The sequence below is a fragment of the Monodon monoceros genome, unplaced genomic scaffold, assembly GCF_005190385.1.
Source record: "Monodon monoceros isolate NGI ecotype Baffin Bay Population unplaced genomic scaffold, NGI_Narwhal_1 Super_Scaffold_19, whole genome shotgun sequence".
NCBI lineage: Eukaryota > Metazoa > Chordata > Mammalia > Artiodactyla > Monodontidae > Monodon > Monodon monoceros.
In genome coordinates this window covers 55,766,891-55,838,979 of record NW_021703775.1, presented here as the reverse complement: position 1 = coordinate 55,838,979, position 72,089 = coordinate 55,766,891, and the positions used below count along the sequence as shown (strand labels likewise).

The following is a 72,089-nucleotide window of genomic DNA, read 5'->3' as shown; positions in this document are numbered from 1 at the left end:
TTTCAGTTCAAGGCAAAGCAGAGAGAGCTATCTTATGAAATTTGTCTGCTGTCTTTCTGCCAGTCTGCCTGTTTATATTCTGACCTGATATTCTGATAGAGAATGTATTTCGAGATTGTCCTCTATGTCTTTCATCCTTGTTACAAAGGACTGGTCCAGTGACTATTGTGATCCCTGTAAAACTCTTAGCCAATCTGAGGACAAAGAATCTCACTCAGATGAAAAAAAAACAGAACTGTCTATCTGGATGTTGCAAAATATTCCATTTTTAGTAATTTTTAAACCTATTGAACCACACATATTATAATCTACCTCTGAAAGTTTGTGAAATTCAAGAGCTCTGAAGTGTTCAATCCCAGATTTACCCTATTTTATGGGTGACTTTGGACAAGTCATTTAACCTCTGGGTTTTCTTATTTCCAAAACTGGCATGATAACAGTAACCTAGGAAAACTGAATGCAATAGCATATAGAATACTTCACACTGAGCCACACATATATTAAGTACTCAATAATTGTTAGCAATTATTAACTTTCAGAAAAGTATTATTTTTGCTTTTATGTCAAATAATTTTGCTTTTCATGTGACACCAAATATCATCGTTTCCCTTATTTGTGGTTTTGCTTTCTGGGGTTTCAGTTACCTGTGATCAACTGCAGTCTGAAAATACTAAATGGAAAATTCCAGAAATAAACTATTCACAAGTTTTAAATTGCCGACAGTTCTAAGTAGGGTGATGCCCTCTCTCACTGTATGGCTCCATCCTGCCTGGGACATGAATCATCCGTTTGTCCAACGTATCCCTGCCCATTAGCTACTTAGTAGCCACCCTGGTTATCTGGTTATCAGAATGACTGTCATGGTAATCACAGTACTTGAGTTCAAGTCACCCTATTTTACTTAACAGTATCCCCAGAGCACAGGAGTTGTGAGGCTGGCAACTCATATATCCCAAAGAGAAGCCATAAGTGCTTCCTTTATGTGAAAATGTGCAAGTTCTCAACTTTAATAAGAAGAAAAATCGTGTGATGAGGTTGCTAAGACCTATGATAAGAACAAATCTTCTGTGTTAAATTTTGAAGAAGGAAAAATAAGTTTGTGGTAGTTTTGCTGTCACCCACCTCTTAAACTGCGAAAGTTATGGCCACAGTGTATGATAAGTGCTTAGTTAAGAGGGAAAATGCATTAAATTTGTACAATAAAATATTTTGTGTGTGTGTGAGAGAGATCCACATAACTTTTATTGCTATTGTTATAGTATATTGTTATAATTGTTCTATTTTATGATTCATTGTTGTTAATCTCTCACTGTGACTAATTTATTAAGTTAAACTTTATCACAGGTATGTATATATAGGAAAAAATATGGTATATATAGGGTTCAGTACTATCCACTCTTTCAGACATCCACTGAGGGTCTTGGGATGTATCCCGAGCAGATAAGGGAGCAACTGTATAGTTCATGATGAGTATGTAATTGTTGATAAGCATATTGAGTTTCACTCTCCAAATTATTTTTTAATTCATTATTTCAGTTACTTCAGTAGCAATAACTTCTCAATATCACTTTATTTTGATGTAATCTTGATACAATATGTACTAATGTTAATTGATTTAAATTAACAAAGTATATGGAGATACTATTTGGTTCTGTTCATGAAACATTCATTGAAACCTATGTACTGTGTTAAATATATATGTCATGGCCCTTGACCTCAAGGGGATTGTAGGCAGTAGACACATATGTAAATAATGGTTACAGTATAGTGTCATACTAAATATAGGCATAAGGAACAGGATTAGCCCAGTTCATTATCTTGGAACAAAAATAACTTAGCAAAAGAGTGACATGCAAATTATGCTTTTTAGCTATTAATCTATTGAATGCCAGGATTATATTTGTTTTATAGGGTATTGTGGGGTAGAAGTTGGAGAGGAAGTGCATTTGTAAAGCATGGTTATCCAGGAAATGTGATGCATTCAGAGTGCTCTGTTTCCAAAGTGCTAAAGCAAAAATCTATAGCTAGGACAATAAGAAGAATAAGGCTTCAGGTCAAAAGGCAAGATCTACACCAGTGCTGTCCAATAGAAATAAGATGTTAACCACATATGTAACTAAATTTTCTAATAGATTAAAAAATATAAAGAAATAAGCAAAATTAATTTTATAACATATTTTATTTAAGCCAATACATCTAAAATATTACCATTATATACATGAATTACAAGTAATTCATGTAAGTAATGAGATCTTTCGTCTTTGTAAAAATGTGAAGTCTCCAAAATCCGTATGTATGTCACATTTACAGCACATCTCAAATTGAACCAGTCACATTTCAAGTACTTAATAGCCACATGAGGTTAATGGCCACTATGTTGAAGAGTACAGGACACATTCAGACCATGAAGAGCTTGAGCACCCTATTGAAGAATTTAGACTATTGACCTTTGATAATATGTAAAGTCTACTCATCTGATGGATGTCAGAATTATATTTTCTCTAAGATATTGAGGATGTTGATGGCTAGCAAAAATATGTGGACAGGAGACATGGAGATATTTGTATTCTGCTGTTGATCAATCAACTCTAGTCAGGAAGGAAAAGAAGAGAAAGTCATACTTAAGGACAAGAGATTTTTTACCCCAGTTCCCAATAGAGGACACAGCGAGCTTGGCTGGACCCCATGGAGATGGAGAATACCATTACCAAAACCAAGGCCTCCTGAATAGAAGTAAAGCAACCTCAAAGGTCAGTTTAGGTACTTCCACATCAGTGCTCGAACTTAGATCTCACTATTCCACAATGAGAAGAGGGATAAGCATGTATACTGACAAGGAGTGCTGAAGGAAAGGATCACGTGAGAGAGAGAGTCAGTATTTGTGGGGAGGAGTGAGCTGTTTTCAGATTATTGTCAGGTTCCTAGTCTTGGGAGAAAACATCTTTAGTGAGAAAGATTAATGTCTTAAGTGAGAAAGATACTAGAGTCCCCCTGATATCTTACCATTTAACCCATATGCCCCAGACCACTCAACTCTTCACTCTTAATGTGTGGAGAGAAGAGTAGTTCAGAGAACCACACCATGTATCTGTCAACTTGTTATCTGACATGATGGCTTCAAGCTTAGCACAATGGCCAATAAACTGTCATTAGTTAGACAGTGTGAAGAATAGTGCCTTTGCTCACAGAAATGGGATGATTTGACTCGTTCTTGGGAAAGAAGCCGTGAGACCTCCACGAAGTGTATTTCAACTCTACCAAGAGGCCAATATAAGTTTCTAGACACATTTCTGGATTTTCAAAATATTTGGGGTTAAGTGTTTCTTGGTTTCTAAGGGCGAGAGAAGCATTATTATTATTTATTTTGCTTCACCAAATGTTGTAGCATACTGGTTATAAGCTGGGAAGGTCATACATCCTGTTTGGCATATAATATTTTGTTTTAGTTCATTCCAAGTGTCCCTCCCCACACCCCATCACTGCTCCAGTATTCTATTTAGTTTTTCATGTATCACATTAAAAAAGTAGTAAGTTATTATTAGTAGTTGCATTAAAATAAGTCAGAATGAATGTATTATTCTTTGACTTTGTACTTCTAGCTTCGGTCGTGGTCCCATCAAACAGTGATTGATATGTATGTATAGTAAATAGAATTTTTAGCTTTAAAGGTCATGAAATCTTAAAGAAGACCAATTATAACCCTCTCTCCTGCCCCAAACCTTTACAGAATTAATCAAACATATCTCTTTGAGGTATTAGCCAGCAGGTACTTGCTGATAAACCAAAGTGTGTGTTGATAGGAAAAGCTAGGGAGCGGTATATCTTTCTGGTTTCATTTGATAATGGAAAAAAGTACTGTACTCTGTCGCTTCTGCCAACCACTTTGTGCTAAAGCCAGTTGTGCTGTGGTCTGTGTCATTGGCCTCAAGATGCACGAGGTCTCCAGGTAACTAGTTAGTAGGGTCAGTAGAAAATAGAGGAAATTATAGGCTACTTGTATGTGAAATAGGTAGAGGAAATAGAGGCTAAGTAGTTCATCATAGAGTTTATAGAGAGCAGTCTGAACTATCTCATAGTAGTTTTGTAATGTAAATCTACATTGTTTCTTGTCTTTTTGAAAGATACTATTAAAGCAGCAGTGAGCTCAAAAACTAAAAATTGTGGAAAAATAAAAAAATAAGTTCTACATTTGCATTTCTTAAAAAGGTTGATTAAAGCTAAATTGCACAAATAATTTGTCAACATTTACCATTCTTCATGAGGGTTGTGGTGATGTCACTGGACACATGACAGACAAGAAACAAATCTGCTGAATAAGCAGTTACATCTACTTCAAAAGTTAATAATTGTTTTAAGAAGACTTACCATGAAATAATTTTACACATGGAGCTGCAGAAAGTGCATTTCATATGGCAGTATCATTTTTTATTTAGATCAAAGAATTATTTTTATAAATGTCACTGATTATTGATTTCAGGTTTTCTTGTTCATGTTTGAAAAGTGCTAGCATATTAGTTCCATCAGCAGAAAAATTCAGCAGTGTTAAATGATGTCAGTATTATATCAGTGTCATCTGATTTCAAAGAGAAAATAAATTAATTCCAAAAATAATTCAATTTTTAATCTAATTCATAGAATCCAAGTGGTGCTTTAAAACTTCATTTAATAAAAGGTGAAATATTTGACCATTATGTAGGTACAATTGCTAATTTTTGAAAATGAAAGTTCTAAACTTTGGTTGTATTTGTTTTGAAATTTTGGAAATCTTTAACTAAAGGATTCAATGACTAGAGTGCCAAAAATGCTCAACTCCTGAAGCTTTAGTGAATTGAAGTTATTGAGAATAAGGCAAACAAAAACATGTTGAAATATATGCCTACAAAAACCAGGAAAAGTGGAATTAATTAAACACAGAGAGCAGAGTATAAGATTTAATACTAAAATTACATAATTGTGCTCTGTGATATATCTTGACTTTGGGAAAAACGTATGAATAGAGCTCATAGTTTTAATTGGATTCATGTCTATTCTGAGAAGGCCTTTGATTTTATGGCAACTAAATTTTGCTAAATATTCAAGTGAATCATAAATAAAAGTCATTTAATGAGTTTTGATTTGTAAACATTTTTCAAAAATATTCTGAATGAAGGTAAAATGATAGTACGTGTGACACAATATTTGAGATAAAATTTTTATGCATTTTAATTAAAAATTGAATTGAGGATATTCTTTCTGCATAATTTGCTCTGAGCTTACCAGTTATCTCAGCACCTGTAGTGAGTGGATTTACAATTAAAACTCTTATGCTCTATGGAGTTGAGTCAATTGAAGATGTCAACAGACAATTTCAAACTCATTAACCATAAAATGCGTCACTGAGAAAGCTTTTACCAATTTTGTGAAAAATTAAAAATAGTAAAACAATATTAAAAATACATTCTTTAGAAAAAATTCCAGTGTTACAGTGTAAGAGATGTACAGCCAAGAAATTGACTCAGCAGCACTGTGACTCAGTGCCAAGATTAATTATTCTGCTTATATATTTAAAAAAATATTTTGTTTAATATAAATAGCATTTTGTTATAATATATGCTATTTACATTAATATTTATAACATTTTATGTTATTTTCATTTTTAGAGTTTTATCTATGAAAATTGTCAAATACATCATTTTATGTCTAGCAACATAACAAAACTATTTTTCTATCAAAAATATATGAACTACCGAACAATTTTTATTACTTTTAGTGCATCCTTTCCCTTTCAAAATTGTACAGATTCTGGTTTGAAAGACAAGAGAAATCTCTAGAGCCCAGCTTCCTGACCCTAATATCATGCTCTGCCTCTTTCTACCTTTGAGAATTTCAATAGTTAAACTATTTAAAGTGACTCAGTTTCCTTATTTATAAAAATGGAGATATAGCAATGCAAATCTCTTAGGGTCGTGAGGATTAAATGAGCAACTAATTGAATGCTTGTTATCATCACTATCATCATCATTGTCTTCTAAAATTTTTATGAAGGTGGCATAATTTTATAACCTACTTAAAATTAGTGAAAACCAATAAAGTATCCAATGTGTATTGCCAAAAGAGAGAGAGAAAGGAAAAGAATGTTAAGAGAAACAAAGTTATAAAACAAATTTGGAAAAAAATCATTTGGCACTTTTTATAACAGGTTAGTGTTTTTCAGAAATATTAGTGCTTTTTATTTAAAATGTGTAAATAGGGTTATTTTTTTCTCCATATGTGCAAGATGAATGTTTTTATCTCAAAATAATAACTATGATAGGTACTTCCAATGCTGTAAGATAATTCAAATACTCAAATAGCTACTTTAAAGTATTATTTATTAAAAAAGAAAAAGAATAGCAGATCACATATAGTATTTCATAGTTTTTGCCTAAAAAAAGTATGGCTTGAGTAATAGAGGCTTTGGGAATAGTTACTATTCCTGGTAAGAGGCATAAGATTATGTAAGTTATATTTCTTCTTTGTACATGTAACAGTTAGATAAAAGAATATTTGCAGTAGAAAGGAATACTTTGCAAAATTGTTCCTTGTGTAGATGTCTCAATTCAAAGTAAATTTCTTTTTTTTTTTTTTTTTTTAAACATCTTTATTGGGGTATAATTGCTTCACAATGGTGTGTTAGTTTCTGCTTTATAACAAAGTGAATCAGCCATACATATACATATGTTCCCATATGTCTTCCCTCTTGCGTCTCCCTCCCTCCCACTCTCCCTATCCCACCCCTCCAGGCTGTCACAAAGCACCAAGCTAATATCCCTGTGCCTTGTGGCTGCTTCCCCCTAGCTATCTACCTTACTACGTTTGTTAGTGTGTATATGTCCATGACTCTCTCTCGCCCTGTCAAAGCTCACCCTTCCCCCTCCCCATATCCTCAAGTCCGTTCTCCAGTAGGTCTGCGTCTTTATTCCTGTCTTACCCCTAGGTTCTTCATGACATTTTTTTTCCCCTTAAATTCCATATATATGTGTTAGCATACGGTATTTGTCTTTTTCTTTCTGACTTACTTCACTCTGTATGACAGACTCTAGGTCTATCCATCTCATTACAAATAGCTCAATTTCATTTCTTTTTAAGGCTGAGTAATATTCCATTGTATATATGTGCCACATCTTCTTTATCCATTCATCCGATGATGGGCGCTTAGGTTGTTTCCATCTCCGGGCTATTGTAAATAGAGCTGCAATGAACATTTTGGTACATGACTCTTTTTGAATTTTGGTTTTCTCAGGGTATATGCCCAGTAGTGGGATTGCTGGGTCATATGGTAATTCTATTTGTAGTTTTTTAAGGAACCTCCATACTGTTCTCCATAGTGGCTGAACCAATTCACATTCCCACCAGCAGTGCAAGAGTGTTCCCTTTTCTCCACACCCTCTCCAGCATTTATTGTTTCTAGATTTTTTGATGATGGCCATTCTGACTGGTGTGAGATGATATCTCATTGTAGTTTTGATTTGCATTTCTCTAATGATTAATGATGTTGAGCATTCTTTCATGTGTTTGTTGGCATTCTGTATATCTTCTTTGGAGAAATGTCTATTTAGGTCTTCTGCCCATTTTTGGATTGGGTTGTTTGTTTTTTTGTTATTGAGCTGCATGAGCTGCTTGTAAATTTTGGAGATTAATCCTTTGTCATTTGCTTCATTTGCAAATATTTTCTCCCATTCTGAGGGTTGTCTTTTGGTCTTGATTATGGTTTCCTTTGCTGTGCAAAAGCTTTGAAGTTTCATTAGGTCCCATTTGTTTATTTTTGTTTTTATTTCCATTACTCTAGGAGGTGGGTCAGAAAGGATCTTGCTGTGATTTATGTCATAGAGTGTTCTGCCTATGTTTTCCTCTAAGAGTTTTATAGTTTCTGGACTTACATTTAGGTCTTTAATCCATTTTGAGCTTATTTTTGTGTATGGTGTTAGGGAGTGATCTAATCTCATACTTTTACATGTACCTGTCCAGTTTTCCCAGCACCATTTATTGAAGAGGCTGTCCTTTCTCCACTGTACATTCCTGCCACCTTTATCAAAGATAAGGTGTCCATATGTGCGTGGGTTTATCTCTGGGCTTTCTATCCTGTTCCATTGATCTATCTTTCTGTTTTTGTGCCAGTACCATACTGTCTTGATTACTGTAGCTTTGTAGTATAGTCTGAAGTCAGGGAGCCTGATTCCTCCAGCTGCTTTTTTCGTTCTCAAGATTGCTTTGGCTATTCGGGGTCTTTTGTGTTTCCATACAAATTGCGAAATTTTTTGTTCTAGTTCTGTGAAAAATGCCAGTGGTAGTTTGATAGGGATTGCATTGAATCTGTAGATTGCTTTGGGTAGTAGAGTCATTTTCACAATGTTGATTCTTCCCATCCAAGAACATGGTATATCTCTCCATCTATTTGTATCATCTTTAATTTCTTTCATCAGTGTCTTATAATTTTCTGCATACAGGTCTTTCGTCTCCTTAGGTAGGTTTATTCCTAGATATTTTATTCTTTTTGTTGCAATGGTAAATGGGAGTGTTTTCTTGATTTCACTTTCAGATTTTTCATCATTAGTATATAGGAATGCAAGAGATTTCTGTGCATTAACTTTGTATCCTGCTACTTTACCAAATTCATTGATTAGCTCTAGTAGTTTTCTCGTGGCATCTTTAGGATTCTCTATGTATAGTATCATGTCATCTGCAAACAGTGACAGCTTTACTTCTTCTTTTCCGATTTGGATTCCTTTTATTTCCTTTTCTTCTCTGATTGCTGTGGCTAAAACTTCCAAAACTATGTTGAATAAGAGTGGTGAGAGTGGGCAACCTTGTCTTGTTCCTGATCTTAGTGGAAATGCTTTCAGTTTTTCACCATTGAGGATGATGTTTGCTGTGGGCTTGTCATATACGGCCTTTATTATGTTGAGGAAAGTTCCCTCTATGCCTACTTTCTGCAGGGTTTTTATCATAAATGTGTGTTGAATTTTGTCGAAAGCTTTCTCTGCATCTATTGAGATGATCATATGGTTTTTCTCCTTCAATTTATTAATATGGTGTATCACGTTGATTGATTTACGTATATTGAAGAATCCTTGCATTCCTGGAATAAACCCCACTTGATCATGGTGTATGATCCTTTTAATGTGCTGTTGGATTCTGTTTGCTAGTATTTTGTTGAGGATTTTTGCATCTATGTTCATCAGTGATATTGGCCTCTAGTTTTCTTTCTTTGTGACATCCTTGTCTGGTTTTGGTATCAAGGTGATGGTGGCCTCGTAGAAGGAATTTGGGAGTGTTCCTCCCTCTGCTATATTTTGGAAGAGTTTGAGAAGGATAGGTGTTAGCTCTTCTCTAAACGTTTGATAGAATTCACCTGTGAAGCCATCTGGTCCTGGGCTTTTGTTTGTTGGAAGATTTTTAATCACAGTTTCAATTTCAGTGCTTGTGATTGGTCTGTTCATATTTTCTATTTCTTCCTGATTCAGTCTTGGCAGGTTGTGCATTTCTAAGAATTTGTCCATTTCTTCCAGATTGTCCATTTTATTGGCATAGAGTTGCTTGTAGTAATCTCTCATGATTTTTTTTATTTCTGCACTGTCAGTTGTTACTTCCCCTTTTTCATTTCTAATTTTATTGATTTGAGCCTTCTCCCTTTTTTTCTTGATGAGTCTGGCTAGTGGTTTATCTATTTTGTTTATCTTCTCAAAGAACCAGCTTTTAGTTTTATTGATCTTTGCTATCGTTTCCTTCATTTCTTTTTCATTTATTTCTGATCTGATTTTTATGATTTCTTTCCTTCTGCTAGCTTTGGGGGTTTTTTGTTCTTCTTTCTCTAATTGCTTGAGGTGCAAGGTTAGGTTGTTTATTCGAGATGTTTCCTGCTTCTTAAGGTGGGCTTGTATTGCTATAAACTTCCCCCTTAGAACTGCTTTTGCTGCATCCCATAGGTTTTGGGTCGTTGTGTCTCCATTGTCATTTGTTTCTAGGTATTTTTTTATTTCCTCTTTGATTTCTTCAGTGATCACTTCATTATTAAGTAGTGTATTGTTTAGCCTCCATGTGTTTGTATTTTTTACAGATCTTTTCCTGTAATTGATATCTAGTCTCATGGCGTTGTGGTCAGAAAAGATACTTGATACAATTTCAATTTTCTTAAATTTACCAAGGCTTGATTTGTGACCCAAGATATGATCTATCCTGGAGAATGTTCCATGAGCACTTGAGAAAAATGTGTATTCTGTTGTTTTTGGATGGAGTGTCCTATAAATATCAATTAAGTCCATCTTGTTTAATGTATCATTTAAAGCTTGTGTTTCCTTATATATTTTCATTTTGGATGATCTGTCCATGGGTGAAAGTGGGGTGTTAAAGTCCCCTGCTATGAATGTGTTACTGTCGATCTCCCCTTTTATGGCTGTTAGTATTTGCCTTATGTATTGAGGTGCTCCTATGTTGGGTGCATAAATATTTACAATTGTTATATCTTCTTCTTGGATCGATCCCTTGATCATTATGTAGTGTCCTTCTTTGTCTCTTGTAATAGTCCTTATTTTAAAGTCTATTTTGTCTGATATGAGAATTGCTACTCCAGCTTTCTTTTGGTTTCCATTTGCATGGAATAACTTTTTCCATCCCCTTATTTTCAGTCTGTATGTGTCTCTAGGTCTGAAGTGGGTCTCTTGTAGACAGCATATATAAGGATCTTGTTTTTGTATCCATTCAGCCAATCTGTGTCTTTTGGTGGGAGCATTTAGTCCATTTACATTTAAGGTAATTATCGATATGTATGTTCCTATTCCCATTTTCTATATTGTTTTGGGTTCGTTATTATAGGTCTTTTCCTTCTCTTGTGTTCCTTGTCTAGAGAAGTTCCTTTAGCATTTGTTGTAAAGCTGGTTTGGTGGTGCTGAACTCTCTCAGCTTTTGCTTGTCTGTAAAGGTTTTAATTTCTCCATCAGATCTGAATGAGATCCTTGCTGGGTAGAGTAGTCTTGGTTGCAGGTTTCTCTCCTTCATCACTTTCAGTATGTCCTGCCACTCCCTTCTGGCTTGTAGGGTTTCTGCTGAGAGATCAGCTGTTAACCTTATGGGGATTCCCTTGTGTGTTATTTGTTGTTTTTCCCTTGCTGCTTTTAATATGCTTTCTTTGTATTTAATTTTTGACAGTTTGATTAATATGTGTCTTGGCGTATTTCTCCTTATATTTATCCTGTATGGGACTCTCTGTGCTTCCTGGACTTGATTAACTATTTCCTTTCCCATATTAGGGAAGTTTTCAACTATAATCTCTTCAAATATTTTCTCAGTCCCTTTCTTTTTCTCTTCTTCTTCTGGAACCCCTATAATTCGAATGTTGGTGCGTTTAATGTTGTCCCAGAGGTCTCTGAGACTGTCCTCAGTTCTTTTCATTCTTTTTTCTTTATTCTGCTCTGCAGTAGTTATTTCCACTATTTTATCTTCCAGGTCACTTATCCGTTCTTCTGCCTCAGTTATTCTGTTATTGATCCCATCTAGAGTACTTTTAATTTCATTTATTGCGTTGTTCATCATTGCTTGTTTCATCTTTATTTCTTCTAGGTCCTTGTTAACTGTTTCTTGCATTTTGTCCATTCTACTTCCAAGATTTCGGATCATCCTTACTATCATTATCCTGAATTCTTTTTCAGGTAGGCTGCCTATTTCCTCTTCATTTGTTAGGTCTGGTGCATTTTTATCTTGGTCCTTCATCTGCTGTGTGTTTTTCTGTCTTCTCATTTTGCTTATCTTACTGTGTTTGGGGTCTCCTTTTTGCAGGCTGCACGTTCGTAGTTCCCGTTGTTTTTGATGTCTGTCTCCAGTGGCTAAGGTTGTTTCAGTGGGTTGTGTAGGCTTCCTGGTGGAGGGGACTAGTGCCTGTGTTGTGGTGGATGAGGCTGGATCTTGTCTCTTTAGTGGGCAGGTTCACGTCTGGTGGTGTGTTTTTGGGTGTCTGTGGCCTTATTATGATTTTAGGCAGCCTCTCTGCTAATGGGTGGGGTTGTGTTCCTGTTTTGCTAGTTGTTTGGCATAGGTTGTCTAGCACTGTGGATTGCTGGTCGTTGAGTGAAGCTGGGTGCTTGTGTTAAGATGGAGGTCACTGGGAGATTTCCGCCGTTTAATATTATGTGGAGCTGGGAGGTCTCTTGTTGACCAGTGTCCTGAAGTTGGCTCTCCTACCTCAGAGGCAGAGCCCTGACTCCTGGCTGGAGCACCAAGAGCCTTTCATCCACACGGCTCAGAATAAAAGGGAGAAAAAGTAGAGAGAATTAGTAGAAGTATGAGGAAAGAAAGAAGGAAAGGAGGAAAGGAAGGAAGGAAGAAAGAAGCAAAGAAGGAAAGAAAGGAGGGAGGGAGGGAGGGAGGAAGGAAGGAAGGAGGTAAAGAAGGAAAAAATACAGAAAGAAGATACAGTAAAAATAAAATAAAGTATAATATAGTTATTGAATTAAAAAATATTTAGAAAAAAAAAAAAGGGACGGATAGAACCTTAGGACAAATGTTGGAAGCAAAGCTATACAGAGAAAATCTTACACAGAAGCATACACATACACCTTCACAAAAAGAGGTAAAGGGGGAAAAATCATAAATCTTGCTCTCAGAGACCACCTCCTCAATTTGGGGTGATTCGTTGTCTAAAGGAGGGAAGGAAGGAAGGAAAGAAAGAAAGAACGAAGGTAAAGTATAATAAAGTTATTACAATTAAAATTAATTATTGAGAAAAAAAAATTTTTTTTTTAAAACCATGGACTGATAGAGCCCTAGGACCATTTGGTGGAAGCAAGAGTATACAGACAAGATCTCACACAGAAGCATACACGTACACATTCACAAAAAGAGGAAAAGGGAAAAAAAATCATAGATCTCGCTCCTAAATTCCACCTCTTCAATTTGGGATCATTCCTTGTCTATTCAGGTATTCCACAGATGCAGGGTACATCAAGTTGATTGTGGAGCTTTAATCCGCTGCTTCTGAGGCTGCTGGGAGAGATTTCCCTTTCTCTTCTTTGTTCTCACAGCTCACAGGAGCTCAGCTTTGGATTTGGCCCTGCCTCTGCGTGTAGGTCGCTGGAGGGCGTCTGTTATTTGCTCAGACAGGACAGGGTTAAAGGAGCCACTGATTCGGGGGCTCTGGCTCACTCAGGCCGGGGGTGGGTGGGGGGAAGGAGGGGCACTGCGTGCGGGGCGGGCCTGCGGCGTCAGAGGCGGCGTGACGTTGCGGCAGAGGCCGGCGTGACGTTGCTCCAGCCTGAGGCCCGCTGTGCGTTCTCCCGGGGAAGTTGTCCCTGGTTCCCGGGAACCTGGCAGTGGCGGGCTGCACAGGCTCCGCGGAAGAGGGGTGTGGAGAGTGACCTGTGCTCGCACACAGGCCCCTTGGTGGCGGCAGCAGCAGCCTTAGCGGCTCACGCCCGTCTCTGGGGTTCGCGCTTTTAGCCGCGGCTCGCGCCCGTCTCTGGAGTTCCTTTAAGCAGCGCTCTTAAACCCCTCTCCTCGCGCACCAGGAAACAAAGAGGGAAGAAAAAGTCTCTTGCCTCTTCGGCAGGTACAGGCTTTTCCCCGAACTAACCTCCCGGCTAGTCGTGGTGCACTAACCCCTTCAGGCTATGTTCAAGCCGCCAACCCCAGTCCTCTCCCTGCGCTCCGTCCAAAACCGAAACCCGAGCCTCAGCTCGCAGCCCCGCCCGCCCCGGCGGGTGAGCAGACAAGCCTCTCGGGCTGGTGAGTGCCGGTCGGCACCGATCCTCTGTGCGGGAATCTCTCCGCTTTGCCCTCCGCACCCGTCGCTGTGCACTACTCCGCGGTCCCGAAGCTCCCCCCTCCGCCTCCCGCAGTCTCCGCCCGCGGAGGGGCTTCCTAGTGTGTGGAAACTTTTCCTCCTTCACAGCTCCCTCCCACTGGTGCAGGTTCCGTCCTTATTCTTTTGTCTCTGTTTTTTCTTTTGCCCTACCCAGGTACGTGGGGAGTTTCTTGCCTTTTGGGAGGTCTGAGGTCTTCTGCCAGCCTTCAGTAGGTGTTCTGTAGGAGTTGTTCCACGTGTAGATGTATTTCTGGTGTATCCGTGGGGAGGAAGGCGATCTCCGCGTCTTACTCTTCCGCCATCTTCAAGGTCCCCCCCAAAGTAAATTTCTTTTCACTTGGAGTTTCTATTTCTCTTTCTCTGTTACTAAATAAAATGGTATTTGCATTTTACAACTGTAGTTAAAATTTACTAGTTTTATATTTTATTTTACAAATCTAACATTTACATGAGCTAAATTTTAAATTGAGGTCTTAATAAAATCTTTAAATAATTAGTGTTCAAAGCAAAAGTTAAACAGAATTACTATTAATTAGAATGCTTATTTATCTATTCCTTTATGGACAGATACAAATTTGGATCTTAGCCATTAATTTTTGTACAGAAGAGGCAGTTTTAGAGAAACATAGTACAAATTATTTATAAATCTATAGTAAAATATAGCTTTCCCTGCTAGAACTGCCAGATTGTTGTTGTGTGTGTGTGTGTGTGTGTGCACGTGCACGTGTGTGTGTGTGTAGGACACCCTGCTAAATTTGAATGTTAGAGAAACAACTTGTAATTCTTTGTATAATTATGTTCCAAGTTTTGCATGGGATATACTCATTATAAAAAATTATTTACCTGGAATTTAAATTTAACTGGCTTTCTTGTACTTTGTCTGGCAACCCTACTTTCTTCATCCTATATATGTATATATAAATGTATTTATTCAGATACTTTGGATTCCTTACCTGGAAATCTTTTTTTTCAATTGAAGTATGATTGATTTACAGTGTTGTGTTAGTTTCAGGTATACAGCAAAGTGATTCACTTATATGTACATATACGTTCAGCCTAAGGAATTTGGTGATATCCTTGATGTCTTTATTTTTCCTCATTCTGTATCTAATCTTTTTTTAATATACTAAAATATTGTTTATTTTAGATATTTGGGGGCATTTTTTAATTGAAGTATAGTTAATTTACAATGTTGTGTTAGTTTCAGTTGTACAGGAAAATGATTCAGTTATACATATATATGTACATATATATACTTTTACAGATTCTTTTCCATTAAAGGTTATTACAAGATATTGAATATAGTTCCCTGTGCTATACAGTAGGTCCTTGTTTATTTTATATATAGTAATGTATATCTGTTAATCCCAAACTCCTCATTTATCCCTTGCCCCACTTTATTCTTTGGTAACCATAAGTTTGTTTTCTATGTCTGTGAATCTATTATATTTCTGTTTTGTAAATAAGTTAATTTGTATCACTTCTGTAGATTCCACATATAAGTGATATCATATGATATTTGTCTTTCTCTTTCTGACTTACTTCGGTTAGTATGATCATCTCTAGGTCCATCCATGTTGCTGCAAATGGCATTATTTCATTCTTTTTTATGGCTGAATAATATTCCATTGTATTTATATACAGGGCATCTCCTTTATCCATTCATCTGTTGATGAACATTTAGATAGTTTCCATGCATGTCTTGGCTACTGTGAATAGTGCTGCTATGAACATTGGGGTGCATGTATCTTTTTGAATTATACTTTTGTCCAGATATATGCCCAGGAATGGGATTTCTGGATCATATGGCAACTCTATTTTTAGTTTTTTGAGGAACCTCCATACTGTTCTTCATAGTGGCTGCACCAATTTACATTCCCACCAAAAGTGTAGGAGGTTCTCTTTTCTCCACACCCTCTCCAGCATTTATTATTTGTAGATTTTTTTTTTTTTTTTTGCGGTACGCGGGCCTCTCACTTTTGTGGCCTCTCCCATTGCAGAGCATATGCTCTGGACGCGCAGGCTCAGCGGCCATGGCTCACGGGCCTAGCCGCTCCGCGGCATGTGGGATCATCCTGGACTGGGGCACGAACCCATGTCCCCTGCATCGGCAGGCGGACTCTCAACCACTGCACCACCAGGGAAGCCCCCTACTTGTAGACATTTTGATGATAGCCATTCTGACCAGTGTGAGGTGATACCTCATTGTAGTTTTGATTGGCATTTCTCTAATAATGAGTGATGCTGAGCGTCTTCTCACGTGCCTGTTGTTCATCTGTATGTCTTCTTTGGAGAAATATCTATTTAGGTTTTCTGCCTATGTTTTGATTGGGTTGTTTATTTGTTTGTTTGATATTGAGCTGTAAAAGCTGTTCATATATTTTGGAAATTAATCCCTTGCTGGTTGCATTGTTTGCAATTATTTTCTCCCAGTCAATAGGTTGTTTTTTCATTTGTTTATGGTTTCGTTCACTGTGCAAGAGCTTTTTTTTTTTTCTTTTTTCGGCTGTACGCGGGCCTCTCACTGTTGTGGCCTCTCCCGTTGCGAAGCACAGGCTCCGGACTCGCAGGCTCAGCGGCCATGGCTCATGGGCCCAGCCGCTCCGCGGCATGTGGGATCTTCCCGGACCGCGGCACGAACCCGTGTCCCCTGCATCGGCAGGCGGACTCTCAACCACTGCACCACCAGGGAAGCCCTGTGCAAGAGCTTTTAATTAGGACCCATTTGTTTATTTTTGTTTTTATTTCTATTACTCTAGGAGACAGATCCAAAAATGTATTGCTGTGATTTATGACAAAGAGTGCTCTAAGTTTTCCTCTAGGAGTTTTAGAGTATTCAGTCTTCCATTTAGGCCTTTAATCCATACTGAGTTTATTTTTGTGTACGGTGTTAGGAAATGTTCTAATATCATATTTTTACATGTCACTGTCCAGCACCACTTATTGAAAAGACTGTCTTTTCTCCATTGTATAATCTTGCCTCCTTTGTCATAGATTAATTGATCATAAGTGTGTGGATTAATTTCTGGGCTTTCTATCCTGTTCCATTGATCTATGTATCCGTTTTTCTTGCCAGTAACATACTGTTTTGATTACTGTAGCTTTGTAGTATAGTTGGAAGTCAGGGAGCATGATTCCTCCAGCTCAGTTTTGCTTTCTTCAGATGTGTTTTGGTCATTTTGGGTCTTTTGTGTTTCCATACAAATTTTAAAGTTATTTGTTCTAGTTCTGTGAAAAATGCCATTGGTAATTTGATAGGGATTGCATTGCATCTATAGATTGCCTTGGGTATTTTGAGTCTTCCAATCCAAGAACACTGTATATCTTTCCATCTGTCTGTGTCATCTTCAATTTCTTTCATCAGTGTCTTACAGTCTTCATAGTACAGTCTTTTGCCTCCTTAGATAGGTTTATTCCAAGAAATTTTATTCTGTTTGATACGATGGTAAATAGGATTGTTTCTTTAATTTCTCTTTCTGATATTTAGTTGTTAGTGTATAGAAAAAATCTTTTGGTATAATGTAATATCCTCCACATACATACCACCAAGTTTACTTTAACCCAGTATTTAATACTTGTAAAAAAAAAAAAAGGAGTGGATGGGTGAGAGAGATTAAGAAAGACAGAGCTATTGATGGACTGCAAAATCTGTTCAGCTGTAATTTTAAAACAATTTGGATAGTTTAGATTAATAAGCTTACAAATTTCCTCTATGGAAGAAAATAGACACATTATTACATTGAGAACATAAAAGCAAAGAAAGCCTCTATAAGCTAATGCTGAATTTTAATTCTTTGGAACTTGATAGAATATTCTTTTAACAAAACGAAAGTGGGAAATTGTATACATTTCTATTTATACGAAATAACGCTAGAATACATTAAAGTGAAGAAAATCATAGAGGGATGTTTTTACCATACTTTCCCAATTCCCTCACAATTAAGCTCTTTTATACTTTCAATTGATGAGTACACAGTATGTTTATATAATAGTAAATTTAATTGCTAACTGAAATTTAGATGCCATCTATAAAAACAAATCAGAACAGTTTTCAAATGAGCAGCTGATTGAGTATTCATTTCAAATAAAGGTTAATTCAAGATTCACACATTTCACCAACATAGTAATATTTGTAAGCATAAAAATATAGCCTCCAAAATTATGAAATTTTTTTTTAACCTCTTGAACTTGGTATGATTATCCACCTAACAAAAGAGAATCAATTTTAAATAAAATTGAAAAAGACTTGTGTTGCTTTATTTTGATTTCTTTTATGTAAATCTTATAACTTTCTTCTATCAGTATTATAAATTTAGAAAATTAAAATGTATTAAAATATACTACATTTCTAGTAACAGTAATCATCAAATATAATTCAAAAGGTCTTGAAAAGATATGTGTTCGATATATATGAGAACTGTCAAAGCATTTTCAGAATTACAAAAGAAGACAAGAATAATATACTTTATTATAATACAAAAAGCACAATAACTGAATACTGGAGACATCAGTAGGTATGATAAGTTATTGCAATAAGTCATAAGTTCTTATAGCTTAAAAAATTCAGTAGATATTTGGATGGTTGCTTGTTTTGTTTGGTCAAACTTCATAAGAGTATTCTACAATTCTGCAATTCATCTGAGAGAACTAACGGGTGAAAACAAAAAAAATACCTTTTTGAAAAAAAATGTTTAACGAGGTAAAGCTGACCTTATTACATATTACAACAAAATGAATGTTCAGTTAATCAAAACAATATTGCAAGAGTTGACTCTATGTTAACATTTCATCCAAAAAACATGTGAAAAAGAATGTGGAATTAGAATAAATAATTGATTATTTTAGGGAAAAACTTTGGATAACTACCGTTCATTCACTGTACATAACAAAATAAAAGTCAGAGTTATTAAAGTCCTAATTTTTAAGAAAAATAACAATCTAGAAGAAATGGAAGTAATGATCTTACACTAAGGAAAGTTTCTCAGTTAATGAATATCAAAGGAAAAAATGCATAGAGTTTATTATCTAACAAAATTACACTACATAAAATATACACAAAATATGATATACATAAAATATAATACAAAAATGAATAGCATACCCCAAAATAATATACATAAACTAAATAAAATAAATATATACATGAATATGAAAATAAGAATACACATCAATGGTTCATAAAATGATAAAATAAAAAATCTAAAATAAAAATGCAATAAATCATAATACACAAAATATAATCTGTGGTACACATAAAACATTTGCATAGCTAAAACAATTGAACACAGAGACAATGTTTACAATTACTTTGGTGGAGATTCAACTCCCTTAAAAACAGCCTTCAGAACTGAGATGAAAATCACCAAGAATCTTAGATAAAACTTGGCAAAAGATGCAAATAGACACTTCATATGGAAAAACAAACATGTAATATGTTCAATATAACATGTAACCAAAAATTAGAGTTAAAACAACAAAGCACCCTCCTCCCACTATTTTTTGCTCATAAAATTAATAAATATAAGCCTAGGATTGTTGACAGTGGAGTAAAAGCGATAATCTTACATATTACTTGTGGGATTTTAAGTTGGTTTAAACTTTCTGGAAAGAAAGTTGATCATTTTATTGAGTCTTTTAAATATTCATACATTTTGAGTAAGTTCACTTCTTCTAGGAATTTATTCTAAAGAAATCATCAATCAGATATGCCGATATGTATTTACATGACAGATTTTCATGACAGTTTTTAAAATAATGTCCAAAATTGGAAATGACCCCATTCCCCAATAAAAGGGAAATGATGATATAAATATCAAAATATTCATGTAACATATTTTGAAGCAACTAAAAGAGTGCTTTCAAAATTATTTAATAATATGGAGAAAAGTTCATGTTTTAATTAGCAGTCAAAACAACAATTCAGCCAGTCTCTTAAATTGTTAACGTCAGGTCCAGCCCTCCAATAAGAATTAGAATTCCATGCTTTGTTATATTTTTCCTACTGCTTCATACCTGCAACAAAAGGTATCCATTACAGCTTCGGAAAGACAAGCAGTTACCAAATGAAAAATCTGGAATTCATGTTTTGAGGACTATGAAACGAGAAACTTGTGGAATACTATCAGTGACCTCAAAATTAAAATGAAAATAAACAACGTTTATGTGTTGTCAAACAAAATTTGCAGGTAATTTTGCAATTAATAAAGGCAAGAGGGAGATTGCTAAGGATTACAGATTGAAGTCTTCACATATCTCTGATTCATTTAAAAATATTCTATGGAAGAAAAAAAGACTTTTTCTCAAACACTTTCTCTAGAAAGCCTAAGTGTTTATAGATAGCTGCTGGTCTGGATTGTATTGTTATTCTTGTGGGTCTCCCTCCTGCTGATTGATGATGCATGTGCACTTAGCAAGTTGGCAGATTTCCCTTTAATTTTAAGGGGATGACCCAGCATCCCCAAATAGACTGATTTTATACTTAAATACTGAAATAATTGTTCTGGGAATGAGGTAGACACTTCAGAGTCTCTTAAGTTTCCTTATATTCCACTGTTTTATTTGCTAAGAAGATTATGAAAACTCTGCCAGTACGACTTGGTAAAAGGCTAATTAACAATGAATGAGGATCGTCGATTGAGATATTGTTATGTAAGCAAATAGAACAATGCCAGGCGACATCGTTTATTATACAATGTATGCCTCAATTAAAATTTCATGTGGTATAGTGCATGCAGATTTTCTAGAATACACAGGAATGTTTTAGAAATTAAAGCCTTTATATAGTGTGCTTAGTAAACTCTGAGAACAGTAAATCAATAGGATATTCAAGCCAAGCAAGAGAGTTTCAGAGAAGGACAAAGTATTAACCTTAAATGTGAATGCATTTCCATTTATAAATTTAGCTTAAATCAATTTGTGTCTAATTTCCCTGTAATCATATCCTGGTATTTAAAAATCATAAATACATTTTTAAACCCTTTTATTGACATTGTAATGATCAATATTTAATTCAGAGTGGCCTTGGTTATGTTCTTAGTTAGATGATATCAAATAAGAACATGATGACTACAACTTGTTCAGACTACAGGTGTATCAGCAATGAAAACTGCTTGTAAAATTTTCAGCTCCTTGGATCCACATTTTCATGTTTGGTTTTCCAAAGGCACCCCTTCAGTTCTTTTTTCCTTGAGAGATGATTCATGTACCGTAGCATTTATATCTTTTTAGTGTTTCCACAATGTTGGGTAGCATCACCACTGTTTAATTTCAGAACATTGTCACCATCCCCCAAAGAAAGCCCACACCCATTAACAGTCACTCCCCATTACCCCTCTCCCCAACCCCTGGCAACTACTATTTGACATCCTGTCTCTATAGATTTTCCAATTCTGGACATCTTATACAAATGTCCTATAATATGTGGCCTTTTCTGTTTGGCTTTTTCAACTTAGCATAATGTGTTCAAGGTCATCCATGTTGTAGCATAAATCAGTACTTTATTTCTTTTTATGGCTGAATAATATTTTATTATAGAGATTTATTACATTTTGTTTAGCCATTCATCAGTTGATGAACATTTGGGTGGTTTGCACTCTCTGGCCATTATGAATAGCGCTACAATGAACATTTGTATACAAGTTTTTATGTGGACATATGTTTTCACTTCTCTTGGATATTTATCTAGGAGTGGCATTCCTGGGTCATGGGGTAATTCTACATTTAACCTTTGTGGGATTCCCAAAGAATTTCTTAAAGCACTGCATTCTTTTACATCTCACCAGGCGAGGTATGAGGGTTCCAACTTCTCCACATACTAACACTAGTTATTGCTTTTCTTTCTAATGATATCAATCCTATTCTTCATTCTTAAGTAAAAAAATCCAATTAATCTATTAGAGTATCCTTTTCCATAATGAGGCTGACTATCCTAGCAAACTCTTAATGATTATAACTTTTTCCTCAACTATTGTTTTCATCATTTTGAGCAATGGAAATTGTACAACCATATTATATTTATAATTGAATTATTAGTTTTGTACATTTATTTAACTAATACATTTATTAAAAGATGAAATGATACCTACTTGTGTATCACACATGAAAAACCTATCATTCTTAAAAGGCTGTTGAATTCCAGAGCCGACGTGTTAATTCCAGTTTTGCAGTTGGTTACTTATGTGACCTTTGACAAGTGAAATGAATTATTCTTTGCTTCATTTTTGATATCTGTGAAGTGGAGAAAATGCTACACCCTTGAAGTGAAATAGTGGAAATTTCATGAATACATTGGTTTCCTAATGATGCTGTTACAAATTAACACAAATTTGACAGCTTAAACAATGCGCATGTATTATCTTACAGTTCTAAAGGGGGTATTTTGACATAAATCTCACTGGGCTAAAATCAACGTGTTGGCAGAGCTGCATTCCTTTCTGTAGGTCTGTTTGCATGACATTTCCAGTTTCTAAAAGCTGCCCCATTCCTCGACTCATGGTCTCCTCTCTCTGCCTTCAAAGCCAACAAGGGCAGGTAGATGCCTTATACTTTTATCTCTCTGACCAACCAGAGAAGGTTCTCCACTTGTAAGTATGCAGGATTAGAATGGACCCATCCAGATAACCCAGGATAATCTCTCCATCTCAAGGTCCTTAATTTAACCACATCTGCAAAATCATTTTTTCCATATAAGGTAACATGTTCAACAGGTTCTAGGGATTATGGAATGGACATCTTTGTAGGGTCATTATTTTGCCTATCACAATGAGATAATATATGTCTCATGACATATCTGGCGCACAATTAATGCTGGATAAGTATTATTTTCCCTTTTTATTGTTTAAAATAGGTACTGAATGATAAAAGGACAATGGACAACAATTCAACTGTGCCAAGGAGACAGATGACCAAATCTGAGAAAACTATACATAAGGACTTAAAATACAAACACTGTTATTCTTCCAGAATAATTCCTGCTGTGGCATATTAGTACAGCTATGTAACCTTCTATTTGCCAGATAAGCATCTTGGCATTAAGCAGTTGAAGTATGCTCACTGCCAGCCACAAGCAGCTCATCTTTCCTTTGGCCTAGCAGCCAAGGCATCTCAGTGCCATTTGGATAAATTTTGTTTTTGCAATCTGAACATCATAGTCCTTTACCTAAAAACAAAGAGACACCAGAGACAGTGATAGAGGAAGACAATATTGTCACTATTCTGAGAAGCAGACTCTTAGCTCTGTTCTCTGTGATGAATGAGATTTTTCCTTCATTTATTAACATCAGTATCTATAACTTCTGAGTCTCTGGTGCTCGATGTGTACCCATAGCTTTCAGGATAGTGGACACAATAGTGTTTAGGGAGCAAAGACATTATCCACATAGTTGCTAACTTCCGTATTATGAAGTATGAAGTCATTTCTAATTTCTCTCTTGCATCTCTGCTACACACACACACACACATCAATGCTTTCTTCCAAATAGCTGGTGCAATGGCAAGAAATTTATTACTTGACAACTTTTGTGATTAAAAGATGATTGAATGGCAGTAAGGTATTAAATGTTAATTACCTTAAAAACAGCAATCATTATCATCATCACCACCATTGTAAATAAGTCTCTGTTAATAAATTAAAATAAATGTTTTGCTTAACAGGAAAATAAAATGTGGTCTCACTGGTGGAGACCAGAGCCGAAGAAAATCACTTTATTAATAACATTGGAAATGTCACTTTCTCCCTTAGGATTATCTTTTCTCTTCTGTAACCACCGTGACTTTTTGCCTAAGGGAATTAAATCTGAAATTAGGACTAGTCATTTTGTTTCTCGGATCAAAAAAGGCAATTACAGACTTTCTGAATTAAAAATAATTCTTGATGTTTTAAAAGCAATTCTTGCCCTAGGTGAGCTAGGATTTCAGTCTAATGCCACCCAAATTTCAGTAAAATAATTGCATTGTCAAAAATGACTACAAAAGAAATGATGTTTCCCCTATTTTGTGGACATTTTTCTAACTGTCTCTAAAAACTTGGTCAATATTTGCCAATTTAAAAATACGGTCCTCCCTCTGTATGCTGCGGGGAATTGATTCCAACAGCCCATACCACTTCCTCCCCCGCAAACGCAGGTAGCAAAATCTGTGGATGCTCGAGTCCCTCCTATAAAATGTGTCATACAGTCAGCCCTCCATGTCTGTGGGTTAGATATGTTCCTGAGAAGATCAAAAGAGATAAGCATGGAGTTTCTGTATCTCTGAGACTTAGAGTTGGGCACATAGACTCTTTCTAGGTGGGGCTTAGGAAGAGAATTGTGTATTTACCTTGCACACCTGACAGTACAAGGACCAGGCTTGTTTTATTTAGTGGGAAAAGAGTGTGTAGCGAGGGGTGAATTGACCTGGAGGAATTGATAGCGGCAGTTCAAGTACTGTTTGCCTCTGAAATCCTTGCTGCTGTTGACATCTCTCCTTTGTTGTCAGTCTCTAAAATAAAGATTTTGTTCCCTCGAGAAAAGAAAGCTGTAATTCATGCTTCATGTAAGTCAGCAAAAAAGTTTCTGCCAAAGGCTGAGTATCTGAAATATCGCAGTAAAAAGACCTAAATCAATAAAGAAGAAAAAGTTAAAAACAAATATATAATAATAATAAAAGAAAATTTTAAATATGTCTGGCAATGCCATATTTTACTGTAAGAGTCAAGTTAAAGGTTGAAACAGAGCTTATAAGAGAGGTATGTTCTATGGTACCCATTAATTTTTTCAGTTGATTATTTACAAGATACTTTTAATAAGAGATATGGGTAAAATCAGAGAAAAGGAAGCAAATAAAAATTACCTACACTTCTAGTATTAGTACAAATTATCATTTGTATTTTGGCATATTCACCTTGTTCATTTCTTTGCAGATTATTAGAATTTTGTTTGTAAATTTTCCTTTTACTGTGATTTCAAATGTGCAGGATATTTCCTGATATTTAAAAAAAACCAGATTTAGCAAGTGTTAAATTTTGCCTCATTTGCTGTATCATCTTCTGTCTTCACACGTTTGCACATGTACACGCACACACACATCTATCTGTTTATGCCCAATGATCTGCAGCTGCATTCCTATGTAAAGCATATTGTTTCCTCAGTCATTTGAGATCCAGTGGGAGGTATCATATCTCTACCCCTGAATACCTATAAAATAAAAAACTGAGCATTGTTACAATACGTTATCTAATCTACAGTACATATTTAAATGTTGCCGGTTGTCCCAGTAGTGTATTTTACAGTTTTCCTTCCCTCAGCAAGGCATATAAACTAGATCACGTCTTGCATGTATTGTACTTACCATGTCTAGTTCATCTCCATTAACCTGCAAAACATCCTCAGCATTTCTGTCTTTCTTGACTTTGACATTTTTAAGAGAACAGGTAATCATAATAATAATAGTAATCATATAAATATAGAATGCTCTGCACTTTGAGTGTTTTTGGTGTTTCCTCATGATTTGACTTGGGTTTTGCATTATTGTTTTGCAAGAATACCGCGAGAATGATGCTGTGCCCTTCCCACTTCTCATACCAGGAGGCACATGATGTCAGTTTGTTCCAGTACTGATGACATGAGCTTCGGTCATGTGATCAGGTGGTGTTTGCAACGATTCTCCACTATAAATCATTTTCCCATTTACAGTGAATCCATAACTTGTGGGTAGGCACCTGAAGACTATGTAAATATTTTAATCCTCATCACCCTCACACTTTAAATTTAGCAACATTGATGATGATTTCTAACCCTGTCATTTCTTCTGTATTTATTAGTTGGCATTCTATTGATAGAAGTTTCTTCTCTCCCCCGTCTGTTATTGATTAGGTTATTCGTATATATTCATATAGATTCATGGGTTTCTATTTTATTCAAAGTTACTTATTATTACTGTATTTTTTTTTTTTTTTTTTTTTTTTTGCGGTACGCGGGCCTCTCACTGCCGTGGCCTCTCCCGTTGCGGAGCACAGGCTCCGGACGCGCAGGATCAGCGGCCATGGCTCACGGGCCCGGTCGCTTGTGGGATCTTCCCGGACCGGGGCACGAACCCGTGTCCCCTGCATCGGCAGGCGGACTCTCAACCACTGCGCCACCAGGGAAAAGCCCTAAGCCACATTCTTCACATTTAATTATTCTTAGCTGGTTCTTTTTTCGCATTTCTCAATTGGTTCAGTTCTTTTTGTAGAGATGAGATTTTGTTATTGGACCACCTAAATCCTGTTTTCACTTGCTAACATCCCAATGCTGCATTCTCTGAAGCTTAGGTTACTGTGATATCTCTAACCTAATCTTATTTACTTCTTATTTTTTAGAATTATGCCGAGGATTCTTATCCCATTATTTGTTCAGGCGACTGTATGTCTCTATGTTAGTGATATAAAATACTTTATCATTGTAATGCTTTTGGTGCAGTGCTAAAAATCTGCAGTGTGACATTGTTGAAACTGAAACTCCCACCTGGTTTATGTTGTTGTTTGGCTGTGTGTGAAAATAGAAATATTATAATATTAAAAATAATTTTTATTTCTTCTTTATACAACTACCATTAAATTTCTTTGGTTTTCGTTTCACTTATATTTTATCCTAAGTTATGAAACATGCTTATGTGGGGCTTTCATTCAATACACTAAACTCTTTTCTTGTGCTACATAATTTAAATCTAATTATATCCATGCATTTAAAACATTAATCACAGAAATTTATCAGTGTAATATATTCTGCTCAAACTTCTGACTTATTTCTTTATTCTCTGCCTATGTCTCTGCTTTCATTTACTAATTATTTTCTAAAAATGGGGAAATGGTAGTGGTAGGCAGAGACACACAAAGATAGGGCTTCCTTTGCTTTTTATCAGTTTTATGGATTATATTCTAAAAACTGAATACTGAATATATTCTCAGGATAGTCTATCAGTGTATGATTTTGATAAAATACCATTGTGTATAACGCAAGATACACAAAATATTCAGCAATAAAAATAATGAGACTTTCTTATTTTGAGAGAAATTTTAAAAGTTCTTGAGACCCTTGTAAGTCAATATACAGGAAGAGGCAAGCTCATCCATGTAGATAAAATAGGCAAAATCATTTTGGAAAGCAATTTGGATGCCTATATTAAGATCCTTAAAAATATGCACATACTTTGTTCATTTCTGGAACATTATGCTAAATAAGGTGCTTTAAATTTTTTAAAGAAGACTTTATGCACAAAGACTTCTATAATAAAGAAATGTAGAACACCTGAGCTTTTTAACAAAAATAATGGTAAAATAAAGCATGATGTATAAACATAAGAGAATATATTAGCTATTATGTTAATGAGTCCAGTTTAATATGCAGGATACATAAGTCATAATAATAAAAGGAAATTATACTTTCACTATGATGACAACAATATAAAACTGAAAAAATCCAAATCTATGAAATATAGAAATATTTAGAAGGAAATAAGACAAAATATTTATAGTGGCTGTCTTAGAAATATTGAATAAATATTATATTTTTCTTGAATTTTTAATTTTTCAATCACAATTTCAATGACTGTGGACTGTCATGTGAATAGCATTCATAATAAAACCCTTTTTATTTTAAAATTTAATGTACAAATAATAGTAAATGTACAGATATCAAAATGACTGTGTATGTAATTTCTTGGATTGAGTTAATCCATGAAGCCTCACAATGGAGTTAAATTTAACTTAAATTCTGGAAGTGGAGAGAGATACAGAGGGCTAAAAAAAAAAAATTAAGTTCTTATTTGATGCTTGTTTAGTAGGTGTTGCTCATAGAAGCATGAGGGAAACAGTATGGATTCACTAGCTTTATTGTTCCATGTGGATTTTAAAAAAATTACCTCTGCATCTCAGGACTCTTTCTAGTTGTAACTATAAATTTTTATTTGCCTCTGTAAAATCTTGCTTATACCCTTTACATGTATTTTTTTCTCTTGCTTTGTATGCCATCTTTTCTGTTAAATTCATTTTTCCCTTGAGGATTTGATTAGTCAGCCCCTTAGAGAAAGAATTGAAATAGTAAATAAAGGCGTCTTGAGATCCGAAAGGGGGTGGTTTACATTAATAAGAATTCTCTTTCCTACCGTATGTGGAGGTGAGAATAATATTCTTAAGTGCTGCAACTTCTAAAGCACTGCCTAATAATAAATACAAATATTACAATAGTGTATGAACTATTGAAGAAAGTACTCTATATTCTCAAACTCTAGAGGTAATCTTTACATGATATTGTAATCCTATATGATAAAGTGTGTATGTATGCACATGCTATATATGATACATATCATTATATTTAATTTATAATATCAACATTATTACAGCATACATACTCTTCTCTAAAACATATTTTATTAAATATTTCATGTTTTTTTCCTCAAGTCAAAGTACGTAGGGCATCTTCATCCTCCTTAAAAATTATATTGTGTACTATTATGAGAACGAGCCATAATTAGTTTTCTTTAATTTTTATTGGTGATCACTTAGATTATCTTGTAATCACTGTCCTTGTATATATACCTTTGTTCTGATTATATTTGCAAAGCAGGAGCATTAAATATAATTGGGATGTGGTTATTATTGAGTTAAGCTTGTGTTATACAAGTAAAGGGTAGGCAATGTATCCAGTGACAGTAGAGATAGGGCAATACAAATTGATCTGTCTTTAGAATTGCCCTTACAGGAATTAGATTGTAAGAGAATGGTCCAATCAGAGAACTAAGAAATATTACTGTGATCATCAATCAAGAGAATAATGGTCATGATTATGATGATAAATTTTATTAAAAGCTTATGATGTGCCAGTGAATAAGTTAAACCATCTTACATAATTCCTACAAAAACCCTATTAAGAAAATAATACTATTATGCCCATTTTGCAAATGAAGAAATTAAGGTAAATTAATTCGACACAGGTCACATAGTGGAATCTATTTTCATAGCAAGAATTCAGTTTCATCATATATAATCCCATGAACAAGTGTACCAGTAAAAGTAGAGAGAACAATGAATAGAAATATCTGCACCCCGAGTCCTTGTTGAGGTTGGCCTCTAGCTATTGAAATGACTCTGGTTACAACCGTAATGAGTGACAGTGTGAGACATGAAAAAACGCCAGGCATTGTGTCAGGGCCACTCAGTCTTTTCACCTCCACAAACTCCTAATTCAAGGTGATATTTTGCTGTTTAAATAAGCTTAAGTATATTCAAATACTTTGTAGTCTATAAAATGGGGAAGTGAGAAAATGATGAGATTGTGATGATTATGTGTGTTAATTATTATGTTTCATTCATTTCAGTTAGAAAATCATAAATGTCCAAGAAGATAAAGGACAGTTGAGCCAATTAATTATATCAAAGTGTTCCATGATAAAGTCTCTTACTTATATCTGAGTACATAAAGGCTGAAACTGGGAGAAAACCTATAGAGGAACTGAATCACTACTCTTTCTTTAATTTCTTTAATTTTGCTACTATCCAATGATGGCTTCTTTAGATTAGATCACGTATTATTTCGGCCACTTGAACAATTTTGCAGTGGACCAATAGTGACTGAAATCAGTTTTAAAAAGCAAAATTCATGTATTATAAACTTCCAGGACAACCACTTAGATATTAAATCAAAACATTTGCTTCACTGTTGATTTCATTCTTCTCTCTTACCTTCCACAGTGGTAGGGTCAAGTTTAGCTGATATTTTACCTCGAAAGTCTCACTTAAATCTGTCCCTTCTTTTCTACCATGATTAAGAATTCCAGTGGCTTCCCTGGTAGCGCAGTGGTTAAGTGTCTGCCTGCCAATGCAGGGGACACGGGTTCGAGCCCTGGTCCGGGAAGATCACACATGCCGCGGAGCAACTAAGCCCGCGAGCCACAACTACTGTGCCCGCGTGCTACAACTACTGAAGCCCGCACACCTAGAGTCTGCGCTCCCCAACAAGAGAAGCCACCGCAACGAGAAGCCCACGCACTGCAACGAAGAGTAGTTCCCGCTCGCCGCAACTAGAGAAAGCTCGTGTGCACCAGAATTCCACGTTGATGACAGAAGATGAAAAGTATTCTCCCACTTTGGGGTGGGACCCAGGGAAACCAGATAATTTACAATGAGGTAGAAATGAGGCAAAGGACTTGTTTCCTAATTAAGGAACATGAGGGTTGAAGTTGGTAGAGAGGGATTTGAGGGAAGATCAGAAAGAAGCTTCCCTGATCAACATCCCAGACCCCCCCTCCCATGGTTCCCGGGTAAGGAAGTGGCAAAGAGCAAAAAGGTGGTAGGCATGAACTTCTATGAAGTTAACATGTTTCAGATTCTCAATACTTGTTGCTCATTACAATTAATATTATCTTTATATGACTCTTTATAAGGATACATCTGGTTTAAAGGCCCTCAGAAGAGAATTTGTCTTGGGGCGTGGGCAGAAGGGTTATGGGTGTGGCTATAAAACAGCAACATGAAAAAAACAAGGGACTTCCCTGGCTGTCCAGTGGTTGGAACCCTGTGCTCCTGCTGTGGGGGTCACAGGCTTGATCCCTGGTTGGGGAACTGGGATCCCATGTACCGTGAGGCATGGCCAAAAAATAAATACAGAGCACCATGAGTGATCCTTGTGGTGATGTAAATTGTCTGCATGTTGATGGTGTCGTGTCAATGTCTCGGTTGTGATATTTAACTGTTGTTTTGCAAGATATTGTCAATGGGGAAACAAAGTATCTATCTGTTTTCTTACAACTGCATGTGAATCTATAACTGTCTCAAAATATTCAAAAAAAAAAAGAGAGTTTGTCTTGGAATGTGAAGCTCTCTCTCTCCCTCTGTCTCCACATATATCTATACATTCATCTCTATATCTATCTATGTATCTATCTAAGTATCTATCTGTGTATGTATGTATGTATCTGGTTATTTTTTGTTGGTTTTCTTATTTTATTTATTTTTTGATGCTGCTTTTACAGTGATAAATATGTTGCTACTTTGAGCTGCAATATTTTTAAAGCTAATGAATAAGGGGTAACATCAAAAGAATTGCTGAGAGCAAAGTAAGTAATCACCCTTATTCTTTGGCTCATTTCCCTAGTCTTAGCACAGAAAGCAAGCCCTTTAAAGGATAAGTAAAAACATTATGAGTAGAGGAAACTTTCCATAGACTCTCTCCTAATTGGCCACATTTTATCTGTTGGCTATTTATATTTCTACCCACTGTAGCATCAGGAAACTGAAGCTTGGGGAAAACCAATGCTTTAGAAATGCATTTGGGGCTCACTCAAACTTGATTTTATACATGGAAATGTTGGCCGATTTATCAGATAAGGGCAAGTTAATACCACTACCAAAATGATAAAAACAGCAACCACCAACAACTGATACTGTATATTTTCCACTTTTATAAAAATATAGTTTTACCTATAAATATTTAGTTGTGTCTGGAAGAAATCATTGGGAATGACTCCTTAACTGGATTTTTCTCTGGTTGGAGAAGTAAGCTTTTCCAAAGTGTGTGGACCTTCTTTGAGCTGCCATGGCTACGTCTGACATTCCTTTTTATGTGCCTGTCAAGTTTTCTTCAAGGAGCTTAGGAGTGCTTGCTGGGAGAGTATACATGGGAGTGGCGGCAAAGAAAAGACATAAAGAGAGGGAAATAGGGGAAGGTGGAGATGGAAGAAAAATCTGTGTCTTAAACATTCTCACAACTATTTCATTGGAATTACTTTTCAGATGAAAATTTGTTATTGAAATACAGAACCATCTCAATTATCTTTGGTTTTAGTGTTTTTGGTTAATTTAAATTATCCTGGAAAGAATTTTAAACTTTAAGAATACTACTGATTATTTTAAATATCTTCTTCTTTAGATATACAAAAGTAGCAGTTAAATATCCTAATTGTTCAGGTTGAGTCTGTGAATCCCATTGACTCTATTTTCCTGTTTAGTATACTCCTAAAGGTATTTGGTACGATCGTCTGCTCGCTCTTTCTACCCCTTTCATTGCCCAAGAAGGATACTCATTTCCACCCTATTTGTTCTCTTTGCACTGTCATTAGACCTTGACTGGAGTTCTAGCAGGGCATGACCAGGGTTAGGAGATGCTTAGACAACACCACAGCAGCAGCTCTATGCATACCAGGCAATCCACCGAGAGATAATACCTCTTTCATCTAGGAACATAGGGACCTGATAAGACTGTCAACTAGAGAGTGTGATACAAGGTATAGGGCATTCCAATTCCACAAGAAAAGTAATGTGATTTACCATGAGGCAATAAAATAGGTCCATGGTAATCTTTTGACTGTATCTCTTTACTATAATATCTATTAGGTATCTGTTTCTAGCCCAAATGAGAATAGAAAAGATGTAATTCTATGCCATCACTGTAAGCTGTCTTGTATATTAAAAATGAAGATAGAGCTCAAAAAAGAAGAGCCACAGCTCTGTTCATAGACCTTACTTGTAGACACTCCTCTGTTTGTGCTCCCTAGAAAACAGAAGGTCATGTGATTGAAAGAATTAAAAAAGAGAGTGAGAGACTTTAAGGAAGAGAATAAACTCAGGGACAAAGGACAGAGAAACATGGAAGGGTAATTTCTGAGAATTACTTAATTTTATACTGAGTAGAAATAAAGGGATTTTACTGAAAGATATTTTTAACTCATGTCTTACTCTTAGAGCTCTGAGAATTTCATTTTCTTTGACTTGGAAAAAGACCCATTAGTTAATTTGGGGCATAGTAAGGAGAAGAATTCTCTAAAAAATAAGTCTGCATATAAACCTATTGAATAGCCAAAATTCAGAGTACTGACAACACCAAATACTAGCAAGGAAGTGGAGCAGCAGGAACTCCTGTTTGTTGCTGGGGGAAATGCAAAATGGTGCAGCCGCTTTGGAAGACAGTTTGGTGGTTTCTCACAAATTTGAATATACCCTTACCATAAAATTTAAGCATGATATTCCTTGATATTTACCTGAAGGAGGTAAAAACTTATGTCCACCCAAACACATGTATATGGATGTTAATAGCAGCTTTATTCATAATTACTAAAACTTAAAACCAACCATTAGTCCTTCAGTAGGTGAATGGATACATAAACTGTAGTACATCCAGATAATGGACTACTATTCCATACTAAAAAGAAATGAACTATCAAGCCATGAGAAGTTGTGGAGGCATTTTAACCTCATATTACTAAGCAAAAAGCATACTCTATGATACCAACTATATGACACTCTGGAAAAGACAAAACTATGGAGACATTAAACTGATCTCTTGGTCTCCAGGGGTGAGGATGGGGAGAAGGGATGAATAAGGAAAAACCCAGAAAATTTTTAGGGCAATGTAAATGCTTTGCATAATATTAAAATTATGGCTATATATCATTATACATTTGTCCAAATCTATAGAATGTACCACAGCAAGAGTGAATCAGAATGTAAACTATGGACCTTGGGTGATTGTGATGTGTCAATACAGTTTCATATTTGGTAGTAATGCAGCCTGGTGCTAATAATCAGACTATGCAGGTATGGAGTCAGAGGGTATACGGAAAACTTCTGTATCATCATTTAATTTTGTTGTGAATTTAAACTGTTCTAAAAAATAAAGTCTTAAGAAAATAGGCCTATGTATATACCTTTGATACAAGAGTGGTCTTTTTTTTTTTTTTTTTTTTTTCGGTACGCGGGCCTCTCCCTGTTGTGGCCTCTCCCGCTGCAGAGCACAGGCTCCGGACGTGCAGGCTCAGCGGCCATGGCTCACGGGCCCAGACGCTCCGCGGCATGTGCGATCTTCCTGGACCGTGGCACAAACCCGTGTCCCCTGCATCGGCAGGCGGATTCTCAACCACTGAGCCACCAGGGAAGCCCCAGCAATCTTATATTGATGGGGCTTTGGGGAATGGGAGTGAGGGTCCAGTCCTGGTTAGAATTGGTGCCAGAAAAAGAATGGCCACTGTAAGAGTTGAAACAAGAGGTCCAGGGCGACCAACCATGGAACAAGAGATAATCAGAAGAATATAAGGTGCTTGGTATGCCTCAGAAATGCTTTTAGGGCTCTGGGCTTTCCACCATATATGGCATGAGTTCTTGGGGTTCATTATTTGGAAATAATTATCTCAAAGGTGGGAGACTTGGAGTTAACCTCTTGATAATATCAAGAGTCAATATGAGTTTAATAAATTTTTTATGTGGTTATTAGATGAGATTAGCAGCTACCTTGAGGAATCCTTATTTGAATCCAGATTTTTAAAAGCTATGTGATCTTGAGTACGTTAATTCTACTCATTTCTTGCATATGTAACATGGGGATAAACAGTGCATTTTTGAGGGTTAGGCATGATGTCTGCAGGACAATTTGGGCCAGCAATTTTCCTGTTAGAAATTTGTCTTGAGGAAATAAGCATACAGGTATGCAAAGGTATATGTATAGTAATAACCTTCTTGATGCATTTTGGGGCAGCAACAAATTAGAAGTATTTTACATGTTCGACAATGTAATCACATGAAGAAATGCTCTGTATTTATCATGAATGACTATACATGTCAATATTTAGTGACAAGATTCCCATATTGTTTTTCATACTATTGTTACATGACAAAGAAGTTTATGAAATTGTCCAGTCTTTTTTGTGTATTTGTGTATGTATGTGTACATGTGTGCATGTATATATGCATGTGTGTAGAAAAATGGAAGGGTATACACAGCAATGGAAAATAATTATTTTGTTAGTTTTATATCACCTTTCTTTTTAAAATTTAATAAGTTATTTAAGGCAGCAGAACAATAACCCTGCCACAAAACCATTCACAAACAATTGTAACACAGTAGATATGGCAGTGTGTTTTTTGAAATGTGATTGTGGAAGATTTGGGTATCTCTAAGGTGATGAAATTCTGATGGGCTTATTTTCTTACTTCTTTTTTCCATATGGTCTTTTTTTAAATGAACATGACTATGTATTACTTTTATAATAAGAAAAAACAAAATTCTTTTTATTTTGATAAAACAAAGATATACATTCAGTACCTGGCAAGATACTAGAACTCTCAATGTATATTTGTTATAATTATCATGGGTAACTAGTAAAAGTGAGGTAATTTGGTATCCTATCAGTTGACAGAAGTCATAAGGTTGACTTAGCTCATGGATTTTAAAGGTGTGCTAGCAAACGTGTATTATCCCTAGAAAATTTAAATAGATCCTACCTGAGTAGTAGAAATATGTATTTGCATTTCATTTGGTCTAGAAAAATCATATGGGAATGTTATTTTCACTGGGCTGAAAGCTGTATTGTTAAAATACTTTCCAAAACATCCTAATATTTTCCTATAAATAATATATTTTTATGACACATCATAATGATCTAATTTTCCGAATGCATTGTTAAGGGTTGGTGTCGTGGTCACAATGCTCTCGGTCATTCAATGATTCACCATTTCAGGTACTACATACTCTGTCTGTAGGGCTTGTATGCTCTTTTTAGGTTTGAGTTTCTAATGTACTCACTGAAGAACCAGCCTAAAAATAGCAAACGGAGCCTCTCTGTGCTTATCAGATGGCTGCAAATCCTTTCGAAAATGCATAGGAGAGAGAGCTGCCAGGTATATTGTCTCTCTTAACTAGGGTTAAGGCTAAGACCGAGAGGCATGAATCTCCAAGAAAGGAGCTGGCTGCTTCCTCATCCAGAAAGCGTTCCCTTCTGACAACTGGGTTCGAAGTGGAGGCTCTGCAATCACGGTCCACTTTTTCCCAAACAGCCTCTCTGGCCAGAAGGTCCACTGCCTGATTAGTCTTGCCTTCCTCAGAACAGTAGGGAATCAGCAAAACACTCAATGTGGAATCCGTGTCTGAACTCACATGCTGTTTGGGGCTCAGAGGGCAGGTACACTGGGACCTCTGTGTGGGAGCATTTGTTCTGAAGAGGATGATGTATTGATTTTGCATTTTAGAGGTTCTCTTGCTTTGAAAGCTGACTGAGGTAATTTAAAGGATATCAAGTAAGGATCTTCATATCTGACTGCAAATAATTATCATCTGGGAATCCTTTAAAAAATACAGATTTAAGCTGCTGATTTTCCTACCTCAGTGAAGCCTTCCTGAGTCAGAATCCCTTGGGGTAGGGCCCAGAAATAATTATTTTTAATAAAATATTCCACTGTTTTTGATGTACAGTCAGGTTTGAAAATCATTTCTTAATCTATCTGAGATAAGTAAGTAAAAAATCTGTAGAAGAATAACGTAACAAGCTGAAGGGGAGAGAGGAAACTGAGAAAGAAAAGGGTGTGAGAAGGAGAATGAGAAAAAATCATTGCTAAAAACTAATAATGGGAAAAAGAGCGAGAGATATAAACTTCAAACGGAAGGAAATATTAAGCACTGCAGCAGGCAGCTGCCAACTGCGATTTGTACTGGTCTAGAAGAAAGGAGCCAGGAAGGAGCCAGGAGAGCAATGTTTCGTAATCCGCGGGGGCTGCAATTACTCTTGCATTCGTCATTTGTACACTAAGAGTAAATTAATTGTAATAAGACATTTTCACTGAACAAATGTTTCTTGCTTGGAAAATCAGTGCTTCGGGTTGCCACTCCTTTGATGCTCCAGCAGGATTGCTGAACGTTATCTTGGGGCAATGTTCTATTCTACCGATGTTATCATTTAATTATACGTCCATCACACCCAACCTTCTAGGCGTTAAATGAAATACTTCCTAAAAAATGTACGCCTTCAATAGGAACATGTAAAAAAGGAAAGTAGAAATGTTTCAAATCCATACGACTCAAAGTATCATCTTATGTCATGGGACCCCCATGTGTGGTAGCGGAAGTCATCATTTTGACTCCTATTGAACAAAATCTAATTCAGTCTGAAAATACTGGGGAATGGAAAAAAAATGTCTATTATTAGTTTTAATATGGAAAATGTTTAAGAAATGGAAGTGCTCTTAGGTTAAATGTCAAAATGAGAAAAAATATAAGCTAAGCTAAAATTGCTTTTATAAATATGACTAGATAATTCACATGTAAGAAATATATTGACTTTCAAGACTTCCAAGATTTTACTTGGACTTTCAATCATTCATTTCTTTAGCTCCTACATCAAAACTCTACTGTGAGCTCTAGTGTTGTCTTTGCAAAGAAACCTGTGCTCCTCTCATCCTAAAAAACAAGACCTTCCACCCTCTGAGTCTCATGGTCTCTAGGGCAAGAAAATACTATAGACTTCTTTTCATTTGCAAAACGGGCAAAATAGTAGTATCTACTGTGTGAGAAATGAGTGAATTAATATGCAGAGTTTGGGAAAATGACGCATTGTAAACATTGTACAAGTGTTTGCTGTGACTCATAAAGGCTAAGATTCTCCTATGGATTTTTAAGCTCCATGAACAATTTCCCCTCCATTTTCCCATATTTGTTCTTATAGCATTCACTTCCTTGTAGCAACACATTTTAAGTGACATAATACTTTGTTTAGTAATAGTTAAAGAGTTGTGTGTCAGGGGTAGTTCCAGAGATCGGTAGTCTCTTATTCTTAATGTCCCTTGGTGCATTTATGTCAAAAAAGTTCAAATAAAAATCCTGTCACAGCCTTTGGTTTTAAAGGAGATTGAAGATAACAATGGAAAGCCAAAGGAAGGGAAAAATGATTTGAGAGGGACGCAAAGAAAACGTGTCCCTGCTGCAGAATGGCTACGCTCTGATGAGACTGAGACATCGTAGATGGGACAGAGAGGGAGGGACTTCTCATTTACATCAGAGACAGGTACAGCCACCAAACTGCTCTCCTCTCATAAGTTGTAGAATTTTTTTTGATCTTCCTCCATCCCTCACCTATGTCTTTGTCCTTTTTACTGTTCTCTACAAAATTACCCCAATAATACCCCCTTTCACAATATTACTTTACTACCTAAATTTCCCACAGACTTCTCCCTTAAACTGTTGCTGTGTCCTCTAGCCACCCCGCCCCCATCTCCCTGCCACAATTAGCTGAACTTGCTGTGCTGTGACACCGGAAACAGAGAATGCAATATGTTCATCTTAAACTGTGGTCCGAATATCGAAGATTATGCATCCCAAATAGAATGAACACCATGTTTCCTGACACCAACTGTTTACAAATAATGTATGCCTAGCACCTCTGTTTTCTTTAAGTTAATATGGTACAATTGATATTCTGCCTCTATTGCTATGCTTTCCCTCTCCCACTGCCTTGTAAAAGTTGTTAGTTTTATCATTTTAAATGTCAGTTGTCTTCACAAAGCAGCCTCCTTTTTATTTAATGGCATCAATTAGAAAAAGAAATTTAAGTCGTACATATACATCACAAAGACAGAGTGAAAGGGAGATAACATAAAATTTTAAAAGAGTGAGTGCAACTGAAATGAAAGCTTCCTACATTTTCTGAAAGAGAATGAGTGCTTTTTTCCATCAAGAAAAATGGTAGTACTGATATATGACTTTTATTTCAATATCAATAATTTTTCCCAAGAGAACAAAGTCACTACCTGAATTCTAAGACAGGGAAACACCTTCCAGATATTTCCTGAAAAAAAAAGTAGAAAACCCAGATGACCTCGAGTATGGTGATGCCTTTTTAGGTGAAACTCCAAAGGGATAATCCATGAAAGAAGTAACTGATCTGCTGGACTTCATTAAAATATAAAACTTCTGCTCTGTGAAAGACAGAATGCAAGAGAATTAGAAGACAAGCTACAGACCTGTAGAAAATCTTTACAAAAGATTAAAAAAATCTGAGATAGTACTGTATCCAAACATACAAAGAACTCTTAAAACTCAAAATTCAGAAAACAACCTGATTTAAAAATGGGCCAGGGCTTCCCTGGTGGCACAGTGGTTGAGAGTCCGCCTGCCGATGCAGGGGACACAGGTTCGTACCCCGGCCCGGGAAGATCCCACATGCTACAGAGCGGCTAGGCCCGTGAGCCAGGGCCGCTGAGCCTGCGTGTCCGGAGCCTGTGCTCCGCAACGGGAGAGGCCACAACAGTGAGGGGCCCGCGTACCGCAAAAAAAAAAAAAAAAAAAAAAAAAAAATTGAGCTAAAGACCTTAGTAGACACCTCACCAAATAAAATATGCAAATGACAAACATACAAAGAATGCTCCAAGTCATATATCATCAGGGAAATGCAAATTAAAACCACTGCATATCTACTACAATGGCCCAGATTTGGAACACTGACAGCACCTAATGATGACAAGGATGTGAAGCATCAGGAACTCTCATTCATTGCTGGTGAGAATGTAAAATGGTGCAGCCACTTTGAAAAACAGTGTGGCAGTTTCTTAAAAAACTAAACATACTCTTACCACATGATGCAGCAATCATTCTTCTTGGTATTTACCCAAAGGAGTTGAAAACTATATCCACAGAAAAACCTGCACACAAAAGATTACAGAGCTTTATTAGTAATTGCCAAAAACTTGGAAGAAACCAAGATGGCTTTCAGGGTGTGAATGGATAAAATGTGGTACATTCAGACAATGGGATATCATTCAGTGCTAAAAAGAAGGGACCTATCAAGCCATGAAAAGACATAAAGGAAACTGAAATTTATATTATTAAATGAAAGAAGTCAATCTGAAGAGGCTGCATACTGTATGTTTCCAACTATATGACATTTTGGAAAAGGCAAAACTATTAAGACATGAAAAGATTAGGAGTTTCCAGGGGTTGGGGCAAGGGCAAGAGATAAATGGGTGGAGCACAGAGGTTTCTGAGGGCAGTGAAAATACTCTGGATGATACCATAATGATGGATACATGTCATTACATGTTATGCCAAATCCACAGAATGTACAACACAACACCAAGAGTGAACTGTAGTGTAAACTATGGATTTGGGGTGATTATGATCTGTCAGTGTAGGTTGATCAATTGAAAATTCCCACTTTGGAGGGGAATGTTGATAGTGGGGAGGCTGTACATGTGTGGGGATAGGAGATATATCAGACATCTCTATACCTTCTGCTCAATTTTGCTGTGAACCCAAAACTGCTCTAGAAAAATTATCTTTTTTTTTTTTTTTTTTTTTTTGCGGTACGCGGGCCTCTCACTGTTGTGGCCTCTCCCGTTGCAGAGCGCAGGCTCCGGACGCGCAGGCTCAGCGGCCATGGCTCACGGGCCCAGACGCTCCGTGGCATGTGTGATCTTCCCGGACCGGGGCACGAACCCGTGTCCCCTGCATCGGCAGGCGGACTCTAAACCACTGAGCTACCAGGGAAGCCCGGTAGCACCCTCTTGATTCTCCAGTTTGGCCACTGAGTCCTATCATTTTGGAGCTATTTGCATATCATTTTCTTCCCATCTGTATATTATTGAATACTTCCAACTGATCAAAAATTTTTTTTCCTTGAATTCAATAAGGAGTGACAGTCCTTCTCCTGTTAGTGAAAATAACAGGAAATAATATGGCGTAGAGGAAAGAAGAGAGCATTCCCAATGGAAATTATAATGGACCAAGAATCTGGAGCTGAAATTTAATTTTGATGATGCAAAAATCCATTTTTGTGCAGTGTCCAAACAGCCTATTAAAAGGGGGATTATGCAGTCAATCACTGATTATTTGGTCTACACACATTTAACCTTGATATCTAGGCTGTCCTGTTTGTGGCATTTAATCTGTGTGTTTTTCTGATTATATATTTAAGGTAGATTTATGTATAAAGCTGTTGTTGAATCCTTTGTCTTGTATATTGTCTAAGATCTATTGTATAAATAACCACATAATTAATTGTGGTTAAACCATTTATTCATTCAAACGACTATTATTTCAGAGCCTTAGTGGTAGAAATTAGCTAGCAAAAGATGCAGAATCCTTCTCCTAATCAATCTTACAATCAGGTAAGAAAGAGAGACAACAAACCAGTGAACAAACAAATAATAGTAGTAAAAATGTTTATCTCACTTGATACCCTGTCAAACTTCTCTTGTATCAGGCAATAAGCCTTACATGGCTTAATATATTTCCGTGTTTGCTTTGGCAGATTAGAAGGCCATAACGAACTTTCAGGAAGAGGAATGATATAAAGAGAAAGGATAGGAAATAAACAACCTGAGTCTGACTCTCATTCCTTCAGCTTTTACTTGTGAAAAGTTTCTTGTGTGAAACTGCATTTCCGAGGCTCTGCTTTCTCATTTCAACATGGAATTCACTAACACCTGGACTTCTTATCTCATTGTTTTGAGAAACCAATGGCACCATGTACATAAGGGTAACACAAGTAATTTATAAATAAAAGACATTAAGGAATCATTCTTAAATTAATAAAATAAATTGCATTAGATTTCTTTTCTCCTTTAAAGCTATGACTGACACTTTCCTATATATATGAGCAAATATATTTTATACATTTTATTAAAGTTTCACTAAATCTTTTTGAAATGGAATATTAAATTCTAGGATTAGGAAAAAAACCTTAAAGTTTATCAAGTCCAACTACCACTTGATGTTTAAAATCTCATCTATAACTTCCACATAATATGTGAGTTTAATTATGCCAAAGTTTCCATTCCTTTAGTGATGGGGGATTTAGACCTTACTGAAACAGTTCATTCTGACTTAAAAACTATGTCAGAAATGTCTTCCTAATTTGGAACTGGAATGTCTCCTGGTAGCTTCTGCCACATGTTCCTAAATTACAAAGACACTGGGTATGACAGTGCAGGTTGTGCACTGTACAAGGACACTGATTGATGAGGCATTGTTCTGATTGTAAACATTGTGCAGTTGTCTGTTTACTAAGATATTTTTTTCTGGCCAATGGAAGTAAATTAAGGAGGAAATGCTATTTAAAAATTCTTGCAAAGGTACCTTTGGGTTAACAGCAGCCCTGTTTTATCATTTGTAGTCAGATAGATAAAAGCCCATCCCTCCTCCCATGGTGACCTTTTGGATATTTATTTTGGTCAGTATAGTTCCAAGAGCCTGTAGACTCCCTCTCTGAGAGGGACTCAGGTTTTGATTTCTAAATCATAAGTTGCCCACCTTGATAAATATAAAAATAAACGTAACAATTTTGAAAAGCATCTAACTACTTATAATAACATGTAAAACATCATGCAATATTTTCTCTAATGTGGAGTTGCAGTGGGATTGTAACGTGCCGCAGTATTTTGAAGAATCAATTATCAGTAATACACATTAAAATGTAAAGATTTCTTATGAAATTTCTGATATTACCCAAATAACATGTAAAGGCACTTTTTATAACACTCTCCTATTATCCCCTAGTGTATCATAGGAGCTTCCATTGTCTGTTAAGAATAGATTCAAAATATCACCTGCTCAAAGATATTCTTATCCAGTGTGTGCATATCAATAACATTCAGTGTTATTTAGCTAAATTTATATTGTTAAACAAGCGATTCTGATATTAAAATAGAATCTATATCTTGGTTTTGAATCTCACACATCTGGTTTTAAAGAGACAATGAATATTGTTGAGCAATTAAATTTTATCTAAAACTTATAGCTTAAAGGGAAGGGGGTGGGATTAGAATAAAGGTATGATCATTAACAAACATTTTATTACACACTGCTTTTCCATTTTTAGCTAAATGGGTCTCAATTCTTATATCTCCTATCTAGTAATTTCTGTCTGGATTTTTTTTTTTTTTTTAGAACAGGACTTACCACCTGTAAAACCATGATATATTTCTTAAATAAGAAAAAATGATGCAATTTTCATTGCAGAAGTTAAGCTAGTTCCAAAGCATTTGAATTAAAAAAGTGTCAGTTTACCTCCTTGCCAGGCCAGCCATCCGATTTCCCAGGGCCAATCACAAACCTTAATTTTTTTATCTCTTAAGCCATTTTTTTGTGCCTATACGAGAACTGTTTAGACACATTAATATTTTAAAAATACAAACGGAATTCCTTCATTTATTCAACAAATATAGAGTCTACTTTTTTTTTGGCAGTGTTCATTCTTGTACTTGGGGGTAGACAGATAATAAAGCAAAAGAAGAAAATAACAGATAAATATATAAGACCAATAAGGAAAATAAAACAGGGCAGCCTGACAGTGATGGATGGGATGGTGTTTCATTAGATTGGTGGACAGGGAAATCCTCCCTGAGGGGTGGCGTGGGGACAGAGTATCCCAGGACAATGAAATGAACTGAGGCAAAAACAAGATTAGCACCATCAAGGAACAAAATCAAGTTCCCAAGGAATGAATCAGAATAAGGGAAGAGAAAGGGGTAGAAATAATGTGAGAGAAGTAGTAAGTATCTGTAGGGTCTTCTAGGCTGTGATGGGGAGCCTGGATTTTATTTTTAAGTGTGATGTGAAGTTGCTGGAGGATTTTAAGGAGGTAAATTACATGATTTTATTTTTATTTAAAAATTATCACTCTGGCCACAATGTGGAGGGGAGATTATACAGACATATCTTAGAGATACTGGGGTTTCAGGTCCAGAGCCCTGTAGTAAAGTGAATGTCACAATAAAGTGAATCACGTGAATTTTTTGGTTTCTTGGTGCATATAAAAGTTATATTTAACTATACTGTAGTCTATTAAGTGTATAATAGCATTATACCTAAAAAGTACATATTTTTATTAAATTAAAAAATACTTTATGGCTAAAAAATGCTAACCGTCATCTGAGTCTTCAGTGAGTCATAATCCTTTTGCTGATGGAGAGTCTTGCTTTGATGCTGGTGCTGCTGACTGATGAGAGGGGTGGTTGCTGAAAGCTGGGGTGACCGTGGCAATTTCTTAAAATAAGACAACAGTGAAGTTTGCTACATCGATTGACTCTTTCTTTCACGAACAAGTTCTCTGTAGCGTGCAATGTGTGTGATAGCATTTTACTCACAGTAGGACTTCTTACAAAATTGGAGTCAATCTTCTCAAACCCTGCTGCTGCTTTATGAACTGAATTTATGTAAGATTCTAAATCTTTTCTTGTCATCTCAGCAATCTTCACACCATCTTCACACCATCTTCACCAGGAGTAGCTTCCATCTCAAGAAACCACTTTCTTTGCTCATCCATAAGAAGCAACTCCTCATCCATTCAAGTTTTATCATGAGATTGCAGCAATTCAATCACATCTTCAGACTCCACTTTTAATGCTAGTTCTCTTGCTATTTCCACCACATCTGCAGTTACTTCCTCCACTGAAGTCTTGAGCCCCTCAAAGTCATCCTTCCTCCACTGAAGTCTTGAGCCCCTCAAAGTCATCCAGGAGGGTTGGAATCCACTTCTTCCAAACACCTGCTAATGTTGATATTTTGATCTCTTCCTATGAATCACAAATGTTCTTAATAGCATGTGAACTTTTTACAGAAGATTTTCAACTTACTTTGCCCAGATCCAAAAGAGGAATCACTATCTATAGGCTTATTAAATGTGTCCCTTAAATAATAAGACTTGAAAATTGAAATTACTCCTTGATCCATGGACTGCAGAATGGAGGTTGTGTTAGCAGGCATGAAAACAACATGAGTCTTGTACTTCTCCATCAGAACTCTTGGGTGACCAGATGCATTGTCAATGAGCAGTCATATTTTTAAAGGAATCTTTTTGTCTGAGCAGTAGGTCTCAACAGTGGGCTTAAAATATTTAGTAAACCATTTTGTAAATAGATGTGCTGTCATCTAGACTTTGTTGTTCTGTTTATAGAGAACAGACAGAGTACATTTAGTATAATTGTTAAGGGCCCTAGGATTTCCAGAATGGTAAATTAACATTGGCTTCAACTTAAAGTCACCAGCCTCATTAGCCCCTAACAAGAGAGTTGGCCTGTCCTTTGATACTTTGAAGCCAGGCATTGACTTCTCTCTAGCGGTGAAAGTCCTAGGTGGTCTCTTCTTCCCCTAGAAGGCTGTTTCATCTACATTGAATATCTGTTGTTTAGTGTAGCCGCCTTCATTAATTGTCTTAGCCAGATCTTCTGAATAACTCGCTGCAGCCTCTGTATCAGCATTTGCTCCTTCACCTTGCACTTCGGTGTCATAGGGACGGCTTCCTTCCCTAAACCTCATGACCCAGCTTCTGATAGTTTCAGACTTTTCTTCTCTAGCTTCCTCGCCTCTCTCATCCTTTACAGAAATGAAGAGCATTAGCGCCTTGCTGTGGATTAGGTGTTAATTTAAGGGAATGCTGTGGCTGGTTTGATCTTCTATCCGGGCCACTAAAACTTCTGCCATATAAGCAACATGGCTGCTGCTTGTTCTTATCACTTGTTTATTCCAATGGAGCAGTACTATAATTTCCTTCAAAAACTTTTCTGTTGCATTCAAAACTTGGCTAACTGTTTGGGCAAAAGGCCTAGCTTTCAGTCTATCTCAGCTTTCCACATGCCGCCCTCACTAAATTCAGTCACTTCTAGCTTTAGCTATAAAGTGAGAGACATGCAATTCTTCCTTTCACTTGAACATTTAGAGGCCATAGTAGGATTATTAATCAGCCTAATTTCAATACTGTCGTATCTCAGGGACTAGGGAAGCCCAAGGAGAAAGAGAAATGGGGGAACAGTCAGAACACACATAAAATTTATCAAATTCACCCATCTAATATGGGTGTCATTCACGGTGTCTCAAAAAAATTATAATGGTAACATCAAAGATCACCATGACACATACAATAATAGTGAAAAAGTTTGAAGAATTGTGAGAATTACAAAATTGTGACATAGTGCTATGAAGTCAGCAAGTGCTGTTGGTTAAAAGGCACTGATAGACTTGCTCAGTGCAGGGTTGCCGTAAACCTTTCATTTGTGAAAAACGTAACATCTGCAAAGTGCAATACATCGAAGTGCACTAAAATGAGATATGCAAGCAGATGGAGGTAGAAGTCGATGGGAGTTTATTGTGTTCACAGGATGGTGGTAGTGCTGGGACTGAATAATAGAGGGTGGAGGTAAGGACCTCAATTAGGAGGGAATGTAGGGCATCTGGAACAGAGTGGCAGCTGTCTAGATAGAACTGAACAGAATTGGTATATGTTTTAGGGAAACAGTCAGCATAGGGGTGTGGTGAGATGAGGGGATGAGTAGAATACTTTAAGATAAAACCTAGGATATTGGCTTGGGCAAGTGAGTAAATGGTGATGCACTTTATAGGAAGGGAAAAGATTAGGATGAAGGCACATTTTGGCATACGTTCAATTGAAGCTGCCCCTTAGAAATGCAAGTGAATATGTCAAGTGGGTAGTTGACTATTAAAAAAAAAACTGGCGTTCAGGGAAATTCAGAGAATGGGTTAGAGGCATAACTTGGAGAGTCATCACCATGGATGGTAGTTAAAATCAAGTGAGTGGCTAAGGGATCCTAGTACATATTTTAATTTTTATGCAGTATATATATATATTTTTTCGGTACGCGGGCCTTTTACTGCTGTGGCCTCTCCCATTGCGGAGCACAGGCTCCGGACGCGCAGGCTCAGCGGCCATGGCTCACGGGCCCAGCCGCTCCGTGGCATGTGGGATCTTCCCGGACCGGGGCACGAACCCGTGTCTCCTGCATCGGCAGGCGGACTCTCAACCACTGCACCACCAGGGAAACCCTTTAATGCAGTTTTTGCTTTTTATTTTTTGCTCTGTGTTTCCTAATTTTATTATTTATTTATTCCCTCTTCACCCTCTCATTTGCTGGTTTTTGGGAAAGTTGAATCAAGAATTTATTCTTTACATTTTAAAAATTTGCATTATTTTCACTTATAAAAAAGACATACATATATATGTGTATGTATATATATATATATATATATATATATATATATGGTAATGCAAGTGCTTTTCTAGGAGTACAGATGCACATAGAGTAAAAAGTAAGCCCCTCTGCTTATCCTGTCCCCTAGATACTCGCTTCCTCTCAGGAGAAGCAATGTGGGCTCCAGTTGTTTTACACAAATGGGAGTTTATTAAATAGGTTCTTCTATACCTTGTTTATGTCACTGGGCATTGGATGTTGAAAAAATTTCTGTGTTCCACTCTATGGTGTAGCGTAACTTATTTGACTAGTCTGTTGAAGCACATTTGGCTTCTTTTTATTCTTTTGTTATTCTTTCCTATTTCCCGCATTATCTGCTTGTTTACTTTCTGTTTATCTCTAGCTACTACTCCATTTTTTGGTTCTATTTTACAGCCAGTTCCTTGGAAGTGCTGATCATAATCACTAAAATCCTTTCCCATTCTCTGTCTCGTTACATATAAAAGGTGTTTATTGTCCATTTCTGTAATGACTGTCTTACTACCTTTAATTCTTTCCTGATCTCTACCACTTCAGTTGCCTTTTATTTGTTATGTTCCTTTCCTCCTGTTTGCTTTACATCAACTCTGTATTCATCCCTTTTGTAATCTTTCATGAACGTTCTTTGTGTGTGAATGGAGACCATCGTTTTCTGGTCTGCCCTTTGTACAAGTAATGGGCAGAGGCGATCAGTAGCTTCCAAATGGGAATGGTTTCTCAAAATACTTTCTAAAGAAATATGCTGTGTCTCCTGTTCTAGAGGCAACACATTCCTGAGTCTTTTCTCTAGAGGGAGCAGGTACTGTGGAGCCAGTTCAGCGTGTTTCTAGCATACCTCTCCTGGATTTATATCTGCCCAGTCCAATTTTGCTAGCAGATGCAAGGTGATTTTCCCTTCCTGTCCTGCCTCATTTGCAGTTTATTTCTCATGTTGCGAGTCATGTTTGGAGACATAAATAGGGTACTCTTGGCATCACTTCTTTCTCAGCTTCTGCTCTGATGCCCTGTGCTCTAGAACCAAATTCCCAAATTATTCTTCCTCTGGCCAACCCACACGCCCAGCTCTCATCATTCTAAGAGATGTATCATTGGTCTCTCAGGATGGCGTCATTATTTTGAGAGAAATAAAGAACACTGTTTGAGATGTGGAGACATGTTTTAGACATTTGGTGTCCTCCCTGGATTTGGATGAGTTTCGGCAGATAATATTCTTGTCTTAGCTGTTTCCTGTTTTGTTTTTGAAAGGGATTTTCAAAGTTATTTTTGTTTCTTAGGTTAATATTGGTTATTTTCATGAAAGAAAAGGAGGAAAAAAACCCTTATTTTTTCTCTTCAGACTTCTGTGGGTCTTCAGCAATCCAATAATTCTTCAGTAATCTAGGTATTCTTTCTCAGCAAATGAGCTTATTTCTTACTAAGCAGAGGAAACTGATTTCAATTTCCTAATCTCCTACTTATAAAGTTATCCACACTTTTCCTGTACAGAGGCTGTGCTAGCATGTATATGCATAACTTCATTTAGTTGCTACCTCCTGTGGAGTAGGGATTATTATTACTATTTTAGAGATGAAGAAACTGAGGCTCAGATAAATTAAGAATTCTGAAGTTGCACAGATAATGGAGCAGGAATTGAGCCTAGTTCATGAAGGAGCAGTCAACGGAGCCCAGATTTGATTCTTAAATACTATGATCTATGCATCGTAAAGATCATATCAATAAAATATTAGATTTTATTGATATTTTATTATTCAGTTGATTATTATACAAATAACTTTTTACTTACTAGGACCTGTCTTTGGACGGTAGTCCTATAACGTGGTTATTAAGAAGAATGTAGGTTCTAATACTTATTATATCTACTAACTTATTTGCTTGCATGTAGAGTGATTTGAGGGCTGAATAACATAAAGTTGTGAAGGTACCTAGTTATAGGTTGTGTGGATGAAATTATGGCAGGTGTTCAGTAAGTGGTCATTAGCCCCTCTTGTCAAAATCACGCCCCCAGCAATTGATCAAGCAAAAATGATCTATTGACCGATTCAGGGTACCAGTTGACACTCCTTGATTGCAGTAACAGCGTGGCCACCCAACAAGTTTCCCAAGAGGGGACATTTAAGATTATCACGATACTTTCAAATCTTCTCTTTACTTTCTTATACCTCTGCAATACAATCCAAAGTTTACCATGTCTAGAGATGGTTTCGTGGGTGTATAATTATCCCCAAGCTCATTAAATTGTGTACATTGTATATGTAAAGCTTTTTACATGTGAATCATACCTCAATAAAGCAGTTTAAAATTTTTGTCATGAGAAAAAAAAAACCCACGAAAAACAAAGATCACCATGTCATGCATGGAGGACAGGGATTATACCTGAGTTTTGAAAATCAGCATGGTGTCATGGACATATTAGGAACCTCGGGGTTAGATACATGTAGGTTTGAATTCCACCTTTGGCATTTATTGGTTGGGAAAAAATTTCACTTCTCTGAGCTCATTGTAAATTCTCATTGTAAAGAGAAAAAAGCTCACCAGATTGATGTGAGAATTAAACTGTATAAGATGAGGAAAAGTATGTGCACAAAGTGGGCATTCAAACCAATTTCCATTTATTTTCTCACTACTCATATTGTATCTTTTGCCATCCAGGCTAACAGCTTTGAAAAAAATTTGAACACCCAATAAGCTTTTATAATATTTGAGATTTTATTACAATGAAATAATAGAACAGGGCATCCTTAAAGACTCGTAATATGATACAAGAAACAGTTTATAAAAAATTACACTGAAGGCTATGCATGGTGCAAAGAGATTCTGAAAACCTTTTGATAAAATTGCAACAGCAAGGAGACCTTGGTAGGAACACATTCAGATACTAAAATAGTTCACACATATGTATAATAATTGAGCAAATAATTCAACTGAATTGTCCAATGAGAGATTTCTCAATGCAGAAGAGGAAAAGCATTAGGAATTTTTTTTTCAGGAAAATAGGAAATTTACTTAAAGCCTTTCAAAGGGCAAATCTGAGAGGTCCTCATCAAGGAAAGTTGCTTCACTGCTTGAGGATTTGTTATAAGACCAGTCAAGGAGAAGTGAAAGAAAATGTTAATATATGTGGTCTTGAAGGAAAACCTGTGAGATAAAGAAAATTTCAATTTTTAATTTAATACTTAAATGAAAGTTCTGTCATATTCATAACCCTAACATGATAGAAATAAGTGTGTCTCAGCTAGCAAAGAATGCTTCCATTTATGCTTTTGCATTTTTATGTAGCTCAGAACAGGAATGCTTGGGGCATGGAGTGACAGCATTTAGTTAGCAGGGGTGTCCGAGTTCTCTCAGTTGGACATTGGAGGAAATGTTCCATTGGCCTGTTCAGTCAGCTCATCCCAGTTCTGTACTTGCAAGCCCTTGCTCCACAACGTAGCAGATGGAAACTATTGATGCAAAGAAAATCAGCACACTGAAGATATTCTTCATTAAGCAAAAATTCATTTCAATATCACAATGATTCATGTAAAATATCCCTCGATATCATGACCACATCTCTTGCTGTCATCATTTGTCCCTGGGTCCCATGTCATTTCCTACTAGACTCTTCCTTGCATGACATGTCTTCAGGTCCTCTCAAGCTCAGTTGTTCTCCTGGTGTGCTCAGCTCCCTTGGCCTCTGAGAATTCATCTGCACAGCTTCTGTTCCAAAGTTTCCTCCTAACCAAAGTCTCTCTCAGCCATCATGGACCCCCAGAACTTTCTCTGAGTACCTTATATATTAGTGGGGGGAAGACTTTAATATCTGTCTGTGATCAGGAAAGGGGTTTAGGATTAGTGAAAAGAGCCCTGGGCTTGGAAACAACATGTGTCTTTAAATCCCCACTCGGCCTCTTGTTGCTATGTGGCCTTGGGCAGAATAATCTCTTTAAACTTGCTCGCTCATCTGTGGATGCTTACGAGAACTAAATAAAATAAAGTCTATGAAAGCACTGTGTTGTGATACATGGTGTGATATAGAAGTCAGTTTTCAGGGTAATCATCAACACAGTTCTTGCAGCAGCAGAAGCGATGGGCACCATCCAATCACTGAATATCTCCTTCGGAAACTTATTCCTTCTATTTACAATTCAGCCACCTCTACACGGGAGGCGTGCTTCCTGCTTGCAGAGTAGCAGATTTTCTCTTCTTCAGCGATTTTAAGTGCACTCAGAGGTACTGACTGTCTGCAGATAATGGGGCTGAAATTTCACTTGAGCTCTGGGGTCTTGGTTTCTTAATGAAAATAAGACCAAAGGACTCTTTTAAATAAATAACTCCTTCTAGGTCAAGGGCTGGCAAGGCGTTCAAATACACCTTGATTCATGTCTCTTTAAGCACTGAATGTTAACAGATCAAATATGGTTACAAATGCTAGGTACTACTTCCAATCCTCCCTCAACCCCCAACACACACACCTGATGGCAAACAAGACTACATGTCCTGCATTAAATTTTCCAAACTCTGGAAAGAAAAGCCATCTGGCAAAGCCTAGATGCTGTGCTGTAGCAATGCCATGGACCCACTGGTATCTGAAAAAATGATATTTTTTAGAAAATAAAAGAAAAACTCCTTTTTACCTTTCTCTCTTCACTCTCTCCTTCCCTCACATGCCCCCAGATTCTGAAGTGCAAGCAACCAAGCAGGGTCTTGTTTCTATTATTTTGGCGGCTACTCCAGAAACAACTTAGAAACAAAAGTGATGTGACTAGAAACAGAAGTGATGTGACTCTTCTAATCCCAGCATCTGGTGTCATTCGCTTCTCAAGTCCTGTGGTCCCTGGTGCCATGGAATGACCAGCAGTCTCCTAGGTTTGTTTATTTACTCACCGACATCTCTGAGCTTTTGCTCTTCCTTTGTATTGAATACTCTTCTATTCTTGGTCAACTGAGCAAATCCATAATTGTGGATCAAGTCCAAGGCAAACAATACTTCTGGGATGCTTTCCCCACTTGACCGCTTGTCATGTGGTCTTGTTTTTACATATGCCATCATGATGTCTACTCCAGATCTCTTTGGACAGTCCTTAGTAGATTGTACTCTCATTTATTAGCAGCTTACCATCTCATTACTTTTCTTTATTGAGACAAGAGTGTGACTTTATTTATCTTGATATCCCTAGTCTGTACTACAGTGCCTAGAAAGAGTGAATGCTTAATAAAGCTAATTTAGATACTAAATAAAGAATGGCTTCTGGTTTTATAAAAATTAATTAATTAGCTTCATTTTATGCACACGTTTTATTCTCAGTGAGTAATAAAAATTAAGGAGATAGGGAACCGAGACTTCAAATTAATTCCTTTTTAAGGCTTCTAAGAAAAAAATTAAAGCCTCAGAACAGACTTTACCTATTTCACTTACAGTCAGTTCTATGTACCAAATATAAAAATACGTGGCTCTGAGGTCAGGCATTTGGGTACTAAAATTTAGTATACTGAATAAAGCAAGAGGAATAAAAGAGAAATAATTTGATTGTTGAAAAATAATTGTATTAAAATCTGCAGCAAATGCTCTTTTAGTAGTAGATTCCTAAATCCCCCCAATGCTAGTATTACTCAAGATAAAAATCTATCCAATCATACAAGTTGTTTTTTAAGGAAAATAATTCCATGCTCTTAAAATATACCTGGTTAGTTGCTTTCTTTCTGGAATTATTTATTTTTTTTGGCAAAGAGTACTTCTGTAAATGACTTTGTAGCAATCCCTATCAGTATTTGATGGGTATATTGTTTAATTTACTTTTATTTTATGATTCTTCTATGAAGAGATTAGACACAGGTATACAATTTGATATATACATATATTGTTCTTTATTTTAAAAAGCACTCATTCACACAAAACAATTTTGCTAATTTTTAAAATTGTACTAACACAAGGGGGCTTTGTAGAGCAGTGGTTATAAATGTTGAGGATGGAAGCTGATAAAATTTGGGTTGAATTCCAGCTCCATTCCTTGCTAGCTGGTGACCCTGGATGGTTCAACAAAAGTGTCTGGATCTCCATTTCTCATCTGTGAAATGGGGATGTTTATGCCTACTTAGCAGAGTAGTTTTAAGGCTCAGCATAAGTTAATACATTCACGTCTGTTAGCATGGTTCAGGCCCTTAGTGATTCCTTAATAAATGGTGCCTGTTCTTATCGCTGGTATCTTCACCATCATCAATTCTCTGGAATATAAGCTCCAAAAGTGTAGAAACTGTACCTGGTTTGTTCACTGCTTGCATGCCCAGTGACTTTTCACTTTGTCTCACACATAGCAGTCTATCAATGTTTCTGTTGAATGAAGGAATGAGAAACTGAATATATGAATACTGTCATAATTATGTCACTGACAAAAATCATATTAGTTAAATTATTGGTGCCTATCCTTACAATTGGAATAGTTAGGAATGATAAGTATTTCATTTGGTCATCTCTGTGTAAACGTTGTGATCAGCATCTTCTCTGAAAGAAATGATTGAGCCCATGTTAAATTCCTGTGAAAAGTTAATTCTCAAATTTACACTCAGTAGAAAGTTTTATTACATTCTTTTTATTCTTTCATAGAATATCATTTCATAAGTTTTGCCAATGGAAATATGAATGTACTACACTAGCATCTGATGAACATCTGGTCAACTGGTACACTACACAAGAGATGGATGTGCTAGTGGAGACTGTGCTTATCCAAAACAAATCTAAGCCAAATAAAGCAATACACATAAAAGTAGAAAACATTCATGGCTTCTTTCATTTACCGATACATCCATTTACCCATCCATCCATCCATTTAACCATCCATCAGGAGACACGTTTACTGAGCATTGGCTATGTTTCAGGTATTATGTTGGGCTTTTAGGGATACAATAATGAATTTAGGCACAGCTTCTGTGGGCAATTAGGTCACATTGTTGCAGGAAAGAAAGGTACATAGACCAGTGTTTAGAATACTGTGATGTAAGTAGCAAGAAAGAGTGGTACACAGAGCACTGTGAGAATACATGGATATACATAAAAAGGCCTTAGTGTTCTTAGCCTTGTAGCGGAGGTGGCTGTGGTCCTGAGGCAAGGTTATTGAATTGGTAGTCAGAGAGGACTTTATCAAGAAGGTGAGGCTGATGGGAGGCTAAAAATGAAAAGGATTTGCCGAATGAAGAAACAGTTTAGTAAATATGTCAATCACCTAGGAAGTTGTGAGGAATTCAATTTGTTGGTATAAGCAATAAATCACACACAGAAAATATTTATAACATGTATGTATATTTTAAATAGTAGTACCAACACAAACATCCATGTACCCATGTACACAACTTAAGAACCAAAATATTACTAACTTAAACTCTCTGATTCTCTCCCCAGTTTCGTCCCCTTTTTTCCGTCCCCCTCAGAGCATATATTGTATGGTTAGCCCCTTGTTTTTCTTGTTTTCACCAAATGTGTATCCATCTAAAATAAGTTTTTTATCATGACACTTTTTAAACTTGGTGTATATACAGAACCATATAGTATGGAATGTCTAGAAGTTGCTGTTTTGCTCAACATTTAATTTATTAGATTCAGCCATGTTGACTAGGGGAGACACAGTTCATTCAGTTTTTCTGTTATATATTTTCTGTGCGTAAATATGTCATCATTTTTACATGTATTCTTCTGTTAATGGGCCTTTGAGTCGTTTGCCTTTTTTTTTACTGCCATGAACAACGCTACCTATGCAAATTTTGTTTTGGTGGGGTGTGGTGGGAGGTGTCTCCTGAAGAAAGTATGTGAGAGTTTCTCTGGGTTGTAAACATACTGATCACTACTAATGATTATGGGTTTATTACTTTGTCATTTTGTGTACTATACATTTTTCTTGAAGTATGTTTCTCCTGCTATTAACATATGATCATAAACGTTATCAGTTTTCATTATCTTTTAATCTCTGCTGTTTCTGTGGTTATATCCCTTTTGATACCTAGCATTCTTAGCTTACTAATTTTCAGCTTTATCTCTTTTTTAATAGAATCTGTATTATGAAGTCTTCAAGCTTTTCTCTCTGGGCAGCTCTTGATGCATATCATAAGTTTTGAGATATAATATTATTAATCATTATAAAATTTGGCCTATCAAAGTATTTTTTAAGGGCTTCCCTGGTGGCGCAGTGGTTGAGAGTCCGCCTGCCGATGCAGGAGACACGGGTTCGTGCCCCGGTCCGGGAAGATCCCACATGCCGCGGAGCGGCTGGACCCGTGAGCCATGGCCGCTGAGCCTGCGCGTCCGGAGCCTGTGCTCCGCAACGGGAGAGGCCGCAACAGTGAGAGGCCCGCATACCGCAAAAAAAAAAAGTATTTTTTAAGAATTTTAAAATACATAGTTTGTTTCTTTACATTTTCCATATTTATATCTAACCCAACTTCATTCTTAAGACTGTGGTTCATATGATAACTAGTGTTTGAAAAACGTTGAGACTCATGTTAGGGTCTAAAATGTGACCAATATTCATTCATTTGCCTGAATGCCTGAAAAAAAATATTTTCCAATTGTTTGGTGCAAGATTTTATGTCTATTAGATCATATTTGCTAACCATATAGTTCAAATATTATGTACTTTCCTGGTTTTTCTGTGTGCTTTGTCTGTAATTACTAGAAGTTTAATAAAATCTCTGATCATGCTGTTGTATTTGAAAATTTATCATTGCAATTTAATACTTTGTAGCTTTAAAGTTTTGAAATTATTTTTAATATGATTCTTATAAACCTCATATATCTCAGGAAAAAATTCAGTCTGACAATTTTGGGTTGTTTTCACTGAAGACTGTGCTGTATTAATTTGTTAGGATAATGATACTGGAATTTTTTCTGTCTTCTTATTTCTTTCCTTTTATTTTTTCTACTATTTGACTTCTTTCTTTTTCTCATCTGTATTTTTTTGATACGGTGTGCTTTACTTTTTATTTAATTCAGACGTTCCCCTCTACTACTTTGGAAATTTTACACTTAATTTTTTTTTTTTTTGGTACGCGGGCCTCTCACTGTTGTGGCCTCTCCCATTGCGGAGCACAGGCTCCAGACGTGCAGGCTCAGCGGCCATGGCTCACGGGCCCAGCCGCTCCGCGTCATATGGGATCTTCCCGGACTGGGGCATGAGCCCATGTCCCCTGCATCGGCAGGCGGACTCTCAACTACTGTGCCACCAGGGAAGCCCCAACACTTAATTTTAATTTTTTCAATGTTTACAATAAAAATTTTACATGCATACAAAACAATATTTAATATCTAAAGTAGCAATGGTGCTCTACCAGAATTTTGCTAAATAAACTTACTTGTCTATTAATCATTACATGTCTTCAGCATGGCTCTAACATGTCATTTTTTCCAGGTTTGTTGTTTCATTCTTTTAACAAAGATTTCAAATAGATGAAATCCACTGTGTTCTGTGAGTTGGTCCCAAACGTTAAAAAAACAAACGCGAGGCAGTGTTGAACCCAGAGCAGAATAATAATGGGCTGCTTCTGAAACCATTTTTCCAAATAAACACTTATTTAGGAGTTCAAAGATAAAACAAATAAAAGTGTAGCTGCTCTGTTTGAAGCAGCTCCCCTGCAGTGCTGGAGCTCCAGAGAATATTATTTGAAAAATCACTCTGCATAACTCCTACCATGAAAGTGTCTAATGTAGCAAAAGTTTTCTTTTCTTCTGATCTGCCTGCCCTTTGACTAATTTCTAATTAATTGGGGATTAGAAGGAATGTTTCAAAATTTTCACCTGAAGGGTGGCTGTTTAAAGCTTAGATTTTCTTTCTAGAAAATGGAAATTACGTCTTTTTAATAAACAGAACTATCCTCAGAAATAGCAGTTCACCAAGAAGGAAAGAAAAAAATGGGAAGGAATAGTAAGCTAAAGGTGGAACACTTGAAAGGAGAAAAAAGACTCTACTGGCTATCTATTGTACAACTGTGAAACGGGAGGGCAAATCTGATTGCCATTTATACCTACTGGAAAAATGAACAATCTGGGTTTTTTTTATTATTTTCTGAGGTGCATTACTAGGCTTTCAAAATCCTCTGTCATACTGAGAGACACATCTAATGCATCTCTTCAGTCTTATTTCTCTAATAAAGGGATTATGCTCCAGTAAAGTAAATTGATGATTTTCCAATTCACCTTTGATCAGTTGACCTTGAACACCTGAGATGTCTTTTTTTTTTTTTTTTTTTTGCGGCACGCGGGGCTCTCACTGTTGTGGTCTCTCCCGCTGCGGAGCACAGGCTCTAGACGCGCAGGCCCAGCAGCCATGGCTCACGGGCCCAGCCACTCCGCAGCATGTGGGATCTTCCCGGACCCGGGGCACTGGCAGGCGGACTCTCAACCACTGCGCCACCAGGGAAGCCCTGAGATGTCTTTTTCTCTCTCCTTCCAAATTATTTCTACCCTTCAGGAGCTTGCCCAAGTCCCACTTTCTCCATACAAATTTTGCCTTCTTTGAATTCTCATAACATTTCCAGTTTGAATGACAAAGGAGAATAGTTAATAATAGACTGTCTTGTAGGGATTGCTACTGCTTTCTTCACAGCAGATAGCGCTTTTCACAGAGATGATGACTGCCAAAATTTAACTCTGTGGCTTTGGGGAAATTTTCTGAAAAATTTGACCTCAGTTTATGCATCTGTCAAATGGGTTGGAAAACAGCCTTTATTTTTTTCATCCTCCTCTGAGACTATGAGACTCCTTTTGCTTGTTTGTGTGTGTAATATATATATATATGTATATATATATTATATATATAGAGAGAGAAAGGTATATAGTTGATGTACAATATTATATAAGTTTCAGGTGTACAACATAGTGATGCACAATTTTTAAAGGTTATATTCCATTTATGGTTATTATAAAATATTGGCTATATTCCTTGTGCTGTATAATATATCCTTGTAGCTTATTTATTTTATACATAGTAGTTTGTACCTCTTAACCCCCTACCCCTATCTTCCCCTTTCCCCCTCCCCTCTCCCCACTGGTAACCTCTAGTTTGAGTCAGTTTCTGTTTTGTTATATGTATTTATTTGCTTTATTTTTTAGACTTCACATATAAATGATACCATATAACATTTGGCTTTCTCTCTCTGACTTATTTTTTACTGGGTTGAAAATCTTTGAGATATGTTATTATAACCTACTTTTTAAGATTCCCTTCCATTCCATCCCCCTCTCCCACTTTTAGAACAAAACAGAGCACATACAAATATCAAATAAAACTACTTGACATTGGCATTACATTGGTTGGAATAAAATGGTTTCATCTGTGTAATGTACTTATTTCTCACGAACACATACATGTAAACACTTTTACTCAGTAAGAGAGGATCAAGCCCTACTGTACGGAAGGTAAAGATTTTAGATTCCAGATCTATTTAGTTAAAGAATTGTCTTTGCTAAATTAACAAATACTGATATATATATATATATATTTTTCTCCTGTAACAGTCTAATTAGAAACTTTAGGTAACTCTTTAAGTAGCTGGAATAATAATGGAATGAATGGATGGATGAATACAGACCAGTAAATCCTCATCTAAACACTTGACATCCCAGAGGTTTAGAACGATCCCTTCAGTGATTTCAGACTGAAATCATAGTTTCTGAAGGACCTTGAGAAAGCTTCTAATATGATGAGGTGTAGGTTATATCAATGAGATAAAAATTAGAAGACCATACCATGTGTTCTTTCTCTAAATTTTCCTGGCAAGGAATATGAATGCTACATAGAGTATTTTTCTTCCCTGGAAAATAGAATAATGTATAGACTAAAATAACATTTACAACTTCTAGAATAACACCCTTCAGTTATGATGAATGAATTAATTTAGGCTTTCCACATTTTAGTTTATTTTAATTAGAATGAGATTTATTTTGACATGTCACTCTAAAGTAATGAGAAATTTATCTCATATGAGGGATTTATGTAATACAGCTTTAACCTCCTGATGAAATGGGAAATACATAGCAACTGAAACGTCAGAGTTGTTTATAGCTGCCTCTTAGAACACTGGGTTCTTGCGCACAGAGTGGCTAATAGTGGGGATCGAGATTTTATATAGTGTAGTGACTCTGCACTAATTGTGTGACTTGGGGAAAGTTGCTTAATCTTTCTGTGCCTCAGTAATCTCTTTTTCATAGTGTTTTAATGGGGATAAAAGTGAGATAACCGATGTAAATTGCTTTTCACAGAGCTGGGCACATAATAAGAACCAATAAATTATACACATACATATTTTACTTTATACATATATAGAGAGTGTTTATAAAAAGTTGAACATTTTCAAAAAATACGTTACTCAGTAACAAAGTTATTTAAGAATACATAATCATGTGGCTAAAACCAATTTTAAATACACCACCGCCGTTATTTCCATAATCTTACAAATATGTGCCCCTTAAATTGTTGTTACAAAGGCTGCATCAATCCTGTGGCTTCTGACCATGAGGCAGAGAGAGGTGACAAGAAATCACATGATGTCATGTCTGGGATCTGGGTGGCCGCTGTTCCCAAGGCAGGGTAATGTGTTTAGTGTTTAGAAGAGATCGCTGCACAGCATAGCAGTGTGGATGACATTCGTTTGGGAAGGAACTGTGTCATAGGAATAAAGTCTCTTTCTACTAAAACACGAAACTATCAGAGACCTAACAGTAGAGTGGAATGGTATCACTCCACCATTAGGTCTAAATATATCATCATTGTCGCTATGTCCTACAAAATTAAAAAAAAAAAATGGAGTAATGAATTAAGTGCAAAAAAAGATATTCGATGTTGCAAATCCCTTATGTGTTTTGTAGTCACAGAACCCAATTTGATAAATCCTGTCACAAGGACAGAGATGATTAGAATTCTAAGGGCATCCCTTGAGTTTGGTGCCTAGTACATGTGCATGTATAATGTGAATTCTGAATAATACATTTTGAAAGTAATTTATACATATATAATGATAGCCGTTTAGTTCAGACTAAATAATTACCTATTACTCAAGGAGCATATTTTTGAGATTTTTCCCTTCTGTCTTTGAAACACTAATGAGAAGAAATAGAATCCATATAATCTGGTGAAGGTGTCTGCATCAATTTCTAAATTCTGGACCTAACCCTTGATAGTTGGGCAGGAATTCGGAAAGAAAGCCTACGCTGGTTAATAGGTGAATAGATCTCTTTAGGAGTCACAAATGAATTTGATATAGTGATGCTATGTCATCACCTTAAGGAAGGCGGCAAACAAGGGAGGGGTCATGTTTGAGGTGAGGCATTTTGGATAAAGAAAGAGTAAACTGAACTGGAAAGTCTGAAGATTTAAGGAGCAGTTGACCACTTAGAAGTAGGGCCAGGGGATTGGGGGGAAGTACACAAATGAGAACCACAGCTGGGAAATAGCATATTTTCCTTCCTGTCTCATACAATCTGTTTAGAATCTAGTGAATATGGAGCAAAGAACAGCTACAGTTATTATTCCTGGTTCAAAAAGATGATATCTCTCTTCCCTCTTCAGCATTGGTTGAAGAGCAAAAAATTATATTGAAACCCAGTTCTATTTTGATACCCAACAATTAAACCTACCTCACTTTTTTTTCCTCCCCAAATTGATTAGCTTATATTTTTTACTACCCTCCACAGGTCCCAGTTTCCTAGTCACAATTCCGTTTTCATATTGTTATTTTCACAGATTATTAGTAAAAATGAACTAAAGTGGGGCTTTGATCTTGCCTGAAGGGCTCTGCGAACAATACCATTTATCCTCTTCCTTTGTTTAGAATCCCTCAGCCCAGCTGCTTCAACTCTAGTCATTTCTTATTGTAAACCTGAGGCCAATTTGCTGTCACTTTCTGAGTTGTACAATAATCCTTCATGCTTACGAAAATGTAGATACTGCTTGTTCTTCTCACCAATTACAACATTCATTATCGTATCTAAATAGCGATCAGAATTTCTTAGTTTGTTTTCAATCCATGTGTTAACAATTCCTGTAACTGCGTCTCACTCTGTATTTGAGAGGTTTTGTACTTAATTTTGTTAGAATTTTCACATTTTTCCTTCCAGAATTTCTGAGAGTTCTTGGTAGGCTGCTGCTTCGTTTTCCTCTGAATTCACATAATAGGTTGTCATTAGCTACAGAGGGCGTATAATTCTATTAAGTGTTTAGTATTCATTACACTCTTAGTCTCAGCAGTTGTGGACTCTTCTCTAGTTTCTGTTCCACATTGTAGGACTATCAGATAAGTTCAGACTAAGGGATTTCCTCCAGACTCCATTCCTCCAAAAGTATTTGTCTCAATACGTTTTCATTACTCATTTATCCTTTGTTACAGGTGGCTGGGTAATTCTCTTTTCAGCCATGGTTTAATTAGACTTAAATAGTTGTCTACCCTATCACATTTAAGCTCTATCTTGTCCAGACAGTGATATCATCAGACACCCACTAAGGCTTAAAACATCGATAACATCTGCTGCTCTTCCGCAAAGGCCACTTTCTGACTAGAAAGGCAGCCCCAAAATTAAGAAGAAAAGGTAAGGAACAGACATTCTCTTCCAAGCTTCCTCCCACCCTCCCCTCCAGGTACGGTGAGTATATAAGTCTTAGGGTTGCCGTATTTATACCCATCAGTGCCTGTCTTATGAAGACCGTAGAGGTTTGAACACATCAAAAAAGAGATTAATTCTGGTATCAGTTACCACAGGAATATAAGGAAACCAGTGGAGAACTGGTAAGCAAAGAGGCCTGTCAATGTGATGCCTGGGACTTGAGCTGGTACAAGCTAACTGGAGTCTGCCCAGTGGAAGTGGCTGCTTAGAAGGAGGAAACCAGGAGGTAAACAATAGACTGGAAATGAGCGAAAGACACAATGCAAAGCAGATCTTCTAGATTTATGCCACCCTCTGTGTGTCTTTAGCCTTGGCGGTCCTTCAGCTTTCAGCAAATTCTTTGAATGGCCCCCTTACACCAATAAAGTTTCAGTTTGAATATATATATATATATTCCTAAACTTGGACTAACACGTTTAAATTAAAGAGGAGGAATTGGAGGTCTGTGAGACAGAGCCAGTAGGAATGAGTGAGCATTCACCAGGAGATGGTGAATTTCCAGAAATAAACTGGTGTTGGGACATGTAACTTTCCATCTCTACATAGCAATTTGCTTCTAATGTGCACTTTGGAAGTTCTGGGGCTCGTTTTTACTACTGAAAGAACTTTAATTTGTAAAAAGACAAACTTTTTTTTTAATGAAGAAGACACTAGGGTAGGAAGACTGAGATGAAGCAGGGTGAAATTGTAGCAGACAGATGAACGTTTCAGTGAGGAATGCTCTCTCAAAGTAAAAGTTTCAGAGAGCACTCTGTTTGCCAGCATACATAGATAAATCTGAAAAAGAAATCAACAAATAAAAGATCAAAGACTGTTTGCAGCACACACACATTATTTTCACATCTTTTATGTAGCTTCGTCTCTTCTTAATAGCCCTGAAGTTCTATTAATCAATTATTTTAACACCAGACTAGATATAATTGGTAATTTTTTGTTAAACTGATCTGAAACCATACTCTAAAACACTGTTAAACAAATATATGAAATCATCATAGCCTACTGGTTAAAAATGCTGGCCCTGGGCTTCCCTGGTGGCGCAGTGGTTGAGGGTCTGCCTGCTGATGCAGGGGACGCGGGTTTGTGTTCCGGTCCGGGAAGATCCCACATGACGCCGAGCGGCTGGGCCCGTGAGCCATGGCCGCTGAGCCTGCGCGTCCGGAGCCTGTGCTCCGCAACGGGAGAGGCCACAACAGTGAGAGACCCGCGTACCGCAAAAATAAATAAGTAAATAAAAATGCTGGCCCTGATGTTAATCCTCCATCTGCCCCTCTTCCTGACTCATTTCCACTGTTTAATCACTGTTCTTTGGTGCAAGTTATTTAAACCTCTGTGTTATGCTTTCCTCTAGAGCTTATTTCACACATTAATATAAGTAAATGGGTTAGAGAAATGCCAGGTATATGGTAAGTGCTCAGTAAATATTGGCTGATATCATTTTAATAGCAGTTTAATTTCATATCATTCTTTTCCCTCATATATGTGACTTCCTTGTGGCTCATCAGTAAAACTATATGCGTAAATAATTGTCAAATGAAACACTTAAAACAATCTATTCTCAAATCCGTCTTTCATATAGGGACATGCATTTAAATTTCAATGTATTGTGTGTTATTCCATGTGAAAGAGGGTATATGGGGCTATTTGAAAAAAATATAGCCCACTGAGACTATATGTAGTTAGATGTCCCTTAGACATCTCAGTGATGTGATGTCTACTTTTGGAGTAGTTGAAAGGGAGGTTCAGCAAGATGCTGCTTATTCAGAGAGATATATACTAGAATGTAAGTTCCATGAAATAGGGATTCTTGTCTGTTTTTTTCACTGTCCTACACCAATACCTAGAAAAGTGCCTGGTACATAAAGGGTGATCACTAAATATGTGTTATATAAAGAAAATGCAATATCTTTAGGACCATGTACTGAAAAGACCATCAGTGATTTCAAGTAAGAGCAATAAATCAGTCTTACAGGCAGATGCTTTGGCTGTTTTTGAAATCTGTTTCTCAAAGGGGCAACTCTCAGTATAGCCCATTCTAGGTGGAGCTGCAGTGGGTGGCCATTAATAAGACAATAGTGAAGTAGTGATTTTCCCAAAAGACAGTATTTATAGATTGTATAACCCTAAGGAATCTTGAGAAGTGCTTTCATTTTTTAGCACGGTCATCAGGAAAGGCAGAAAGAAATCCTTAAATTCTAAGAAATAGTATAATAAAAGCAGGGTAATATAGATATTTTGAGGTAGGAAAATGTGAGGACCAAATAGAAAAGTCTTTATGCCTGAAAAAGAAAGAACAATAAAAGTGGGGGTGAATATCTTAGTTATCATTTTGTTTATGTTGAATGACTGTCGTCTTTAAACTTTTCTCCTCATGAAAATGGCTCAATACTATTGAAAAATAAAACTTCAGGAAAATAAGAACTTTAGAAAACTTCCTTTGTGCTATTTTTAGGTATTCAAAGAGAAGCATAAACAACTTTGGACAGCAAATTTTCATTAATTTTTATGCATTTATAATTACTAATATTTTCTCAGTGTCATCTTTTATTTTGTTCTTTCTTTCATGACCTCATCTTCAAAGCAACAAATATACTTTAACAGAAAAAAAGGAAAGGGTTAAAAACAAAAGCTTCTGAGAAGAGCCCCCCAGATGGATTAAATATCACAAAAACTCAGAGAAATATGTAGTAATAATATATTTACTATTTATCAAATAAACAAATTTGAGGAAATACCATTTAATGTTGATGAGGGATGGTAATACAGAGGCATTTATAAACCTTCTGTAGGAGTGAAAACTGATATATGTTTTCTGGAAATCAAGATGAGGATATGTATGAAATGTCTGAAAAGCAATGCTTCTTTTCATCTAGAAAATTCGTTTTTATTTATCCATATACTAAGGAAATAATCAGAGTGATGTCAAAATTTTTGCACAAAGATGATCATGATAACTTTATATGGGTGACTATTTCAATATAATCTAAAAGGTAATGATTAAATAGTATATTCATTAATATTTACTGTCATATTTTCTTCTAGGAAGGATTTAAAGCAAATAATGATTAAATTAGATGTAGCTCATGCACATGGTGGATACAGTGTATCTTGAAATGATACTAAAATGTATGTGCATCGATGTTGGAAAATGCTTTTATTGTTAACTGAAAACTTTAAGAATCATTGTTCATTGTATTATTAATTACAAGAAATGGAGAGAAGGAAATAATAGATGAAAAACAGATTTCAGAATGCTAAAAACTATTGCTTTAGGTAAAGAAATGAGGAAAATACCTCTAGAGAACACTCCATGCAGCATTAGCATGGAGGGACAACAAATGGGCACAAGAAAACTATTTGTGGGATGGAAATATTCATTGTCTTGAATTGTGATTATGTTTTAGGGGTGTATACACATTAAAAACATTAAATTAACATTTTAAATATGAGACGTTTATTGAAACTCAATTATATTTCAATAAATGTGTTAACATTTTAAAAAAGTAGCCATAATATTCTTGGAGAAGAACAAAGTGAGTGGGTTTGTTCTATGCAGACTTTTTATAATGCTACTCTAAATAAGATAGTGTGATATACATGTAAAGATAGACAAATAAAGCAGTAGAATAAAATAGAGATTACAGAAAAAGACCCAAGCATACGTGGAGTGTTAATTTATAAAAAGAGTGCTACTCCAGAGCTGGGAAAGGAAAATATTTTTCAATAAATCATGCTGGGGCATTTTATATCCATAAAAATAAAAATGAAATATAGCTCCTACTTCATGTCATACACAAAACTATCTTTTATGTAAAACATAAAATACAAAAAGCAAAACAATAAAAACTCTGGCGCACAGTGAAAGAAAATATCTTAATGATCTCAGATGAGTAAAATATATCTCAAACAAAGCAAGAACTCTAATCAGGAGATTAAGGTGAATAAATTTGAGTACATTAAGATTGTTCATCAAAAGATTCCATTAAGATCGCGGAAAGGCAAGCTGTAGTCTTGGTGAAGAAATTTTCAACTCATAAAACATGGCTATATCCAAAATCAGTAAGAAAAAAACAGACAAGTAAGCAGAAAATGAGACAATGACTTGAAGAGGCCTAGGAATATTGAAAATAGCCATAAATCCATGAAAAAGTGGTCAAGCTCATTGGTAATCAGGAAAACGGAAAATAAGACCAAAATAACATTCTACAGCGTAACCTCTTGGATGACTAAAATTTCAGGCTGACACATAATGGGAACTCTCATGTACTGCTGGTGAGGGTGTAAATTGGTACTATTACTTTGGTAAACTATTTGGCATTATTCGCTGAAGTTGATCACGTACAAACTCTATAACCTAGCAATTATATATATATATATATATATATATATATATGTATTAGCAATTATATATATATAATATAGAAAAACATATCTTAGTATAAATATCTATGTGCTCTAGTAGTTATGTGCTCAGATCAGCAAGTATTAGCCCAGAGAGCCAGCTGTTAAATTTTCAGAAACCTTGTGATTTGACTTTTAGACCAGTGGTAGCTTGAAACTGGTCATTGTCATAGTATTTATATTAGAATTTTGTTCAATGTCATATAGTGTGGCTCTTCCCCTGCCACCCCAAGAACCAGTATATAATATGTGTACAAAGATACATGTAAAGCAATGCTTATAGTAGTGTTATTTGCAATAACTTCAAACTGGTAACAACCCTAATGTCTGTCTAAGGCAGAAATGATACATAAGTTGTGGTATGTCTATACACTAGAATTTGTTATGGCAATAAAAATAAATGAACTACAGCTATGTACAGCCATAATAATGATTATAATTTTAAAAAGGGCTAATAATATGAGGTACTTAATGTATACCAGACCATCTCTCTCTTTTTAAAATATATATGTGTGTTTCTATCCTTAGAAAAAATAATGTGAATACATATAAAATGCTATCTTTGTGTGATAGCATTATAGGTTATTAATTCCTTTATACTTTATTTTATACTGATAAAATATTGCTTTATAATCAAGAAAAAACAATAAAATTAACTTTATTTTCAAAATAAAATATAGGATGGTAGTCATGATAGTGGGGATATAATATTTTTAATTGTTCTGGTGATATTGATATAGAGGTGTCTTACAAGATATGTGACTATGTAGATATTATTTAAATGTACTGATCTTTGTTTCTTTCAACTTTAAAATTGGAATAAGGATATTGCATACTTCATAGGGTATTTGTGAAGATAAAAATAAGATATATGTGCCTTGCATAGTTACCAGCACAGAGTAGGAGTACAATATGTTTTATCTAGTGTATTAATGTCTGCTTACTTCCAGCTCTATTAAGCAGTCCTTAATCTATTAGAAGATCCTTTAAAATCATTTATTTGGATTGTGATAAAGATGGAACACCTTTATAATTAATAATATACCATTGTTATTTAGCTTATGGACACAAGTGATGAAGCTTCAGTAGTAGGATTTGGGAGTTACCAAAGGAGGAAGGTTTAATTGATCAGTACCTGAGGATTTAGTTAACCGGTACCTGAGTTTATTCAGAGAATATTTACCATTTTATGTGTGTGCTCGATTTATATACCTGCTTTTAAGTCCTTGAAATGTGAAGACATCATATTCACTGACACTTATATACAACTCCTGGAGGACTGACACATTTCTTTATCAGCTCTGCCACAGTTGCTAGCTCTCTCCTTTTTCTCTACTCTCTATAGCTTCTATTTTGACCAGACACACCTTGTTCAGTCAGGTTAGTCAAAGAGATAGTTACCCATCATTGTGTGTGCAATTTAAGTTTTGTAGTAGGCTCTGACTCATTAAATGTCACAGACTTGCTTTAACTGAGAGAGTGCATTTCACTTTGATTCAATCAATGAGTTGCTAATTAAACCTCCTTGATCTTTGTCATAGAAACATCCCACCAGCATGCATAAATGTTTTAATTATTTTGAAGGCATTAATTTTTTAAATATTATATACAGCACTCTGCTAAACACATTAGCGTTTCTTGTAAGGCTGGTTTAGAGGTGCTGAACTCCTTTAGCTTTTGCTTGTCTGTATAACTCTATCTCTCCTTCAAATCTGAATGATAGCCTTGCCAGGTAGAGTATTCTCAGTTGGAGGGTTTTTTCCTTTCATCAGTTTAAATACATCATGCCACTCTTTTCTTGCGTGCAGAGTTTCTGCTCAAAAGTCAGCTAATAGTCTCAGGGAAGTTTCCTTTTTATCTATAGGTAGGTATCTAGTTCCTTTTCTCTTGCTGCTTTTAAGATTCTCTCTTCATCTTTATTTTCTGTCGTTTTAATTATTTTGATGTGGACCTCTTCAGGTTCATCTTATTTGGAACTCTCTGTGCTTCTGGGAGCTGGATGTCTGTTTACTTTCCCAGATTAGGGAAGTTTTCAGCTATTATTTCTTCAAATAAGTTCTCTATCCCTTTCTCTCTTCTTTTCCTTCTGGGACACCTATAATGCAGGTGTTAGTATGCTTGATGTTGTCCCAAAAGTCTCAAGGTATCCTAATTTTTTTTTTTTTGTATTCTTTTTTTTTTTCTGTTCAGCTTGGGTGATTTCCACTACTCCATTTTCCAGTTCACTGATCCACTCCTCTGTGACATACTGTTGATTCTTTCTAGTATATTTTTTATTTCAATTATTGTATTCTTCAGCTATGTTTGATTCTTCTTTATATTTTCTAACTCTGTTATTTTCATTGTGGTTATCTATTTGTCTTCTGACTTTTGTAGAGCATCTTAATGATCATTACCTTGAACTCTTCATCAGGTAGATTGCTTATCTCCACTTCTTTAGTTCTGGGGTTTTGTCCTGTTCCTTCATTTGGAAAATATTCCTCCGTCTCCTCATTTTGACTGATTCTTTATGTTTACTTCTATATGTCAGGTAGGTCGGTTGTATTTCGCAATCTTGTAGAAATGACCTCATACAGGAGATGTCCTTTGGGGCCCAGCAGCGCACTCCCCTCTGTTCACCAGAGCTATATGCTCTAGGGTGATCCCTCTGTGGGCTGTGTGGGCCCTTCTGTTGCAGTGGGGTTGACTACTGTCGGCACACTGTAGGCAGGTCTGGCCCCTGGCCTAGTTGGCTGCCAGGCCGTGCCTCATGTGGTGGCTGCTGGCCTGCTGGTGGGTGGGTCCTGGCATGGCTGACTATTGGTCCCAGGGATCCCAGGTCTGATCCTGGGTGGAGCCAGGATCAGGGGTGGCTGGCTGTGCAGCCTCAGGGGCCTGAGGCTGGTGCCAGCCTGCTGGCGGGCAAGTAAGCCCCTGGCACTAATGGGCTAGAGGGAGGATTCCAAAATGGCACTTGCTAGCACCACTGTCCTTGTGGTAGAATGAGCTCCCCCAAATGGCTGTCACCAGCATTGTTGTCCCCAGGTTGCCTCCTGCCTCTCTGGGAGACTCTCTAAGATCAGCAAGTTGGCCTGACCCAGCTCCCTTCAAATTACTGCCTCTGTACTGGGTCTCAGAGCTTGTGAGAGTTTGCACGTGTCTTTTAAGAGAAGAATCTCTGTTTCCTATAGCCCTCTGGCTTTCCCATATGCAAGCCTGCTGGCCTTCAAAGCCAGATGTTCTGGGGACTTTTCTTCCCAGTGTAGGACCCCAAGGCTGGGGAGCATGATGTGGGGCTTGAACTCCTTGCTCCTTGGGGAGACCCTCGCAATTGTGATTATCCTCCCATTTGTGGGTCACCTACCTAGGGGTATGAATCTTGACTGTATTGTGTGTCTGCTCCTCGTTCGTGTTTTGTTGTGTTTCTTTCTTTATATCTTTAGTTTTGGAAAATCTCTCTAGTCTTGAGGTCATTCGCATAACTAGCTGCTCTGTAACTAGTTGTAATTTTGGTGTAATTTTGGCCCATGGGAGGAGCTGAGCTCAGGGTCTTCCTGTGCTGCCATCTTGGCCACACTTACATTGTTTTTAACGCAAGGAATTAGTACAGTTTAATGGCTATAAGGCTTCCCTCAGATTCTGGACTATCTGTTCAAATACCAACTTTACATCTTATAAGCAGAGTGACTTTGGTAAAGTTACTTCACATCTTTGTGCCTCAGTTTTGACATTCCATATATTAACACTGTCCCCCTCCAACTCAAGAACAATCATATGCAACCTCTGTATTTTTCTTTCTTTTCATTTTAGTTTTGCTATATATTATGTACCTTTATTGTTGAATTTGTGTGCTTTTAAAATTTATATAAATAGTATAATACTCTATGTAATCATCTATATCTTTCTTTTTACATCCAATGATATGTTTCTAACATTCAATAATTTGATGTTTGTAGCAGACCATTCATTTTCACTGTTATATACTATTCCCTTGTCTGACTATACCAAAACACATCTGTCTATACTTATATGTATGGTCATTTTGAGTTTTTATAATTTGAGATCCAGCAATGCCATAAATATTTTTTACGAGTCTCTTGAGACACATGCTCAAGAGTTTTCTAAGGTACTTATCTAGAAATAGCTTCCGAGTCCTGAATTTGCATGTACATAACTCCACCAGATAATACTAAATTGTTTTCCAAGGTACTGCATTACTTTACTCTCCCACCAGCTAACATGTGGCATTATCATAACTTGCTATTTTTTTTTAAAACTGGTGGGTATAAAATGTCATTTTATTGTGATTAAAATTTGCATTTCTTGGATTACAAATAACGCAGAACATTTTTTTTTTTCATTTTTGCATTGCCCCTCCAAATTTCCTTTTCTGTGAAATATCCATTATGTGAAATCAGGGTTACATTTCTATTCAAAGTCTTCGCTCTTCTTTTAGATTAGATTAATATGTTCTAATTTTAAAAGATCCCACATTGAAAATTTCTGAATAACAAAGCAAAAAATTACACAAAATTTGAGTATATTGTGGTATTTTCATTATTGAAGGACTTTTGCCATTGCATATTAATAATTTTAAGCAGAACATCTAAACTTTTAATTATACTGTTGAGGTAGGAATACCTTATAGTAAGTTCATTATTTGTGGATGAACTTCTTGAGGAATCAACTATGAATCTCTACAGAGACTGAAATACAGCAACAGCTCATTGTAAATATTTTAAATTAATCAACTGACTGTTAATGTAAAGTATGAAGAGCTGTGAAAGAATAAACATAAATGAAGTTAAAATTAAACATTCTTCAGTTATATCCATCAGTGGGACAGTGTTTATCAATTTATATAAACATCATGTTTAGAGGAAAGAGCTAATATTATATAATATATGATACCCTGATGAAATATGCCTGTCTAGATATTTGGATGTGTCATTTAACAGTGCATAAAACACATTAGCTTTTCTGTGGTTTCCCATATGCCCATTGTAGAATATTTTCTATGTTGATAATAGGTAAGAACTTGACTTTAAAAAGCAGTTTTTTTTGTGTGTGTGTTGTCAAGGTACTTTCCTGGGCAGTGAGTTAATGAAGTGGGCTTAGAATGACTAGGGAAGATATAGGGAAAGATACTTTTACTCACGTGGACAGTAAAATCACTCTATTGAGAGACAGAATAATGTTAGAATATCAAGGTTCATAAGAATAATGTTAGAATACCAAGATTCATATCTGCAGGACATCTGATTCACATATCCTCAGTTTTTCTTCCATGTGGCATGAATCAATGCAAAATAGTATTCAGTTATATTAAAGCTCATCTTTAAAACTTTCATATTTAAGCTGATTTTTAAAACTTTTATATTTAAGCAGTCTATTATTGCTTCTTCATCATTTGATGTGCCATGACTCAAGAGATCTAAGCAATATCCTGTCGTACAAAGATTATAGTCATAAATTACAATTTTTCATACATTTGTTGAAACAATTTCTCCCCAGTACATTTTACTTCTAGCTTGACAATGACAGTTGCGTTTGGGGAGTTAGCAGAAAACAAGGGTTGAATTACCACTTATACCACTAAAAATCTTTAAGGCATTCGATGAATCATTTTTTATATCCTTGTTTTAGTTTCGACAAATGTACTATGGAAATAATATTAGTCATCTCATAATTTCCTTTCTGAGATCTTTGGAGGATACACATATTTTAAAAAATATATTTCCTTTTTTTTTTACATCTTTATTGGAGTATAATTGCTTTAAAATGTTGTGTTAGTTTCTGCTGTATAACAAAGTGAATCAGCTATGTGTATACATATATCCTCACATCCCCTTCCTGTTGCGTCTCCCTCCCACCCTCCCTATCCCACCCCTCTAGGTGGTCACAAAGCACCGAGCTGATCTCCCTGAGCTATGCGGCTGCTTCCCACTATCTATTTTACATTTGGTAGTGTATACATGTCAATGCCACTCTCTCACTTCGTCCCAGCCTACCCTTCCCCCTCCCTGTGTCCTCAAGTCCATCATCTACGTCTGCGTCTTTATTCCTGTCCTGCCCCAAGGTTCTTCAGAACCTTTTTTTTTTTTTTTTTGGATTCTATATATATGTGTTAGCATACGGTATTTGTTTTTCTCTTTCTGACTTACGTCACTCTGTATGACAGACTCTGGGTTCATCCACCTCACTACAAATAACTCAGTTTCATTTCTTTTTATTGCTGAGTAATATTCCACTGTATATGTGTGCCATATCTTCTTTATCCATTCATGTGTAGATGGACACTTAGGTTGCTTCCATGTCCTGGCTGTTGTAAATAGAGCTGCAATGAACATTGTGGTACATGACTCTTTTTGAATTATGGTTTTCTCAGGGTATATGCCCAGTAGTGGGATTGCTGGGTCATATGGTAGTTCTATCTTTAGTTTTTTAAGGAACCTCCATACTGTTCTCCATAGTGGCTGGATCAATTTACATTCCCACCAACAGTGCAAGAGGGTTCCCTTTTCTCCACACCCCCTCCAGCATTCATTGTTTGTAGA

The 72,089-nt window shown here is 36.3% G+C and overlaps 1 pseudogene; it reads right to left on the bottom strand.

Moving 5' to 3' along the window:
* Positions 1 to 43,450: 43,450 nt before the first annotated feature.
* Positions 43,451 to 45,239, bottom strand: LOC114900504 (annotated as a pseudogene).
* Between the last annotated feature and the right edge of the window lie 26,850 nt (positions 45,240 to 72,089).